The 60,104-nt window shown below is 29.1% G+C and overlaps 5 protein-coding genes across 8 annotated transcripts in view; 3 read left to right on the top strand and 2 right to left on the bottom strand.

The window, feature by feature from the left end:
• Positions 1-392, bottom strand: part of LOC123305211 — a 2,430-nt gene extending 2,038 nt beyond the window's left edge. The window contains exon 1 of the mRNA XM_044886865.1: positions 199-392. Within this exon, the coding sequence (XP_044742800.1) occupies positions 199-373 (175 nt within the window). The 5' untranslated portion in view covers positions 374-392. The remainder of the gene's footprint in view (positions 1-198) is intronic.
• Positions 393-1,025: 633 nt separating this feature from the next.
• Positions 1,026-5,389, top strand: LOC123305006 (tRNA-dihydrouridine(20) synthase [NAD(P)+]-like). The gene is made up of 6 exons (XM_044886595.1): positions 1,026-1,330; positions 1,762-1,900; positions 1,957-2,289; positions 2,357-2,644; positions 4,380-4,712; positions 5,253-5,389. Exons 1-6 carry the CDS (start codon positions 1,126-1,128, stop codon positions 5,359-5,361), a joined length of 1,407 nt encoding a protein of 468 aa, XP_044742530.1. The 5' UTR covers positions 1,026-1,125; the 3' UTR covers positions 5,362-5,389.
• Positions 5,390-7,549: 2,160 nt separating this feature from the next.
• Positions 7,550-14,851, top strand: LOC123296785 (run domain Beclin-1-interacting and cysteine-rich domain-containing protein). 2 transcript variants are annotated; one of them, XM_044878441.1, is made up of 8 exons: positions 7,550-7,930; positions 9,719-11,084; positions 11,583-11,847; positions 11,911-12,102; positions 12,164-12,346; positions 13,057-13,239; positions 13,298-13,451; positions 14,221-14,851. In XM_044878441.1, the coding sequence occupies exons 1-8, from the start codon at positions 7,745-7,747 to the stop codon at positions 14,434-14,436; spliced, it is 2,745 nt and encodes a 914-aa protein (XP_044734376.1). In that variant the 5' UTR covers positions 7,550-7,744; the 3' UTR covers positions 14,437-14,851. The 2 variants fall into 2 exon arrangements, with proteins under 2 accessions (XP_044734376.1, XP_044734383.1); XM_044878448.1 differs by lacking the exon at positions 7,550-7,930 and adding an exon at positions 8,068-8,105 and having other exon boundaries at positions 14,221-14,850.
• Positions 14,852-22,157: 7,306 nt separating this feature from the next.
• On the top strand, positions 22,158-40,110 carry LOC123304907 (acyl-CoA Delta-9 desaturase). Its single transcript, XM_044886454.1, has 6 exons — positions 22,158-22,333; positions 24,209-24,437; positions 25,556-25,686; positions 37,803-38,008; positions 38,073-38,258; positions 39,791-40,110. Exons 2-6 carry the CDS (start codon positions 24,209-24,211, stop codon positions 40,098-40,100), a joined length of 1,062 nt encoding a protein of 353 aa, XP_044742389.1. The 5' UTR covers positions 22,158-22,333; the 3' UTR covers positions 40,101-40,110.
• A 4,684-nt stretch (positions 40,111-44,794) lies between these two features.
• On the bottom strand, positions 44,795-56,478 carry LOC123305824 (acyl-CoA Delta-9 desaturase-like). Of its 3 annotated transcripts, none has more exons than XM_044887658.1 (5): positions 56,465-56,478; positions 49,007-49,251; positions 45,950-46,286; positions 45,629-45,814; positions 44,795-45,287 (listed from the first exon to the last, which is right to left on the bottom strand). In XM_044887658.1, exons 2-5 carry the CDS (start codon positions 49,233-49,235, stop codon positions 44,966-44,968), a joined length of 1,074 nt encoding a protein of 357 aa, XP_044743593.1. In that variant the 5' UTR covers positions 49,236-49,251; positions 56,465-56,478; the 3' UTR covers positions 44,795-44,965. The 3 variants fall into 3 exon arrangements, with proteins under 3 accessions (XP_044743593.1, XP_044743591.1, XP_044743592.1); XM_044887656.1 differs by lacking the exon at positions 56,465-56,478 and adding an exon at positions 55,109-55,247; XM_044887657.1 differs by lacking the exon at positions 56,465-56,478 and adding an exon at positions 49,352-49,411.
• Positions 56,479-60,104: the final 3,626 nt, after the last annotated feature.

Below are 60,104 nucleotides of genomic sequence, written 5' to 3'. Positions count from 1 at the left end.
AGAATCATTGTTATATATTGTATCTTTCTATATCGTTTTGATGGCAACGCCTAGATCAAGATTATCGCTCCAAAAAGGAAGGAATATTTGTATGTTTTTATTAGGAGTAGAATAGGGTCTCATTTAAGTCCTTAATTAATGAGGCGTGCGTTATTCAACTTATGATGAATAAGAATTAAAAACTGGAATTATACTAACCATATCTCAATATTCCTATAATAGATTGGAAAAAACTGATAGTTAATAATAAAAATATTCCATTAAATTGTAAGCTCTTTTGAATTAATGGCAACACATAGTAGCCAGATGCAATAGCCAAAATGAAAAACGAAGCTACAGTTGATGTTCTTTGGACATTATTTTGTTTTGACATTATGAAAAAATTATCACTCCAATACCATATTATAAAAAATATTTAGGCTTTTAGCACATTTTACAAGTTTTTGTATTCCATAACATTTGTATACAAACTTATTTGATTTGAGTATTTTGTTTGACAAATCACAAAAAATTGTTGTCCAATTATTTTTGTAAACAACATAATATTCCACATTCCCAACCGTTTTATTATTTTATTAAAAAAAAAAGACATTAAAAAATTATGTTTTTCATTATTTTTCACTAATATTCTTAATTTCTTTGTATAAAATATAGAACAGTTTAAAAATTAACTCTACATGATTGTCTATTTTCATGTACTGCACCTACCTCCCTTCAAATACAGTGAAGTCATTACATAAAAATTTGAACATAAAATGATTAAAAAGAAGTTATTTATTTAATTTTTAAAATTTTATTTATTCAAATTTAATGATAACTAAACAAAGCTTATAATAAAAAAAATCAGAAAAATTAAAAAATAAAGATAACCTAAAAATACTTTTTAACACTTACATATTTTTACATTTTACTCAAGTTAAAAAAGTGTAAATAAACTGAAATGAATGTTTACTAATTTTAATTTCGAACATGTAAATTAAGAAAAATAGCAATCAACTTAAATAAATAAACAACGATATATAAGTTATAAGAAAGAAAATAATACAAATATAATCTTAATAAAAATTTAGGATTTGGATGAAATGACGTACTCTACCTCCACGTGCTGAGTGTATTTGATTTTAAATGCTTAAAAAGTTAAAAGTAATAAATTTCATCATGTCCGAAAGTAAGCAAAGATTAGATTATAAAAATAAAACCGTATTAGCTCCAATGGTTCGAGTTGGTACGTTACCAATGAGGTTATTAGCACTGGATTATGGAGCTGATATTGTGTACTCCGAAGAGTTAATTGATTGGAAATTTTTAAGGTCAATTAGACGTGTAAATGGTTTGTCAATACTATATTAAAAACAGTCGAAAAACTTTGAAGATTCATTCTTATTATAGAACTCGACGAAATGCAGCGAGAAGAAAGTATTTGTATATGAAACTTTTCATTTAATTTGATTTGGGTTTCGTAATAAGAGCCAGTTTTCATTCCTTAAAAATTACCCAATCCTTCGATAAAGGTTTTTTTTCAAAATTTACAAAAAATTCGAGGTTTATGGGCTTATCGCACTTCGACTAGTATTTCTTAAGTGCACTCAGGTTAATAATTATTGGTTTTAATTTCCAGGAATTTGATGTCTCGATAAATAAGCCAGACATCGAAAAATTTAACACTAATTTCGTCCAGTTCTAAAAGAATTAATCATCAAAATTTTTTTCTAAAATTCATAATCATTCCAAACAATCGGTCTAAGTTACAATCGTTTTTAGATGTTTTAGGAACAGTGGACTTTGTAGATCCTGCAGACGGGACTGTTGTTTTTCGTACATGTCCTAGAGAAAAAGATCGAGTCGTTGTACAACTAGGAACATGTGATCCACAAAGAGCTTTAAAAGTGGCTAAAATGGTGTAAGTGTATTCAGACTATGATGAGAGAACTCCTTGTAAAACGTAATATTTTACAGTGAAAATGATGTAGCGGCTATTGATATAAATATGGGTTGTCCGAAAGAGTTTTCTTTAAAAGGTGGCATGGGTGCAGCTCTTTTAAAAGATTCTGATAAAGCATGTGAAATTCTTACAACTTTAATTAAAAATATCAAAATACCAGTAACTTGTAAAATACGAATATTTCCTGATTTAGATGAAACAATTGCTTTAGTTAAAAAATTTGCCAATACAGGAATATCTGCAATTGGTGTACATGGACGTACTATTCAAGAACGACCTCAGCATCCCAATCGCGTCGAAATGATTAAAGAAATCGCAAAGAGTTTAGATATACCTGTCATTGCTAAGTATATAATTTATTTTATAATTGAATTTGCCTTTAAGATGATTCTAAATTGTATTTGTACTTTTTAGTGGTGGTTCAAGAGAAATTGAAAAGTTTAAAGATATTGGCAAATTCCGTGAGGCCACCGGATGTAATAGTGTGATGATAGCAAGAGCCGCTCAATGGAATTGTTCAATTTTTCGAAAAGAAGGCCTTTTACCAATTGATGATGTTATTAAAGCTTATTTGAAATATTCTGTAGATTATGATAACTCGCCAAGCAATGCAAAATATTGTGTGCAAAATATTTTACGAGAATTACAAGAAACACCACGAGGAAAAAAGTTTTTAGAATGCCAAACTTTAGAACAAATATGGTAAACATACAAATTTTATTACCTCATAAACTTACTTAATTGAAAATATGTTAGCGCTAACTTTCAAGTAGTTGACTCATTGTGAACTGTCGTTTAGCACGATCACTGACTTTGAGAGATCATTACATTCACAAAAATTCGTTTCATCAAAACGTAGCCGTTTGGTTAGTAAACCGTACTTGTGATTAGTTTGATTTCAAATACCAAAAGTCTTTTGATTTGATTTACGAAAATAATACGGATTAATGAGTAATGGACAACGTATTTCCTAACCGGATAAAAATTTTAATATATTATGTTAATAAATAATAAAAAGAGTAATGTACTGTCAAAGAATACAGATACATAAGTAATGTTAAAGACATATTTTAATAAAAGCAAGTGAAAACAAACAATTGACTGAGTTAATTGTTGAAATACCATGTAAAGACAGTGTTGATGACGCAATCGTTTGTTTTTTGACGTCACGTAAATAAAGAAAGATTTCCACTCTTAAATAGCTACACACATAACTGATATTCCCTTATTAATATATACCACAAAATTTTTGGCGCCCTCGTGGGTAAACAGTGATGTTTACAAAAAAATGTTTCAAACAAAAGTTGTTTATTTTTTCATAAAGAACATTTTTTACATTTAAACATTTGTTCTATCTCTAACGGTTTACAAGATGAGTCCTACGGACCCAAGAACCAATTGACCTATATTGCTCATATACGAACTCGACCTCACTTTTTACGTCTTAAGCACACCATAAAATTCCATTCAGCTTGATATCTCTTTTCGTTTTTGAGTAATCGTGATGACAGATGGACAGACGACAGACAGGCAGACATACGGAAATGGACTAATTAGGTGATTCTATGCACACTTAAACCAACATTTTTTTCGTAGCATCAATATTTTTAAGCGTTACAAACTTGGGACTAAACTTAATAAATTATGTATATTTCATGTACATGGTATAAAAAAAAATTACATAAGACATTTACTAAAGGTAAAAAAATAGTTATAAATTATCGAATTCTTAAAGTAAAATTTGTAATAAAGTAAGTTGTTCTTCGTTAGGAAAAACTAAAATTAACTGACCAATGCTTTAAGGTAGTTTGTTCCCTAAACCACTTATAAAAATCAGCAATTATTTTTGAATGAATGATTTTTACAAGTACAAAAATTTTTATAAAACATTAAAATAACACAATAATTAAAAATCAGAAAAACATTTTTTAAAATTGAGTTGACTAAAATTAACTATTAAATTCAATGATAAGCTGTTGCTTAAATTCATAAACATTCAAATTTGCGCGCACAATGCGTTTTAATGTTTCCGATAAACAACAGAGATAGAAGCCAGATGATAATCTTTAAAAAATCAATTAAACAGAAAGTATACGATAAATCGTTTTGAATTTTTTCGAATATATGCTTGAGACTTCGTTCTATCTGTTAAAGAAATTATTTTTTGAAGCTCAAGTTTGCTACTTTTTTATAAACCCTCGATTTCGGGGACCATGCGGTAAACAAATCTGTTTTTTTCTTTCTATGGATCATTTAAATATAATTTTTCGAATAAAAAAAAATGTGAGGTGAAGTTTAAGTGATTTGGGTAACAGACCATGTTTGACAGACTAATAACATGATGTATTAACTGTTATCGCAAACTACGACATGTCTATATAAAACAATAAGTTTTGTTTATTTTTGTTTCTGAGTAATTTTTACAATTATATTTTAGTGAAATTTGGGATTTAGGAGATTATTGTCATAAAAAACAAATTGAATATCAGAAGAATGGTTTACAAGGACGTAGAGAAGTAAATCCATTGTCTCAAGCGCCTGAATCAAAACGCCGAAAAATTGAAATAGTATTACCGCCTGATGTTACAGAATTGCAATGCGCATTTATAAGGCGTAATTTTATTGAAGATACTGATTTACCAAAATCTAAACTCCTTGTATATACAACTAAAAATGGCTTACCAAAACCAAAATATGAAACAATTCAAGAAGATAAGTTATTTCGTTCCATTGTTACTGTGAATGGGAAAAAATACTCTTCTTCATTTTGGTGGGTAATACTAAGGTAGCTGTGTGATTATGAAAGAATTTTAATTGATAATCTACATTTTTATCAATTTCCTTTGATGACAGTATTTTCTAAATTATTAATTCGGAATAGATACTTCATTATTAGGTATATATGTTGTAGCCATAAACATTTTTAATCACATTGTAACTTTCCATGAGCTGACGACCTCTCCCAACCTACCAACTGTTCGCGGGGTAGATTGCCAAAGGTATTAAATCAATTCAACTCATTGAGCTGGATTTAGTTACCATGGGGTAGATTGCCATGGGTTTTCGGCATTTTTTGAAAGAGAAATTAAAATCTGTTTAGCCGTATTATAATTTTACTGAAATTTCTGGCCACAAAGCTCAAAAATTTTTAGTTTTGAGATATTTTCCTAGAAGTTGAGAAATGCTAATGAATTTGTGCATATTTTATGAATATATAAGTAGTACAAGCAGACACGTAATCAGCACAGCTACCTTCAAAAAACTTAATTAATGTCAACACATTTAATAATGGAAATCATTTTCTGTGCAGGGAAAAAAATAAGAAATTTGCGGAACAAGGAGCGGCGTTAGTATGTGCGTGTTTCTTAGGCTTAATTGATCAAAATGTTTTAGTAGCCAATGGTAGTATCTTAAGATAATAAAAAATTAATAAAATTATATTTTAAATACGTTTTTTATCTTTATCCCTTATTTTTTGTAATTTATGCTTTATATCACATTCCTGTAACCGTAGACATCTAAGGTAGACATTAATTATAATTATTGGTTAGTGCTATATGTATTCTTGCAGCATAATGGCATCAGACATCAAAAGTACAAAAGAGAAAGAACTTGTGACAATCAAGCTTTATAGCCTTTGTAAATTGTAACAGTACATAGAATTTGACTGTCATTACGCTGAAACTCATTGTTGGCGAATCATAGTCAAGCAATTAATGTCTATGACTTTTAGATTTTTTAAATACATTAAAAAAAGTGAAAGCAAACAGCTGACTGAGTTAATTTGTTAAAATATCTTGTATAGACAGGGTTCAATGGTTTGTAAGTAAAGAAAGATAGCCACTCTTACACACAAAGTTAGGAGTATCTTTTCTTTCACTTCCTCAGTGGATATACATACATACTATATGTAACGTATAATTTTAAAATATGTACCTTGATATTGATAAATGGTAAGTAATCAGGTGGTCTAAATAGTCTAAGATCCCAATTAGGATCGACCTTCACCCATCTGTTTACCGAATGAAAGTTATTTTTTATGAAATATAAAATGTTAACAAATATCCCTGCAATGGGTTGCCTAAAAAAATGTGGTCCAGACTACTTTTAGTGAAAATATCAAGAGTAAAATTTTTAGAAATTTTTCACTGACTTGCATATCTTACGAATTTTGATCTACTCGAAAGTAAAAGCCATAAAGAATATGTAGCAGCTATGTTGTCTGCCTTTTTTCGTTCACTATTATCTCATTTATACAAGTTGAAAATAGTAATTACGTGCATCTGTTAATTCATTGACTCGCATATCTAAATAAAGATAATTTTGTTACAATTACGGTGGCATATGATTGGCCACAAAATATTGGTCAAAAATAATGTTTACAAGCTTTCCAAGTTTTGATATTTATATTAAAAATGGTCTGGACCATATTTTTTAAGGCAACCCGTTACAGGAATATTTGTTAATATTTTACATTTCATAAAAAATAACTTTCATTCGGTAAATAGATGGGTGAAGGTCGACCCTAATTCGGATCTTGTACTAAAATTGGATCTACTGAAAAAGTAGTCCACTTCCTCTTTAATAGTACAAATTTTTATCGCCAGTTGGTGGGATTTATCTAATTTGAATTTGAATATTTTTATTGGCCTTAAACAATGGTAAGTACAAGTATTTCCATCTGGTAGTCGAAATTGTAACTACTGAATTCGGGTCTCCTTCTGATTTAAATTAGTACGAATTATTATCTCCAGTTGGCGAGTTGCAACTCCCAATTATCAATACAGTATAACTTGATATATTTCATACATACTTGGTATAACAATGGTTTTTGGTTTCGTTTCAAAAAAAAAAATTTAGAGGTATATTTTCTACATAATTCAAGTTATTAGTTATATTTTTATGTCAAGGACAGAGCTCATCCAGGCTGATAATTTGTCAAAGGCTTTTAAATTTGCTAATTGTTCACTAAGTGTCAATGAAATGAAACTTATTCAGGTATTATCGATTGATTCATGTTTTTGTAAAATCCAAACCGTTTGCTGGTTCGTAGGTTCCTCTGCTTTTGAACATAAAAATCGGACACTCTTAATGGAAAACCCATTATAAAATGAATTGGTTGCATTCATGAAACGTTGAAATCATTTTTTAATGAAAGAACTGATTACATTGGTCAATAATAATCATGCAATCAACTACGATGTCATATTGTTATATTTATGATTGGCCCATGTGATCAACTTCAAAGCGTAGTGCATGGAATAATGTTTGTGAACGCAGCTATTGAATTTTTATGAGCTGCATTTTATTATGTATTTTTATTCAAATGATTGATTATAAAAACTAAATATTTAATCAAAATAGCCGCCGCAATTGTTAAAAAAGTTAAAATTAAATTTTAATTTAATAATAAAAATTTAAGTCTACAAAAATAAACAAAATTTTCAATATACTAGGTTAAAGCAACTAAAAACTAATGCACTCATTTACTATATTATTTAACTTATCCGAGTAATTATTTAATAATTGTAACTTATTTTTATTTGATTCTGTATACACATAAACATTTGGGAGCAAAGTGTTACCAAACAAAGATAAATATACCGATAAAAAATATTAAGTTCATAAATAATCAAGTGGAGGAATGCATAGTGTTGAGGAATTGATAGATAGTTGAGATAAAAATAATAAAAATGCTTGTCTAAAATGACACATAAACAATTATGATATCATTGCCACATTTTAAGTTTTATTTTTTAAGACAGTTTTAAATAAAATAAAATATAAATGTGACATTTCAAAATGAACAATTCAAATAGTTTAGAAATTGAACGGCAATCTTTATTAAAAGATCTAAAAAATACCGTCGAAGGGTTATTAATCAGTCAAGTGACAAATGTATGGAATGTTTACGGAGGTTTAAATCGTTTACATCAGGCCATGGAAAAAATATTTCGTCATCATTGTAAAATTTTTCGAATAGAAGATGTGAGTATAATCGTTAGTAATATTAGTTTTAGTGACACTTGAATATCTTGTCGTACAGAAGCATTTTCCGGGATTATTTTGGAAACAACTTACAACTACCAGTGTTTACTTTTAATTCAGTGACAATTAGCAGACAATAATGTTCGAACACAATCGTGCATCCAGTGTGTCTCAGGTTTGTGTCTGTTAAGGAAGAATTAATGTGGGTTTGCGCTTTTAAATGTAAATATGACTCACGCTAGAGATCCGCTTGTCGCTGACTAAACTGCCAAAACCACGCAACCGAAACAAAAAATTTTACAGGAAATAGAAAAATTATCTCTTTTTCATCTTTTAACCAAAATCCATGCTATATATTATTACCTACATTACTCAAAAACGATTCCAAATTAAACAAAATAATACGTTTAATTTTAATATTTTATTTTTGTGGAGTTGCAAGTTTTGAATTTTAAAAAGTTGCATTCACTAGGTTTCTGGTCGGGAGTTATCTACGAGTTTTGGATTTTAAAAGGTGTGAATTACGAGGCTTGATTAAAATGAAATTAAATTTTGAAAATATACGAGAATTGGTTCGTTATAGATAGATATTTACGATACCTCTTTTTCCAAAAATTAGTGTTACGTGTTTTGACAGCATAACCAGCGTTGTTGTGAATGCTAGGGCTACGCTGGACACACGACTGTGTATGAATATCCTTGTTTAATAATATGTACAAATATATGGTACTGGTAGTTTGTGATTTCACTTCGTCTAATTCTATACCAGTCAAATACAAATGTTTTTGAGTATTTTGATTCGAAATCAAGTCAAATATGAAGTTTTAAAAACGTATAAGAGACTTGGAAGAAGTTACTTTTATCTCAGGAGTTTGGCGGATAAAAAACATATTCGCCTAGTTCTCTTATACAGAGTTAAAAATATTTAATAAGGAAGAGGATTACGTATTCGAAAAAAATGCTCGCAGAAGCTTGCATAGCAGTTTTTCCTGCAGTGGTGGATAATAATGACGCAATTGCTATGATTGAAAACTTAATGTCGTTTGTGCAAGCAAGACGTTTGCATAAAATCCTTATAGAGACTCCCTGACTTACTGTAAAAAATGCAAAATGCATGGACGTGTGTGCCCGAGTTTAAATTACAAAATAGCAAAATGAATTAATTAAATAAAAATTTTTGTTAGACTCTTACAATTCGTGTTAGGCTTTAATTTGAATAAAAGACCTTCAAAATCTTAGTTAATAAATAGTTTCTGACCTCTGGCCAAAGTGCTTTTTAGCATTTTCAAATTTTTGGCGTCAATTGCAGAGAAATTATGATAAAATAATACATCAATTCTTTGTTAAGTATTGATTCTTTGATTTTCAATCTCTTATGAATTGAGAGTTTGCTAAATATGTAGAAAATTTTTCTATTGTATCCCTATTCCATGAATTTTTAATTTTGACTCCAGATTCGTATTAATCAAGGACTTCAAAAGCATATTAACGAATTTCTTTAATAACTAACACTCAAGTATTATTCAAGTCGTTATAAAACTTATATTATAAATTAAGAGTAAAAGCAATCCTATTTCTTTTTATTATAATAATATTTGAAGTTGATACCCAAAAAAATCCGAAAAATATTTTATTTCGGCCCTTTAGAACTTAGCTCGAATTTTATTTTTTAACACTTAGTGACAGTATTATTTATTTTGAACTTTTAATTTCATGTAGCTTATTTCAGTATATTATTGTTGTCTGGTTTTCAATTTAAATATTAATAATATCGTCATTTTTTTGTAGGGTGAACCTGATTGTATGGCATTTATACAGGGTTTAGACTGGTTACAACCAAATTCATCATCGGTGAATGTTGAATCAGTTTACCAACCACATATTCCGGTACATTTAAAATCTGATAAAGCTTCTATTTGGCTCTATCGAAGTTTAGAAAACCATTCTTTATCACAAAAATTATCATGGTTAATATCAGATCGAGAACATTTGTTAACATGTTATGAACCAACGGCGTTCTTATGTCAAGAAAATTACTGTGAAGCTACAATTATTTGTTTAAGAGCATTAGAACAATATCAACCTGGCTTATTATCTGAAATAAACCCAACATTGTTATTAACAAATTTTGAAATAAAAGATCGATCACATCGCCGAAGTTCTTCATTTCCAAGTGTTGGATCTAATCATGAGTGGGTAAAAAAATCAAATGATAGTTCCGAAGAAAACATGGTAGAAAAGGAGGCGAAAAAAATAAAAGAAAATATTTCTTTTTTGCTTAGAGATTTGAACATAAAAGATAATGTTGATGGTAAAGATCATGCATATGAAGAAAAACCAAAATTAAAAAACGTTGGAAAATTAAAACCTTGGAGTAGTTTAAATGATTTAAAATATGACGTAAACCAAAAAAATATTCGATTTAGAAAACGAAGTGCTACAATTTCATTGAAGTTTTCCCAAACAATGCCAAATACTCCAATGCACAAAAACGTTTCCTTCATGTCATCACGCGAGCAAAAATTATCCCCTAGTGTATTAAGCGTTGATTATACTAAAATTGCATTAGATAATTCGAAAATTATGACACCGAAAAAAATTATTTACGATAATGATTCCATTTACGTTGAAAACGAATCAATTATTACCACATCTTCCCCACAAAAGGGTACCGATTTAAAATCAAGCGATTCAATAACACCGATAAAAAAACTGACAAAAGCAGGTCAAATAATTTTAGGTTCCGGTTCCGATTATTCATTTATGCCATTAACAGTTCAAGCTGGTAAAAAGGATATAAATAGATGCCCGAAAAAGAGTTTTATCGAAGATGGTGGATCGAGCATTACACCCATGGCAACTGGATATTTCCCAAGACCTGTACAAGGACAAAGTCTGACTAGTTTTTTATCATCAGGTCAGTTTTCGCATACTAGTGCAGAATTGGATAGAGAAAATGCACATTTTAGTATATCAGAAGCTATGATAGCAGCAATTGAACAAGTTAAATTTAATAATCGAATGCGAATTGAAGTTGAACAAACCGAAGAAAGTGAAGACGAAATGCATCATTTACAACAGCGTATACGATTTCGGAGAAAACATAAATTAAAAAAGAAAGTCCATCGAGTTATAAGCGACGACGATGATGAATGTATGTATTATACTGAATTACATAAATTTCAATACAAAAATTCTGAATTTTGTGAAAGAGTTAGATTTTAATCAAACTATTAAACGTCCATTGATTGAGAAAAAGGGTTTTACTTGAATATTTTTTTAACCTGGCACTATTTCGGAATATTCGAAATTACATCTTTATTTCCATACATAAGAAGGAGGTACTCTATACAAGGGGAGAAATCCCAGAAATGTAATTTTTCAAAAGCAAACCTCCTTCACTCTCGAAAATGAATGTAGTCTCTTTTTCTTCAAACGTATTATTCTACATGCTAGAAAAAAAGCGAAAAAATGTTAAAATTTCCAAAGCAATTTGTTGTTTTTAATTTCCATTTCATTTAAGAATTCGAAGAAAAATAGAATAACATCAGGGAGAATTCCCTGGAATATAATTTTTTAGAATATAGTGTGAATTATGTATACATAAACTATCATGTGATTGCAATGTTTATCGAAATTTTAAATTTTACAGCAACAATCACTCCTAGATCAACCCCACCAGATTCACAGGATGATACTCTAAGTACAGATGGGGGTATCGACGATTTTGAAATAGATTCTGCATCAAATTTAGCACATTCTCATAGTGTTTCTGTGTCACTAGCATCACTTTATTCTGGATCAGATGTATTAAAACGACCTCGAGAAGCCCCTGATGGACAATCAGATTGTGTTTTATCAGCGGAAGGTGTTGCTTTATCATTAATCAGTAAATTTAAACCAAAACAATTACCAAAGTAAATATAAACAATCTTTTTAAAATTAATTTTTACATAATAATGGTTTATTTTCTATTGAAGGGCATCAGAGCTACAATGGTTAGTTTCAGAATTGGAAGTTCCTCAGCAGTTATTACCCTTGCCAACAAGTTGGCCTATAAGCCCAGATGCATCGGTTTCATCTTCACCTGATCATATAACACCTTTACGAGGAACTGTAGATTGGGCTCCGCCTAGACCGCAAATTATATTTACTCTGCATCCTGTTCCAATGTAAGTTTTTATTTATTTATTTGTTCATAGTTGTTATTAATTTGGATTTTTTCTACACAAGACGTCGAGAGTTAATGGATAAACAGAATTATCGATGTGCTGGATGTGGAATGCGAGTGGCAGTACAATATGCATCACGATTTAGATATTGCGATTATTTGGGTAGATATTTTTGTACTGGATGTCACAGCAATCAATTAGCTTTAATTCCGGGACGTATTTTGCATAAATGGGATTTTAATAGGTAAAACAAGTTATATTACAAAATTTAAATAATTACGGACACAAACACACTTTTATTTTGAAACATATTGTACTTTAGAGAATAAAGTGATGTAATGTAACAAAAGTTATTAAAAACATCATCTGTATGCTTGACTTTTACAAAGAACATAAAAACAATACATGGTTTATATTAATCAGGGAAAATTTGTTAATTTAATGGGTTTATCGAACACACAGAGGCTTTAAATATCGTTCATTTTTTGGTATAAAAGTTTTCGACCCTGCTTTTCTATGAGTACGTGGTAAACAAAGTCAATTAGACGTATTAGTCCATATCTTAAAAGCTAATGACAGGTTTTGATGAAACAATTATGAGACTACCTGGAGAGTATACCCTTTCAAACTAAATCGGTTCACAATTGGCGGGAAAATCGATGAACATGTATAAGAATCCATTCACAGATGAAAATTCAGTGGGTAAACATTCCTCTATATCCATTCCCTATCCCTATCCTTAGGGGAAATATTTTTTTTCAAATTTTTACGGTACCAATTTTAAAGTATACTCTATCCAATAAAAATAGAATAATCAAAATCGGACTGTTCTCTAAAAAGTTATGCATGATCAGAAATTTAAAAAAAATGGCTTGACTTGACAATCTCCTTTTTCGTTGGTAAAAACATTTTTCACGTATAAACATTTGTTATTATTTATTGTATGATTTTTAGGTATCCTGTTTCAAATTTTTCATATCGTTTGTTAGATCAAATGAGTGTTGATCCATTATTTAACATTGGTGACATTAATCCTGGTTTATATCGAAAAAATCGACAACTTGAAAAATGTCGTGATTTACGATTACAGTTATATTTTCTTAAAAGTTTTGTTTTAACGTGTAGATTTGCAGTAACGTAAGTTGAATTTAAAATTTGAATATAAGATGTATGCTGATAAATTGATTTATTTTAGGATTCAAAATATATTAAAGACAGAAAATTCATATATTTATGCAGAACCAGAATTATATTCAATTAATGATTTATGTTCGATAAAGAAAGGAGATATGGTAATGAGACTGAAAGAAAGAGTGGAAACTGCACTCCTTCATGTAAATACCTGTGATGTAAGTATTTTCTGAATCATCGAGAATATTTAAGATATGATTCAAGCATTTTATAGAACAGATGTATCCGTTTTTAATGACAAATTTGTTACTCTATTGTGACATAGCTATTAGCAATCGAAGTCTTAAGTACAATTTTATTATCAATTGCTTATAACTTTTGAACAAATCACGAGTTATAAAATAATTTTGTTTACGTATATAAAATCATAAAGTCACAGAAGAGCATCCTGTCACCTGGAGGCAGAGATGTTTCCTGATTAAAGGTGTTGTTTTAAGCAAATGCAGCTACAAGACAAGAAAACTTCTAGTCATAAAGACGGTAGTTAACTGACAGTGTCTTGTTAAAAGATCCACTCTAATTCTCAATAGAAATTCTGGACCAATTTCAGATGAGCAGAGAAAAATAATCTGGTTTCGATTATGCATAACTATTCTGGTATGTCCTTCGTGAAATTCCAACTGCCAAGGTTGGCTTCCCATGCCTTGATTCCGCATCTCCTGATTCCCGTTAGCAAGATCAGTTTAATTATGCTTTATCTAATAATCCTTGATTAAAATGTTGAACCCTGAAGGGTCCAGACTCCTTCGTATATATATATGTTCATTATTCACTCCTAGAAAAAATTCTAAATTAAACACATTTAATTTTTTTTTTAATTTTACAATGCTTTTAATGAGTTCCGACTTCAATAACTTTTGGTAACCATTGTTGTTAATTTTAGTGATTTTTCATTGTGTAAACAATTAATAATTTATTTTTTTACAGCTTTGTAAAGCCCGTGGCTTTGTTTGTGAAGTTTGTTTATCGGGTGATATTATATTTCCATGGCAACTGCAAAAAGTTTCGCAATGTCCAACTTGTGGGGCTTGTTACCATAAAAAAAAGTGTTGGACATACGATCCTTGTGGAGTACCATGCAAGCGATGTGTGCGTTTGAAACAGCGGCGTGAGAGTCGACAAGAGGCTACAATTGTCAACTAATTTCTATTTAATTGATAGAAATCATTGTAATTCATAGTAAAGTGTGTAATTTGCACAAAAATACGGAGTTGAAGTATGTGAAACATTAAAAATATTATTAATATGATTGTATACTCGAATTTTCTTAGTATTAGGTAACATTCGTTTACACCGTCCATTTAAAATAGTTCAATCTAAAAGGCATAGATAAAGAGTAATCAAGTTTTATAATTGAAAAGAAAGTACAAGTGTAATTGTTTCGATAAATCACATTTGTATATTGTAGGTGCCTTTTATTATAGAATCCAAAATTGTAGCACAAAAATGAGTGTTAATTTTTTTACCGTTTCTTTATAATAAAGCCAAATTACACAATAATAAATAGAATCCGCCTATAATCTTTAGAGAAAAACGCTTTTCCTGACCAAAGTGACCTGTATGTCTCTTAAATATTTTAACAAAGCACTAGTTTAATTAATATGTTGTTTAATATTATTGTTATATATTTTATTTTTTAAAGAAATGTATATTCCTACACTAATAGTTGAACGAAAAAAATAGAAATTAATTTATTAATAAAATTATTTTATTTAACTTGATGTACTTTTTCTTCCGTGATTTCTTAAGGAAAAAATTTCCAATAATGAAAAGGAGGAGGTTAAAGAATTAACTTTCTGAACACACTGAGAAATATCTAACTGGATCGAATAATAACACTGAAATGCAATAATTCCATCGTCGTGAAAAAACAAATAATACAAATGGAAGTAACAGAATTAATTTTCATTGTTCCTATAAATAGAAAATATAATTATGAGTTATTATGAAAAATATGATGCCCGAATTTGATGACTTAAATGAATACATGGATGTCGAAAAAATATGAATAAATGATATATGTTAAACGAACTGTTCTTACGTTAAAAATTAAAGTATTTAAAACATGGATAGAAGCAAATACACATGATATAATTATTTTATGAATATACATTATACACATTCAATTTTCTATCAAAAAGAGTGAGAGTTGTATTTGTTTTATTCATTAGCAATTGGATCTTTTACAACATTTTAAGTGTAGAAGAAGTTAAAAATGAAACATTACTTCATGATCAAAGTATTTTAATTAGTGACTATAGCGGAAACTTCTTTGAATTCCCATCGCGTCTAGCATTTTGTAAAAAAATATTTTTCTGCGTCCAAGTTCTAGGGAGACTAAGGACTTCTATATCGTCCATCAAATCGTGTGACGGGTTTTTTTTATGACGAATTTGAATTTTTTTTATTTTGGTTAATATTTTTTATTTGCGAGATTCCCTATTTTCTGCGAAGAGATATATTTTAATAACATCTCTTCGCACTGATATTCGTGTCAATCGAACTCCACATTGAACTTTTTATATCAACTGCCCATATTTTTTTTTAAATTTGTACAGCTATATAGATTAGATGCCAGTCTTGATTTCATTGTTTTCTAGAAACGTCCGTTCCGCAGCTGTCCTCGACACCAGACTCATTTTAGTATCATTCACGTTCACGATAAGTCAATGGTTATTATACCATGTATATATGAAATATACATAGTATATTAAGTTTAGTCCCAAGTTTGTAACGTTTAAAAATAATGATGCTAGGAAAAAAATTTTGTCATAGGTGTTCACTAAATCATCTAATTAGTCCATTTCCGGTTGTCCGTCTGTGGACACGATAACTCAAAAACGAAAAAGATATCGAGCTGAAATTTTTACAGCGTACTCAGGACGTAAAAAGTGAGGTCAAGTTCGTAAATGAGCATCATAGGTCAATTGGGTCTTGGGTCCGTAGGACCCATCTTGTAAACCGTTAGAGTTAGAACAAAACTTTAAATGTAAAAAATGTTCCTTATCAAAAATTAAACAACTTTTGTTTGAAACATTTTTTCCTAAAAATCACTGTTTACCCGTGAGGGCGCCAATCAGGCGGAAATTTTATAATATGTACTATACTTGATTATCAGTTATGTATGTGTCACAGGTTTGTATGTGTAATGTGATAAAGAAATCAACACTGAATATGCATGGTATTTCAACAATTAACTCAGTCAATTGTTTGTTTTCACTTGTTTTTAATTTATTATGGTATCCCAATCATTTAAAATTGACGTTACTCTGTATTCTTACTCTCTTTTTATCTTGAAGCATAAAGTGCTCTTTTAAAGGTACATCCTTTCTATAATTTATTATGTACGATGGGAATCAACTTCCATTCTTTATACATTGCATATTCAAGCAGTTCCAGCCACTTCATTTCCTTAAGACCAAGATATGAAGTTGGATTATAATGACAAGAAAACCTATCAGACAATCATTAAAATAAATATGCGAGGAAAAATAAACGAGGAGTACCAAATAAATTTTCTATTTACAACTCCCAGAACATATAAGTAGCATTGTCTTGGCGATTGAAAAATTGATTAAAATATAGTAGTGGGAAGACTGGGAACTTCAAGGTATAAACAAACAAACAAGTCTTGAACATATAACGTATTTTGTACCATTCAAATGCAAAAAACTTAAGTTCATAAGTCAAGTAGTACAAATTCAATTTATTTATTTTGTTCTAAGATCATGTTTACATCCTAGTCGCGGATTTATAATAAAATAAATAGAAGTCAGGTTAATATTTTTGAGTCGAAAATATGAGCAAAAGCAGAATATGCATTTAAGAAATGTCATTGATTTTTCCGATAACCATCTTTCGCTATTGATACCTTGTCAACTCTGTTTCTGAGAGTATACCTGTCAAATGTATATAAAGAGTTTGGTCGAAATGTTTAATATACCCTCACACAAAAATGCAATCGCATTTCCAAAGCCACCATTGCAAATAAGTGGGGTTCAGCCTTTCTCGATTATCTTTAGACAGATCTAAATAACTAGCTAATCAATCTCTAACAACCTTGATAATTCTTTGATCTCTTTAGTACCAAGAAGTGATAATGCTCAATTAGTTACTATTTTGCATTTTCATCACTTTCGAAACAGTTGCCAATCCTATCTGACGTGACGGACGTCGGGACACCACTTCTTAAATGTTACTATACCTATAGGTATGTATTATGAATCGTGCATAGTGTCATTTTAGTTGGAAAAAGTGCAATGTTAGGGGGAAATTTCGGTGTTGCCTACCGTGGTATTACACTCATCGAATTTCTCAGCATACCTTACTTCTGCACCTAAATTAGAGTTCTAACCGTTGTCAAATGCTTGTTTTAAAAATATAATTTACTTTTTTAGCTGGTAAATATTACCGTGCAAACTGCGTTTAAATTTTACTTTACGACGAGAACATTTCAAGCCCTGTCAGGATATGTCCTTCTCTTCACCGTTCAACATCCTTCTTATTAGTTTGTTTTAAGCTTTTAATCAATAATAATAGAACGAGCTTTCTTTTTTTGTAAAGGTTTTTGAACCGCTAGCTGTATGTCGCCCAATATGTGTTTACTTTCGTGTATATCTGGTATGATAAGTACTAAATTGAATTTAGTAATTAAAGTACTTTTGCAGGCTAAAATAATCCTCTTTAGTAATCATTTGCAATAATTTGTTTTCTGAAATTGTTAAACAATAGCGCCTTCAAGTAGCCTTTTGACGCTAGCAGAAGCGGAGTAAGAATTTTTGCGTCCTTAGGCAGTTTCAAAAGTTTTTATACCTGTTTATATGTAATATATGTCTAGTATACTATGTTTAGCCCCAAGTTTGTACCGTTTATTGATGCTACGAACAAAATTTTAGTATAGATGTTCATAAAATCACCTATTTAGTCCATTTCCGGTTGCCTGTCCGTCTGTCTATCTGTGGACACGTTAACTCAAAAACGAAAAGAGATAAAAGCTGATATTTTTATAGCGTGTTCAGGACGTAAAAAGTGAGGCTAAGTTCGTAAATCAGCAACACAGGCCAATTAGATCTATCTTTTAAACCGTTAGAGATAGAACAAAAGTTCAAATGTAAAAAATATTTCTTATTAAAAAATACTTTGACAAAACTTTGGTGGTGCCCTTTTTCTATAAAACTATAAAAGATAGAGAGAAATTTTCGAAAACCAAATGAATGGCGATAATTGAGGAGGTTTTTTAAACTCGACTAAATTATAAAAAAATAATGCAAGCACTGATATTCAACACTTTCGTTTTCACTTGTTTTGTTTCAAGTTCTTTGTTTCTTAGAATCTGTAAAGAACGTAGATTGATACATTCTTCAAGAACTTTTCTAAATCATCAGAAGACATCTTTACTAACATACTTGCTCTATTGTGAATTTCTTGAATATCCATATTGATCTTAAAAACAAAAATTTATTGAAAAAATTGCTGTACAACTTTCGCCTTTTTTGAAGTTCAACTAAGTCTGTCTATAATAACTAGATACTGTTACTTGGAATGTTTCTCTGAAGTAATATCTTCGGAAGATTCATCTTTTTCTTCTCTATCTTCTTTATGCCCTTTTCATATTCTTTCACTATTGAGAGTTCTAGGGCTTGTTTTTTATGTTTATTAAAATTTTCCCTTTCTGCTGAAATTAAAAGAATCAGACTGAATAACAGTACAAATGTCAATATCATCTGTAATTTTTTGCATACTTACACAATTAATTTTTATTTTTGTTTTAAAAAAAAAACTCGCGTGCGTGCGTAACCTCCCGCGTGACGGAACGTACTTACTTTGCCTTATGGATAATCCACCTCTGGATGCCAAAAAACATGTTACATATTCTCTTAAACTCCAAAAGACGAGGTGAATACTGCCCGCGCTGGGCACCAGGTACCTCGGGGCCCATTTTCGTTGTGATTTTCGAGTTCAGCGGCCCCAAAACCCCCGAGTAACAAAATTAGACTCTTTTCCATGGATATTTAGTTTTCAGTTTTTCCTGTTTTATTTTTTTTATTTTTTTTATTTTTTTTTTTTATTACATCAATTTACAAAGTTTGTTGACGCCCTTAACGAATCCATTCCAAAAAAAAAAAATGTATTTCGATTCGTCTTACTGCTCGACGAACAGTTGACCCGACCCAATTTCATCAATTTTTCTACATTTTTATGGTTTTGAACTTCAGTAAAGTTTCCCAAAATGGAGTTCTTATTAACCATGGTTAACCATTCAACTTTTTTATCAGGGCAAGAACAAACCTATTAACTAAGTTACCCAATTTCAGTGGCTAGAATTTCTATCACGTCAGATGGTTTGTGCAAAACTCATTTGAAAATTCGATAAATTCAGGAGGATGATAAGGGGAAGGGGGTTACTCACTTAAGAAGGGACCTCAAACTTGGGAAATTATCAGTTGATTGAAAAAAAATTATATATTTTTATTATATAATTAATTTCCCAACAAATTAATTATACCTGATTAGTTTGTGATAGCCCATGCAGGAAACAGAATATGAATAGCGAAAAAATCCTCAGAGGAGCATTAAGAAGCAAAAAAACAGGTAAACTAGCAAGTCAAGGACTCTAGTGCCATACTTAGTATCGCATTCAATTCAATTTCCCGTAGACTAATATCATACATAAAAAATATTTATATTATAAACTCGAATTTTCGATTTTTGACATCGTAGAAGGAAATAGATTTTATATTTGGATTCCGTATCCTAATTATTGTATAAGTAACCAAACATATTCCATGCAGCTGAAAAAAATTTTTTTTGCAGATCTATATTATTTTATGGTAAGCTGTTTTATAATTTATTTTGTTGACTATGTAACAAATACCTAGTTTCAAATTACGGTTTTTAAATTATATTTTAGACTAGATGATATGAGCGCTCTATCTCTATCATTTTAAAATGAATACGAATATAATTTTTTTGCAGGAATCAGTTCAGAATTAATAAGAAATATAAAATCCTGTATTTAAAGGTTAGAGTTTTTAACGTCTTTTATATACATATAGAGATCTGCAGGTGTTTTCATCATAATTTTAAATTTTCGTTTCTTTTCACAGCATTAGGGTCGGTATGGGCTAGTTTAGTCTCTTGAACGATTGCCCTCAAGTAATTCAATACTTTTCTTACACCTAATTCCATCACTCAGCATTTGCTATGGTTTACCTTGCATTTGTATCCTCTATTTTAGCTCGGTAGATTGATTTTTGAGCTTGTTGTTCCGCCATTCGTTCGATATCTCCAACAAAATTTTTGTGATTTGCTTACCTGAGCAGTTACAATTAACATACGCTCGCTTTCATATTCTTCTTTAATTTTCACATAATTTGATTTTTTTCAATATTCCCTAGAGCTTGAATCAATTCAACCGGATGTATATAATAAATTGCTGCTATTCTTCTGAAAATCTTAATGGCTTTTATTGTATGAAAAATTATTATACAAAATTATTTTAAAATGATTTTATAATCAGAAATTTTTGCATCTTTTTTCGGGTATGCGCTAACGCTTTGCATCTAGTAAACGCAGCCAACGCACCCGCTCAATTAGAAAGGAAAGACAAAAAAAAGGCAGCCGCCTTGAATTCAATTTTTCGTGAAGTTGCTGATCCATCTATATGAACCATTACCATAAAATGTCAAAATATCAACAAAGTTGATCTATAGAGTTGAGATTTTCTGAAGCTTTCTTTTCTAGATTATTATTAGTAACTAACTCTTGATGAAATGAATGCCATTTGTTGTCTCGTAAAATGAGAGAGATATAGTAACATTTTATTTTTAATTTTCGTCTAATTTCACCAATCATCGCCGGGCATCGAAGTAGCAGATGTTCAATCGTTTCTTTTTCCTCATCGGATTTTTCACAGTAGTTGCCATTGTGTCATTGATTATGCAGATTAGATTCTTCTTGTTCAATAGAATTGTTCTAATACTATCGATTAGCGACAGTAAAAAGTCAGAAGCATAAAGAGACCACTGAATCTAAGCATTAAAATATTTTTAAACGCTTTGGATATAATAAATTTATACACTGTTTGTAAACCATATCGTTATTCATTTATATTATCTATTTATATGAAGTAAAAAGAATTCGAACGGACGTTCTCATGTATAAAACAAAGAGAAACCCATCACTTGAAGTTGTATACATACAATACCAATCACAAACAGTAATACATAACCATAACGCATAGTACACATTCCCTCTTTGTTTTATATATAAGAAGGTCCATAGAAACTCTTCATGTATTTTATATGGCTAACGAGATAGCTTATAATCGGTATTTTCACTATTTTAGTGTTTCCTGTGATTTGCAAGTATTTTTTATTGTCAATTAAATTTAAATTTTCCTGTTATCTAATATTGGATCGCGACCCACAGTTTGGACACCGCTTATCTATTTCATTAGAAATAATAAATTGTATCGTCGGTTTGGATGGGGTTGTGTGGATAAAACACCCTATAGTTAACTAATGCTTAGCGCATAGTTTAATATTATTAAAAACCCCACTCAAACATAAATAATATAATATCTAATATATTAATACATAGGTAGGTACTATTAACTTAAATATATATTCACTTATATTTACTGAAAATAATATATTTAAGTTATAAAATAGTTATTTAGTGTAAATTTAACAACTATTGTGTTTAATTTAAATTTTGAATAAATAATACGATGTGTGACATTGCACGATTATTTAAATACAATTAAATTAACTAAAATCAATTTACTTATAAATATTCATAAAAAATTTTTTTTGAAATATAACGCGTCATATTACAAGTTGAAAAATTATGTTTATTCATTTTCGACTTTCTTCAATATTCGATATTTAAACAGTTTAGTTAATTAAGATCGTACGGTGTGCCTTTAAACAACTTTGCCTTCGACAATTAAATTCGAATTTTATAGTGTAGACACTTTAATATATTGTCCCGCTTCAGGGATTATTTAACTACTTAAATTCTTTTTAAAATAGTTAAGGTAAGTTTTAATTTTTTATAGTACAAATTTTTTTTAATTAATTAGCAAATTTCTTCTATATTATACTCAAAATTTGATTCTAAATTAAATCTTTTAATAATAAAATAATACTTTAATTTGAATTAAATCATTTCCATATTGTTATCATTTTTAAATATTTTTCAAAACGTGGGTTTTTTTATAATGACCATAAGTTTTAAAATGACTAATGATTTATGTTGAAATTGATTGAATCGATTAATGTTTATTGATATTTAATTGAAATAAATAATATTAATTATTTAAAATATCTTTAAGTGAAAGTTTAAAATTATATGACAACAAAAATAAAAAATTAGCAAATTTTGATTTTCAGTTATTCAAATTCTTTTGTCATAAATACCTATTATTATCAATCCTTCTTATAGCATTACATAAATGAAGAATAATAATTTTTATCTAAAATGTTTTTAACAGAAGAAATATTACTTCCCGTTCATAATTAGTAATTTTTTTATTATGTATGTGATTAAAGAGTTTATTTAAATTTTAATTATTTTATTATAAAAAGCAAAGGGTTCGCCCAAGTGGCACGACGCACTCTTGGCTAATGTTATAGCATGACGGTGACAAAAGGCATTCCGCCGAATTACGAAATTCGTTTTTTCGGACTGGAATTATAAATATCACAATAAATACCTGTTTATTGGACTAAGTTTTTCGAGTTTTAGGGGGGAAATTTAGACCTAACCCCCTCCGTCTAGGTGACGCCGAAGGCTTTTTGATGGGCATTGAACCGACATTTGGTTGTAGTACGTAAAAGCAACTGGCAATTATAATTAATCGATACAGTTAGTCCGTCGAAACAACGAATATTTTCATCAATTATGCGCTCTTTAATCTGGAGTCACTGGGGCGCAATAAGGTTATACACGCCGTAGAGGTTGCCAGTTACTAAATTCTTGAAATTATATTATCATAAATAATTATAATGCTACGTCATGGTGGCCGTTTTTATATCACCCTGTATGTTTAAAATTTAAATCTTGGAGATATTTGCCGCCTATAATCAAAAGTTTCAGTAACTGCAGCTTATGCTCATGCCTTCCCGTACAACTTTTATCTTCATTTTCCCGTTATTACTTGTCGCTCCATGTCGGAGGAATGAGGTCACCGGAAAATTGAAGGAGGTGCCGGACTAGGTAATTCTGAGTTGCGTCTACTGAGGCAGACGGGTGTGCCTCAAGACATATTTTAAATTTAAAACTTGTGGGTATACATATAATATTTTACATGAATGATACCTGACTAATAACAACCAGTCACTACCAGCCTGTTTCAAACAGGCTAACATTTTAGATAACATGAGTTTATTCATGTTTTAATGCTTTACTGCAGCTTTCAACTCTTCTTATTTTAAATATAATAATACATTAAAAGGTTCTGTCCAAAATAATAAACAAAACTCGTACTCAGCACTTGAACCCAAGGGATTTCTATAATGTTACTTTTTCAAATTAATATCAATAATCAAGTCGAAGAACTTGAGTAATTTTTTTTCTCATTGGCAGAAATCCTTGTCTTGTGGAAACCGTATGGCCTAGTCATGCTAGATGCGTCATAAATTCGGCCATGGAGCCTGGTCAAGATAGCTGCGTCATAAATTCGTCCCTGCTTTTAGCCTTATATAATAATTAATAAACTTTCTTGCAGACAAATATTCGTATTTAAATTACGGGTTATTGATATATTATACAACCTCTTTTAATACTAATTATAGTAAATTAAAAACTGTCCTTGTAACTTAAGTGATTAAATAGAAAATTTTCTAAAACCACAAAAATATAATTGAAAATAAATGTTTAAAGGTTAGATATTTTATATAATATTTTTCAGATGACGTCCGATAGTACAACAACAATTAATTCCTCGTCGAAAAAAGTTGGTTTAAATGGAACACCCGTTCAAACTTCACCACTTACATCAAAAAAGCCTGCAGTCGATCCTGTCATTAAACGCGAATATGATTGGGTTTTAGTATTACTAGTTATTCATTTGAATTTATTGTCAATATATGCTATTTATTTAGTATTTACAAAAGCAATGTATACGACAATATTCTTTAGTAAGTTAAATTGTTTTTATTTTTCACTTTCATTGCTTCTGTGAACAAGAATTTGTTATTATGTTCAGATCAAGAAATACGAATTTAAAAAAATGCAATGCACGAATTATTTTGCAACAAGCACATTCATAAATTTATGATATCGACTTATTATATATTTATAAAATTGACTGATACAGGTGTATTCTAGGCTTTCAATAAGGAAGATTCCCTGGTTCTAATAAGGAAAACACGCAATGAAACATTTTAGTACAGTAAAAGATGTTACAAATAAAGGAAAATGAAAGAAACCGCTCGAATTTTGCTAAAACCTCATGGAATGCTTTTCTTAGGTGTCAAATATCATTAGTTAGGCATGAGTTAGTGGTGCAAATGTTTTAATTTGTTAATAAACAATAAATTGTTAATTTAATGAAATGGTTAGTGTTAAAGTTGACTTACTAAGTTAATAAATACGCAACTTGAATTACGTATAAGTTACACATGTATAATAGTTTTCGATTATTTGACAAACACTTAATATTTAAGTCACACAAGTTGCCTATTTACTAATTTTTTAAGTGAACTTTAACATTTATCGTTTCATTGACTTAAAAATTTATTGTTTATTAACAAATAGAAACATTTGCACCATGGATATTTGAATCTAAGAAACACATTGCATGAGGTTTTAGCAAGGTGCGAGCGGTTTTTTTCATTTTCCTTTATTAGTCGATTTTTGTATAACATCTGTTACTGTACTATTTATAGTTCAGAGTCATTTAATGAGAATTACCGTTGCACATCTTGATTGTGGTGATCTCAATTAATAACTGTTTATTAAAAATCATTATTTATTGCAAACATTTCGCATCCGACAATATGGGATGAATTTCCTTTTGGTAATTACTATTGAAATGATTTGTTATATTAGCTTTTCATCGAAAGTAAAGTTATATTATGAAAGTATTATGTACGAAAAAAAAAAATTCGTTTCGTTTCATCGAAGCATTAATTATTTCATCATTTTATGATTCCATCTTAAAATTAAAGTTCTTGTCGGGATTAATTATACATAAGTATATATCCATTGCCTAGTATTGTTTAAGTATATTCTAAAATTAACACATTTCTTCTAGCATTGTTGCTTGTATTGGTATCAACATTAGGAGTAACGGCTGGTGCACATCGATTATGGGCACATAGATCATACAAAGCAAATAAACGACTTCGAATACTTTTAATGATTGCGTATACATTAGTTGGACAGGTAAGTCATTCAAAATTTTTCATGTATTTGTTGCGAAATTTCAAAACAGATTATCAGTATTATTTACAAAATATTGAGAAACATGGGCTTACTATGAGAAGTACAGGTCGGGGTAGCTATCTTTCCCCCGCAGACCTGTATTTACCATTAATTTGTGTTAGTACTGATTTATTCCAAAATAATGTTTAATTTATTAAATTTTTTGAACAAAATTTATAATTTGACCCCCTTTAGATCAAATATTCCTGCTTTGCTTACCCCTCCCCCTGTCAGAACACATAAGCTGGTTACGCTCGTGTCCAGAAATATACTAATATTACAAAAATTCCATAGAATAAAGTGAGTAGATTTTTTTTTATTGTAATATAAAAGTAAATAGGTTTTTTGTCGTTTTGAAATAAATGTTATAGCTTATAGTTCACAACGTAATTAATTTATACAATTAATTTGACGAGTTTTCTTTTTTTACTCGAGGTTTGACCGCTTTGAACTTATATTGTATGTATATAATACAATGTGTTTTGCATTATCATTATTGGTAAAAAGACGGCATAATATGCATATATTAAATTTACTTTTTTTAATAATATCTGAATTTTTACTATGGAAGGTAATAAGTTTACATTTCAATTACTTTTTATTACTATCCCATATTTTTTCATTTCTTCCCAAAAATGGATTCAATAATATCAGTGGATTAATTTCTAAATACTTACAAAACTTTTGTGGTATTTTTACCCTTCCTGCCAATTGTATTATTGTGACGTATGCAATTCATTGTGGATTTTATTTTTGTTGGTCTATTTTTTAATGTAATAATAATTTTTAATTCGAAATTAAACACAAAAATAATATCAAACGCCATGATATTGGGTTAATTCAAAAGCAAATGTTATCCCACTAGTGAAAATTTTAAGGAAAATATGACTTTGGGTTTGAGGACACCCCCCGTAACTAGCTCGAATTAAGCGTAAAGTGAGCATGATACCAATACCACACGTGCCACACATTGTTTTTTGGGATTTAATTTTACAGCTGGTAGATGATTTGTGCTCAATATATTGTGATATGTAAAGTCGCGATTGCACCGAGAAACCACACAAAAAGGATTAATTAGTCATGACATTACCGGTATACACACCCCAAATATTCGATAAAAAGGTCTAAAATACGTCTTAAAAATTACGCCTTACTGAAGGCAGCCACGCTGCTCTTAGGAATTTAAACAATAATGGCATAAAATTAGCTTTCCAGAGAACCTAATAAACACTCGTTACTTAAAATCTCTCAAGCTTCGGACTTATTTTTAATATCTTATGGAGAGCACATAAATGCAGAGAAAATTATTACTGTTTAAATGTTAGTCAGTTAGTTATTAAATTCGAAATGATTTCTTTCCATGAATTTGCTTCAACGTCCAGAATTTCTTCCTAGAAAAGATTCGCTAATAAACCACAACATTAGCAAGGTAGCTTCGGGCGAATTAAAATTATTTCCTTGAGTGTATTTTCTCCGCTTATTGCATCTTCTTACTGTCCATATGCACATTTTTTGTCTTCTAATAATTGAAAACGTATCTTTATGTCTGAGTTATATTTGTGTACCAGGCACGGCTCCCTACATATTTTTATTCTTGAATTTAACATTACTTATAACTTCTTAACTTTGGGAAAAAAGTGTAAAGTGTAGAGGGAGATTAACAAATTTTGGCCCGTAGGCAGTTTAATAAATTAGCGCCCTTGTTATAAAAATCTATAAAAATCATTTTTAGTTCTTTTAAGTTATTTATTTTTTAGAATCTGTAAAATCGCGTTGGTTGTTTTGGGTAGTTCTGCGACTCGAAACTCGAGCTAACGTTGTTAAATAGGAACGTAGATGGATACATTTTGAACTTCTTTACTGTTTAAATTGATCAAATAAAAATTGCTCTATAATTCTCGCCTCTTTTGAAGTTAAACCGCAAGTCTGTCTATACTTACCAGAATATATGTTACTCTGAAGATTTCCCGAGCCGATAATAAAGAAGTAATCACTTCGACAGATTAATCTGCCTCCACTTTGCGTTCTTTTCCGCTTTCCATTCTTTTCATATTTTTCTAACATTGAGGATTCCAAGACTTGCTGTTCATATTATTAAAATTTTCCCTTACCGCAGAAATTATATGAATGAGACTGTCATAAATTTGAATAAATGTATACAAATGTCAATATCAGCACACTGTAATTTTTGCATACTTTAATTTTATGTTTGTTTCAAAACTTTCACCCGTGCCCCTATGTAACCTCTTTAAAATTGTTCAAGGAATACGCTTTTATAGTATAGGAGCTGAATCATTTTTATGTAAATGTATATGTAAAAGTCTCAATCGTCTGCTAGTTGATAAGTGTACAGTTGATGATATGATAACACTCTCATTTCCTTTACACTTGGCTAAAGTACACTGAGCTACTGGCAGGGGTTAAAATGGAAATTTTTTTGCTAGCCGTATTGGCTGTTATTCATTAGTCAATGAACCCGTTAGCAGGCTAGCCGAAAAAAATTATAATTTAATTATTTAAATTTATGTAAATAAATGAGTTAATCAATAACATTTGTAGACATGCGTCCATAATTGACATTGAACCTTCTTGAATTAATGAAAATGATTCCTACTTCTACAAAAGTTTTTGATAATTTATAAAATTATTTTCTGTTTTCATAGTTTTTGTATTAATTTGTGTTCCATTACAGCTTGTTGAGTAATGGGCACTACGGGTACCTAATGTTTACACTCTATTTACCTTTTAGTTTCTACTATATAGTTTAAATCTACAAAAATAGATTTTTTTAAACAGATTATAATTTTATTTCCTCCTTACTCAACAAAAAAATATGTTTATATTTCAAAAATGCATTCATACCTACTTCCCAATAAAACAAATATCTAAGACCAGTGGCATAAATAAATAATCAAAGTGAAATTTATTAACTAAAATACTAAAATTTAATTGGATAGCAATAAAATGATTGTATATAATTCATTATTCAATCATCTGTCACAAATTGCATTCTGTAACTGCACTTATTGTGTTAAAATATTACACAATACGAATGCACTAACATAAAAAAGAAAAAATATACTTATTTAATAGGGGTGTAAATATTAGTTAAAATTAAATAGATTAAAATTTTAACAAGGCTTTTTTGTTAGTTCACATTCGAACAATGTCATATATATTCGAGCTACGCCACTGGAGGAGCCCCGTATCAAAATTATTTGGGGGGCCCAAATGAAGGGTGAAGATTTCTCACAAAAGAAAAAAAATTGCTTGCATTAAATTAAAATAAATATTTATTGATTATAAGTTATCACTTCCTCTTAGAAATTGAGCTAGGCAAATTGATTTATTAAATCATGTATAGCTGAAGACGATTTCAGTTTTTCTAAAATGCTTACGTCATTAATGAATGACCCCTTAAGTGACATTGCGGATAACATTTTACTAATTTTTGCTTGCATACGTAAGGGGCCTCTGTAGCTCGGGGGCTCCGTATCATTGAAGGGCTTATATACGGCGGCAACTACGCCCTCGATTCCCTCTTAATTCATACTGATATATAACTATTCCTAGAAATGCTTGTAATGCCAAAAATATATAAGGCTTTATTTCTGAGAACTAGTACCTATTGTGTAATAGGATCTTAAATTTTCCCCTGTGGAAGTACTTAGTTTATTCAAGTTAAGTTTTGTTTATAATGTTTAATTTTAAGGGTCTGCACAGACTTTTGATTGGATGATGAACTTTTGATTGGAAATTAATTTGCGGCAATTAGGTTTTCTTGATTAATTACGATTTCCGTAAATATTATCTGCGTGGAATAAATAGCCTTAAAGACAAATACCTGACAGGCAGACACGAGGCAATTATATTCGCTGTGTTAGGTGTTTTTTTATCTATGCGCAAATAAAAAGTTGTATTACCGGGATTTCAAATTTTGAATGTAGGTACTAGTTAGCGATAAATCTAAGTCTGATGCTTTTCTCGAAAATGACAATTTTTTAAACTATTTAATTTTGTTTTCTACTTTCCAATATTTGCCATCCCTGTTTACTTAACTGCATGCATAAAACTGTATAATTTTTCCTAGCTATTATTTGCAACACAATAATTTTTTTATTTTTTTTCTGTTTAACCACACAAGTAATTTTGTCAGTGTATTTGGATACCCATATGAAACAAAACATTAGTTGGTAACATAAATCTTGTATTATTAAGGTATCATATTCACCATAAATGTTAATTAACACACTTTAATTAGCCTGGGATGTATCGATGTAATCGGAATCTTTGAACGTGATTTTACTCATTTAAAAACGTCGGATTGAATTGAAACTACACGCACACTTATCATAATTTAATAAGTTTGTTCGATTATCTTGATCAGAATCTTCAGGATTAACAATTTTATAATATAAATAATTCATATCATTCTGGTGGAAGCGCAGATAACATTCCATAATTTTAATAAATAATAGTTTAAAAAACTAAAAAACACGCTTTTGTAGGTAGCTGAACTAAAAAGTAGAAAATAATTAATAGTTTAAAAAACACGCTTATGTAATTAGCTGGACTAAAAAGAAGAAAATAAGTTTAAAAAAATGGAGGGATTAAGAAAAAAATCATTTTATTGTAAAAATACGTATACTGACTTTACTTTTACCAATATCTGGCAATAAAATATTTACAATAATAATATACTTCGGTTGAAGAATTCTCACTGTACGGGCAGAAAAGTGAAGTTGGTTTTTGAAAACCTTTAGAAGTACGCAAAATATGAACTTTAAAATTCCTAATTAAGATAGGAATAGGATTCTGATATTAGCATAGAGATATATATAAAACTTTCTTTTGCTAAAAGGATGAGCAACAATCGTTGAATGCTTATAACTTCTTCGTTTTTTAATCAATTTTCACTTTCAAATTTTGTCATGGTATCAAGGGTCCAGGCTTACATTTTTATGCGTAATATAACAAATTCGACATAAGGCAACTACCTCTCTTTCATAAAAGATTTTTTGTTTACCTAGGTGTTCGTCATGCTCTTTAGGAATAAATAATTTTCATATAAAAATAAATATGATTTGTAATTCTTACAAAGTAATAATTGACATTTGACAATAATTATTTTCTCTATTACTTAATAACAATTAAACAAAAGAATAACATCTTTATTTTATATGGATAATGAAGATAAAAAAAAGTTATTATAAATCAATATATAATATGTTTAAATTTAAATATCATGTCAAATGTTGGGAAATTTATTTGTGAAAATAAGGTCGACGTAATCAGGCTTATAAATCTATCTTACAATCAATGTTCAAAAAGCTGCAGACTATTGACATGAAATTTTACCTAGTTAAGCATTTTTTTTGAAATTTTACCTTTTTCCTACCAACTGTTCCGCAGTTGGTATAACAGATTCAAAATAGAATGAAATATACACTCTCTCAACAATATGCCTACTCACATGCATCAAGTGCTTTGCACAGTGGGTATAAAATAAATTTCGATTTTTGCCTCAATTTCCTAGATCAATTTTTTATATTATATTATATAAAAGTATTTCGGCTAGACTGATGATGACTACTTGGTAGTCAAAATACGTATTTTGATTATTTATAATAGTAGTAGTAAAACCCTTTCATAAAGCGAGATATTTCGTTTTCATTGTCCTATGAAATCGTGTACTATATGTTTCTTGGCATATTTTTCGATATTATGATTGTTTTTGAGTATTTTTTTAATCACTTTATTGACAATAATAAGTTTATATTATTTTAATTATGTAGGTATTTATTATGATAAAAATGATACCAACCAATCTAATTTAAGTACGTACATATGTACCTACTGAAAAATTTCTTATTAAATTCCTGTTGTTTTTTTCAAAAATTTTGCAGTCTAGATCTAACCAATTTTTCAAAACTTAAGGTGTATGTATGAGCATGACAACAATGTTTGATTTAAAGGCCCAAAATTTTTGTATAGGCAGACTTTTACTCACAGAATATGTGGTTAAAATTTCAGCATAGGAATCCGTGCAAATTTTTAAGAAAAAAGTCATTGAAAATCGATATAAAATACATTATTGGCTCTTATGAAGGAATCTTAAAAATCGATATACAGTAGAACCTCGATAACTTAAACCTCGGTAACATAAAAACCTCTGTTACTTCAAAAAATACTATGTTCCCTTCCCATCAGAGCCCAAAACCTCTATAACTTAAAATACGCAACCTCTATAACTTAAATAAATAATCTCTGTATAGGCCCTCAGTAACTACATAGAAACATGTACATACCTCTATAATAACTAGGGTACATAGAAACATGTACATACCTCTATATTAACCTTTACCTAACATAGACCCTTGATAACTTAAAACCTCTATAACTTAAAATATTTTGTGTTTCCCTTGGACTTTAACTTATCGAGGTTCTACTGTATTTGAAAGTTTTGCATAGTTTAATCATATAAGCAATGGCATTGAAAAGAAAAAAAACCAAGTATTTGGTCTCCGTCCATATAAGGGATGTAAGAGCAGAGTAGATTTAGGGTTGAAATTATATTATTTTCAACTTTGATGATAAATTTTGTTATAACTTCATAAATGTAGACGAAAAATAATAATACAATTCTCGATATGTGCCTTGGTTTTCGAAATATCGAAAGCTGAATAATTAAACAAAATTTTCAATTTTCGATATTTTGATATCGAAAAATTTTATTCTTACTTTTCGTCTTATATCGTCAAGTTATAATATAATTTATCATCAAAATTGAAAAAATATATTTTTTAAATTTGTGCCTCCACTACCGTGCTCATACATTCTTAATTAGTACAAATTTGAATTTAATACTACCAAAGCATACTTATTATGCCTATTTAATAAAAAAAAATTTTTCCTGGTTGCCAACAACTTTGCAACTTCATGTTTTACATGAATTTTATTATTGTATAAAAGTTAAACATAATTGTCTGGATTATTAAGGATTGTATGGCTTTTAACTGAAACATCTAGTTTTAACCTTGTCTTTGTAAAGCTATGTAAAAATGTTTCGGTGATATCAAAACACGAGATCGCATTCGACTACAAAATGCACGGATATCCTTTAAGTTTACGAGCTGTCACAATTTGGTAAATCAACCGGATCGTGGTTCAATTAAAACCAAGACTAACGAGACGACGTTCTCGGTCTCGTAATAGTCTTTTGCGGCAGGGCGAGATTAGTTGTTTATTAGGCGCTCTGATCGGATTACATTTTGGAGTGGGTCTAAATTTGGTACACCATCGAATTTTGGACAAATTTTGTTGTTTTGAAAATATTTACGCACATCAAATCCAAAATCACGTTGTGCTCCGCGGAATAAATTTATCCTCTAGCGTTTAGTATCCTTCACACTCTAATTTCCATGTCGACGTATTGGACATTTCAAACTTAAAGAGACTGTAACGACATTATGATTGGGCCTCTGTCGAATGCATACTCATTCGACATTTTTAGGTTTTCTAACATCAAATTATATACAATTGATCTAAACTGTATTACTCGGTTTATTTTTTTACCTTTCGAATTTAATCACCAGCTTAGTGGATATTAATTCATATATTCCCAAAGATACAAATCTACCTCAAAAAATTAATTATTTGCATTATTTTGATTATTTTAGATCTGTAAAGAGAAATATTACCTAATATTTACAAAAAAAAAGGGATTGAATTGATTGTGGGAATATATGATTGAAAATTAATTGGATCAAAAAATAGAAATATTAAAAATTTTTTGAAAAGCAAAATCCAGATTCATTTTTTAAATTTAACCGGAAGAAGTTATTATCTGTGTAAAATGTAATTTTAGTTTTTAATTAACATTTAATTTATCTTTCAAATTGTCAACTATTATTAACCACAATACAATTAATAAAATTTATGAAGAAATTGGTTAAAAATACATAAATATTAACATTCATTAATGTATTTTTTAATAATTAAAACATTTTTAGATTTTATACACATAATTGTAATTTTCATTTCACATCGTAGTGAAAATTATTTTCATTAAGTAAAATAAATTTTGTTTAACAAAATTATTAATAATAATTAAAATTTATATGCAATTAATTTTTTTATACTATATTAATTTGTGAATGAATTTCTATTTACAAATATTTTGCAACATTTATTAGAACATATAGCGCTATAAAAACGTGTTGCATTTTTATTTTTGTGAAAAAATGAAAAATAAAAGTGCATACACACACATAATTACTATGAATTTACAAATGGATAAATATATAATTATTTATGTGTCTAATTTTGTATATCTGTAGGTATATCTATCTATTATTATTAAATATTATTATGAAGTAATCATATTTATTGTACACTCGACTAAAACAAGATTGAATCAGATGAGCTACTTTTTTTTAATCTGTTTAATAATAATTAATAAGGTTATTGAACCAATTATTTTCTATATAGGTATATAAAAATGTTATGTTCGTTTGTGTATTGCTTATGGACTTATAAAGTTCTGCATCGATTGAGCTCAAATTTTTACGCGATATACAACCTGCTTCGAGGATGGTTTTTTTTTTAACCTATATGTGGAACTAATACAGATTAATGTTTGCCTAAATGTCGTGTTACTAGATATTTATTAATGTGATTTATAATATTTACAGAAGATAATTCTAATTATTATTCTCATAAGCAGTATGTGTAAGCATTGCCTCTTTATTCATCGAAAATCTGAAATTATATTTTATCGTTGTACGAAAAATTCGAAACAATGGTTAAAGTTATATATGTAAAGTTCGAACCGGCAGAATTGAATTTTTTAACAGATTTTTAAGGAAATACATTATAAAAGATTTTCTTACAAAATCAAGTATCATGGAATGAATATTTGGTACAGAACTACTAATAGTTACGCTTCTATAAAATATCTACTAAATTTTTTCTTTTCCCTCATGGACACGTGTGTTTTTCCTATTCATGAAAAATCGAATATCAATACATAGTATAAAACAAAGTCGCTTTCTCTGTCCCTATGTCCCTTTGTATGCTTAAATCTTTGAAACTACGCAACGGATTTTGATGCGGTTTTAATAGATAGAGTGATTCAAGAGGAAGGTTTTTATGTATAATACATCCATATTATAGTAGAGTAAGGGGTTGAAATAGGGGTTGAGAGAAATATGCTTCAAAAACTAAAAAAGTTGTGCATCGATTAAGCTCAAATATTGACACGATATACAACCAGCTTCAAAGATCTATTGTTTTTATCTACTTTTAACCTTCGGAGGGTAGAAAGGTGTAGCGAGAAAGTGGGAAGGAATTATCGAATATTTACAAATATACCTAAGTGGGGTATCAAATAAAAGAGCATGACGTGTACATTACAAAACTGTTATCCCACGCAAGGAAATGTGGAGGGAGGGGTGCAAGTGGGGATGTTGCCCAGCAAAGCGGGTAGTTCACAACTAGTTATCAAATACATCCAAGTTGTGGGGTATCAAATAAAAGAGTATGATGTGCACATTCTAAAACTGTTGCCCGACGCAAGGATATGGGGTTAAGAGTGGAAGTGGATATGAATGATCGAATATTTTACAATATATACCCAAGTCCGGTACAATAAAATGATAGGTATTCAAGCTATCTATTTGCTTATGAGTAACTTAACTATACATTTTATTCTTTACTTGCTGCAATGGTCGGGGGTTTCCAGGCAAGAGTATATCACACACGTCATGGAATCAAGAATTACTGCATTATGTTCTAAATTCTTCTCGAAAAATTTGGAACATTCTAAATTATTCTCGAATATTCCAAATCATTCTCAAAAAATTGGGCTGATCATGGTACTGCCTCTGCCTGGTTAGATGTTCTATGTAGATGCCACTCGACCACCGCATCGTGTTCGACACTATCAATCGAGCCAAGGTCTGCGTATACTTGGCTGCTATTCCCAAACCCTTCGCTACCCCATAGTTCTGAGATAGCCAGAATCCAAGCGAACCAACGACGAATGCATCCAATGAGACTCTGTAGCCTTTCGTGATTAACTCAGCAGCAAGTTGGTTATATTTTTCGACATTCTTTTTTTTTACATTCTGTAATATTTTATAATTCTAGATCATTCTCGAGTATTTCAAGTCATTCTTGCAAAATTTCGTTAATTCTTAAACATTCGAGATAATTTTTAACAGTTTAAGCAATATCATCGCAAAAGGCATTCGTGAATGTATAGTGATGCTTGCAGTGTGTTGAGTCCTAACAGATTATCATTCTAATTTGTCGACAACTCATTTAGAAAAGCTACCTTTGAAGACATAGATATTCCATAGATGAGATCGATCTTAAAAATTTATCATATTGAATGAGCAAGAAATAATAATTCCTTCATTGTTTATTCATATATGTTCGGTTTTATTGAGCACGACTGTTTCCTTCTATTATATTCATTATATTATGATATATAATTTTCCATTATTTAATATGTACATGCGTTACAATAACTACACATATAGGTGTAATAAAAACATATTTCTTTATATCATAATATAGAATTTAAATAAATGCAACATAATTAAATATTCATAAAAATATGACTTACAATGCAAGGCATTCATTGGTTTTGTATACTATGTCGTCGGTTTATGCAATCATCTATACAGTATTGTGCAAATTTGTATGTGTTTAGGCAATAGGTCAAGTAATAAAACGATGGTGTATAAATAAATAGTTTTGGGCGCTTAGGGTAATAGACCCAGAGCTACAAACAGAAATTTTGTGTCGATCGAACAACCAATGACCCCTGCAAGATATTTATTGATGTACTATATAAAAGAAGTGATTAATAATTGGGGTATACGAAATTCAGTGGTGAATTTAGGTTTTATGCTTTAGGTTTTGCTTAAAAAGATTTCGGCTTTTTGAATATTACCTATAGAAAAACGACCATTTTTCAAGTTATCCTTGAAAAAAAAATCTTTTTCTACTGTTTCTTTGGCGTTTTGTATCCAGCATCGCATGTTTTTCTACTGTTACTTAAAATCTTAAAAAGAACTTATAAAATGTCACCTATTTTTTTTAATTTTTCAACAAGCCCATATCTTTATCAAAATTATTATACAATTTTTATTAGCCAACAATGGTATTGATGAAATTTGAATCTACAGACTACAGGAGCCGTTGGCTTAGACAAGCAAAAAATCAATAGAGGCTTGAATTGTAATAATTAAATTTTTAAATTATGTAAAATTTTTATGAATTGATTTATTTTTAATGTTTTAATTTTGCCGCTCTAGGATAAATATTAGCCAGCCTATACCTAAATCCACCAATGATTAAATTGCAACATTGCAGTATGAAACGTATATACAATAAATAATATTAATTTCGTTTTCGACTATTTTTGTTGTTTGCTATATATATTTAAACAAAGTCATAGATAAAATACTTTAAATACATAGTAGGAAGTTGTAATTCTAAAAAGGACTAATAAATCGTTATGCTTTTTCTTAAAATGATTTACAACACTTGAGTCAATCAATCCTCTACATTAACTTGTTCATGGTTTCTCGAGTTTCTTACCCGCCCCACTTCCGGTTTCGATAAAACTGCTTCTGTGCCGATTATACTACCGCGGAAAACTTAAGCTTTAACTTTATATTTTCTCAAATTTTGCTTGTCTTTTTCTGAACAGAAAAATGAATGAGAGCTTCTTTTCAACCTTGCGTCGTCTCAAAACATACCTTAGATCATTTTAGCCGTCACTCAATATATATCGCGGTGTAGAGGTCGATGCACATGTTTTTTTCTGTAGATCGTAGACTTAACTTATTGAAAAATAGAGACTGAATATCTGATCACATTTAGACCTAATTAAATGTTTTCTTTCTCGAAAAAAGGATTTCTTGTTTTTATTGACTTTGACGCCTCCCTTGGATAATTCCTGCACACGGGCCTGTATTAGGCCACTCTACATTTAAGTTACTGAAATAGGTTGCAACAAATTGCTAGTTCTTCATATTAATAAATTTCAAATCCTTTTGTTTCAGGGTACAATTTACAACTGGGTTTTAAAGCATCGAATTCATCATAAATATTTAGGAACAAACAAAGATCCGTACAACATAAGTAAAGGATTATTATATTCACATTTTTTGAGTAATGTAGAAAAAGCATCACCTCAAGATGAAGAAATTGCCAAAGAAATCGATATGTCTGATATTGAACAAGATGGTGTTGTAATGTTCCAAAAAAAGTAAAAAGATATTTTATAAAAACATTTCGTACGTCTGTTTTTACCTATTTTAATTTGTTTCTAGATATTTCTGGGTTTTATTTGTATTTGTCGCATGTATATTACCAGTAAATGCACCAATGGAATATTGGGGTGATTCAACAATAAATAGTGTTTTCATAGCTGGAATTTTATTCCATTGTATTGCATATCATATGGCATGGTTAGTGAATAGTGCAATTTTAGTTTGGGGACTTCAACCAAATGACAAGTGAGTAACATTTTTTATACCTTAAGAAAGCTAATTTTTTGTCACACGCAAATAGCAAGAAAAGAACCACCATCACTCCAAAAATCATGGAGAATGGCTTTCGGTCAAACTTTCTGAAGAGAAATACTAGTAGTTCTTGATGACTGAGTCAAAAGTCTTCAAAGGCAAGAATTAAGAATTTTATTTTACCAGTTAAGATATAATACAATGGGCAATATACATTCCAAATCTGCTGTTATGAGAAAAGGAAAGCCATTGGAACCTTTATTTTTAAAAACTTGTTTGGGTATATACACTGGAATAAACAATTTAAATAGTCTTTTTTCGGATATAACCTTTTCGCGAGTAAAACTGAGAGGTGAAAACTTTTTCAATCATCGCATGGTCTGGGCTTTTAAGATAGATCCTTAAATTAGAATATAAGACTGTCTGTAATTTATTTTTTCGTGCGAATATTACTGCAAATATACGTCCTCGAAAACCATTATTTTTCCCCATGTTGGAACTTTAATCTATATACATATAAAAGTGTCAGAAAGACATTAGTTGTCTCTGTTTCCAAAAATTATACGCAATGAGAGAATTTATTCAACAGCAACTCGTCCATCATGGGCGTCGCCAAGGGAAGCTAGGAAAAGGCAGATGAAAATGATTCAAAATCCAGTCATTTGCTTAAAATAGCAAAATTATACTAAATTTAAAATTTCATTGCACTTTGAAAGTTTCATTTTCATTGATCAAACTGCATTTCAGATAAATTAATAATAAAATAGGTCTAAAGCACTACTATTTTCGCGTTTTCTCTCTCTATATATTGTATATTTTGACTTGAATGATTTGTCAAAATATTAATTAATGATGTGCTAAGCTGTATGGTAAACGTTGCCCAGCTATTTTTAAGGACTGATTATATAAAGAAAACGCTTCACTCCTCGTATAAACGCAAATGCAAATAAAAAAAAACTTCGCGGCCTAAAAGGTAGTGTGAAAGTATTAATAGATGTAATGATGATGTAATTGAAGTTTTAGAGTGTTTTTCAGTATAAAAACGGTCGGTTCGCCCGTCCCGTAATCGGAGTACACGGCTATTGAAGGGCGTCTTGCAAAAGATACTGAAGAAATATTTGCAAATAAATATCAGGATTGCTTTATCCAAATTCTAAAGAATCGTCAATAAACAATTAATCAAAATCATTTCTAAATCTGCCAAGTGAAGTGACATGCGCCAGCAAAGTGCTAAAATTCGTTTTTTAGGAATCGGGACCCTTTAAATTTTTTTCTTTATAATTCATATTTTGTATCTTCCAGGTATTCTCTATTTGGCTCATTGACTGACGACACCCATATCCCGTCCTAATATAAAGCACTTGATACAAAAAGACCGCCTATGCTTTTATAAAATACTTCTCAGGGAACTCCAATGCAGAAGTGGGAAAATGGGCCAACCTTTTTCTGTCACCATCCTACACTCTAATCATCTAATGCATAAACGTATTATTCGATTTTTTACCTGAACAACATTTTTTTTCCAGATATCCTTCAGACACAAACCTAGTATTTTTAATAACGAAAAGTTACTGGCCACAATATCATCATTTAACGCCATGGGATTATCAATGCGATGAGTTTGGTTGTTATGGATCAAGTTGTACAACAACATTTATACGTATATGGGCTGCAATGGGTTGGGCCACTGGATTACGTACAATTGATAGTGCTGCTGTAAAAGAGGCCGTTGCAAATTCATTAGATACGGGATTACCAATTGAAGTTTGTTTAGAAAATGCTGCAACTGGTGCAGCTGATAAGTTAGAAAATCATTATTTGTACTCAAATAAATAATAGTTTTTGATGTTTTTTTAATTATTATATTATTAGATATTTTAAAATAATTATGTTTTGTACATAAATTAATATAATTAAATATGATAAATGTCTAAGAATTTATTGATTCCTGTGTTAAAAATTCATTTTCTGCCCTATCATAGCAAAACTTTATATCACTATCTTTAAAATAATTGATTTTAATAAAGATTAGTTCGATATGTCCCGCACGTTTAGGACATGTCGGTTTGAAATTTTTATAAAATTTTATTTTTGTAAGAATTTCTGACGCTGTGCGGGCTCAATTCACTTAACTTTTGCATTCATCGAGCACAAATCTTTTACTTTTTTTCGAATATCCTTAAAAAGGATGCAATTCTAAATTTTATTTTGGTAAGGTTTTTTACTATCCCTTTGAATAAAATAACCCATAAAAAAATCGAACGTGAAAATTTAACTTAAGTTTACAATAATTTAACAATTTAAAATAAATACAACTAGATAGTTAGCTTCAAAAATGGATTCCAATTGAAAAATAATTTTAAGTTCCGAACATAGATAATTGTCGCTCTACATCGAATTTTATAGACATTAGAGTTGCTGTTTGTGGGAATTTCAATAATCTGTGTTTATTAAACCTTATCTCACTAATATCCCAACAAAATAAACTGACCGATACTCCGGTTCTATTTCTGAAGTCTGCATTACATGATACTTTCTACTTGATAGATAAGCTTTCAAAAGTGTGTTTCAACTTACCAAACATACTAAGTGACAAAATCAAGGAAAATATAATTGAAACAAAATAAGCCCAAAAAAAAAATTAATTATTTGATATATGAAAATTAATTTATTTTAATTTGATAAAAAATTTGACCTAGAGACAAAATAATCGATTATAAAAGTAAATTTTAAACAAAGAGCCTTAATTAATATTGTTCTTTTGACATTATATACCAGGGATGGTGAACCTTTATTTATCAACGTGTCATTTTTTGTAAAAAAATGTTTAAGGAGACCATAGACGTACCGTCAAAAATTTTGACTTCGCGATTATTGGGAAAATAATTAATAAAATATTAAGTGCGTATATAGAAATGCTAAAAGAACTCTGCTATATGTTAATGTGACTCGCTCGAGTTACCCCTCAAATTCCCTCTTGATCTCTCCTACTATAGAATGGATCATCAGTTCTTAAACCAACGAAACAGCGATGGAAAAATATAGTGTTTCAAGTCGCATTCTTAAAAAAAACGATGAGTATAAACAATTGTTCACAAAAACATTTAATGATGGAAGACGTGTTTCGTATTTTATCGTAGAAAGTTATGTATGTTTTGTAGAAAGTTATGTATGTTTTGTAGAAAGTTATTTTGGGGGTGATTTGCATCGAAGTTGATATTCGTCATTTTTGAATTAAATCTTAATATATATATTTCTTGTGTGCGTGTGTATGTGACTGAACTCCTCCTAGACGGCTGGACCGATTTCGATGAAATTTTTTGTGTGAGTTCAAGGGGATTGGAGAATGGTTTAGATTTACCATTCGGTCCACTACAACTGTTTTTGAGGGCTCCGTACCAAAAAAATGAAATTTCATTAAATGGTGGGAGCGCATATAAATCATATCACATTATGTATACTATGTGTACTATGTATTTTTAATAGTATTCAGGTATTGTCAATAGGCATTTATTAGAGCCATATGCGAGCGCAGCGAGCTCTACTATCAAAGGTCAGGCCAAAGGTCGAAGGTCAGGCCACTCCAATAAATAGGAGTTAAATTGGGGTTTAGCGGGATGGGTTTAGCGGACAGGCTAAACGTAGTATAGGTATTCATGAATTGGAGTTACGTTTTTACGGGACAACGTCCGTCGGGGCCGCTAGTACTTAACTAAATTTAAAAATTGTTTTCAAAAAAGAAAGTTACATAATCAGCGAATATCATGGGCTACATTTTATTTAAAACAAAATTAAGGTTCCGCACCAAAAAATTAATATCCATGAAATTGTGAACAAAAGGGAGGGCTATAAGTGAGGGCTATAACACGGTAGTCTTTGTTTTTAAAGTTGAAATTTTCCAGCAAAGCGGGTGGGTATCTAGAAGTCTTTAATATAAATCTGAAGACACAGGCCATTCTGTATTTGATGTGGAAATTGCGCATCATCTAGTTTTTGCAAATTGCGCATCATTGTCAGTAGCGTAGCTAGCTTAACTCGCGCCCGGGACACAATACCTTTTTAGCGCCCTCCTCCCATTCGAAAACCATATAATATTATATGTAAAATATACTCGCAAATTAATAAATAAATAAAGTCATAGGTTCAAGCTAGGCTTTAAATTTGAGACAAAAAATGTAGTTGAGAAAACAAGACTGGATTTTGAAATGTATACGATCATCTCGAATTAGTTCAAAAGATACCTATTATTTATCTCTAGCCAATTCTCCAGGTATTTTCATCAATATCCCATTTTTTACAAAAAGATTTCACTCCTAAAACTACTTTTTTCACTTCTATTTATATTAGAAAGTTCGAGTTTTATCATTCGACGTGAAACCACTTTTTATCATTTGTAATTTTGTCTAGAGCTCGATCAAAATTTGGCAAGTATAAACAGCTTTAGGATGTGTTTTCGCTGTTTCTTGGTTCAAAACGGTATGAAATCGATAATGTTCATACATTTTTGAAAGTATTAAGAGTTGAAGAAGATTTTTCTGGAATAGGCACACCAAGTGTAAAATATTTTTATAGATGTAATGTCCTTCGAAAAAAATAGTATGCAAACTATTTTTGTAAGTTGTGTAATTTAAAATTTTCATCGCGAAATAACTTATTGTACGCAATAAATTGCATTTATTGATAACAGCGTATGTAATTAAAATAATCAAATTTTAATGATTTTATATCAAGTGACATTGAAAGAACATATTTAACATTTTTATCATTGTCATTCAAAAATGTAATTTGCATTGGTATGACAATATCTATCCCAAGTAATAATACCGCAAGAGATAGTAAAAATGAACCGAGAAAGGGTGAAATCAACAGCAACGATGCTCTTCTTTAGCAGACAGGCGAAATAGTACGATATTTCAGTTTCTATAGATTTTTAATTTGTAAAATTGTGCCAATCATAAAACAGTAAATTGGATTGTCAAGAACTTCACAATAATAGTCAAATGAATCCTTAGAAATCAGCTGATTTTTTTTTTTTGACAAATAATCACCATGGCGAAAATTCTTATGTAAGTTGGAGAAATTTAAGATACATTCCCATAAACACGATTTCGACTGTTTTTACTTCGAGTTCTCTCAATATCGTCACGGTTGTTCTTAAGTTCGATACAAGTTTCCTCAATTCCTTAGAAATATTTTTCCTTTAAACTTTGGGAGAATGACCATCGGGTTGTTAAGTTTTTTGATAAAATATGCATACAAATGTTTGAAAGTCGTTTGGGTGCCTTTTTTAAGTTAATATGCTTGAAACTCGATAAATAAATTTAATCGAGTATCAATCATGTACCACTAGTGGCACACATCTTACACCAGCATCGAACTCGATTTAAGTTTTCAGGTTCTTAAAAGCTCACTCTGATTCGAAACTGACAAATATTAGATGAACGCTTTAAATTAGAAAATTTTTTTTAAAAATACGCAAACCTTTTTTGTTTGAAATATTTTTTTGTAAAGCGAATAGTTTAGACAGTAATTGATAGCAAAAATCTAGGTTTGTATGTATCCAATTTGAACAAAACTGCTCTTTATAGAAAAAGTAACCACTTTTATAGGATTTTTTGGGAATTCGATATATAATGCACACATTCTATTGTCGTCCCGCATCACTACTGTCGAGAAACAAATTTTATCCTGCCAGGGCACAGATTTATAGTGAAACTCTCTAATCTAAAGAATAACAAATTAAAAAATCAGTCAGTAATCTTTAAATATTTCCTATAGCCAACCACCTTAATGAATGATAAAAAAATGATTATAAAAATTTAAAAACAAAAATAAATATTATTTACAATTTTTTATTTTGATGTTATTTCATTTACAAAAATTAATTTCACACTAATGAAGAAAATGGAAAAGAAAATACAAGAGCAAAAATAATGATAATTATCTTTGCAAAAATAAAGAGTAAAGTATAAGCAATCAATGTTTAATATACTTTATAAATCATAAATTATAAATTAAACTAAAAATTATATAAATTATATCAGCAATACATTATAACTTAATTATATTATCCTAGACATATTACAAATATCACTCAATGTATTTTGTTGTTTTCAACATTCTTAATAAAAAATAAAAATTTTATTAAATTGTTTGTGCTTTATAAAAGAGAAGATCAAGATTTTGAGAAATGCAAAAACAACAAAAATTAACTTAAAAATAATTCAAGACAAAACGTCTATCGACATGAAATTATTTATAATGAAAATATATTAGATTAAACCATCCATCATACATAAGTGCCTTTTTGGAATGCCTAATAATGAATTTACAACAAAAATGAAAATTCTGAAAGTTTTACAGAGATCCCTAATACCAATAAATGAATTAGTTATGAAAAATTAAAATTTTTTTTCTTTTTTTTTTTTTTTTGTTAGATTAAGTAAACAGTTTTTATTTATTTATTAATAAAATAGAGATTTTATACTTCTGATCAAAATTATAATAATTATAATGCTTCCCCAAAATATGTAATATTATATAATATTGGAGGGTTTGTTTAATTTGTTGTTTCCAATTTATAATTCTAATATTATAATATAATACCCTGGGTGGAAGCAAAAACAGTCTAATATTCAAAATTAAAAACAAGACAAATATTTAGTTATTTATCTAATTTTTTCTTTTGTGTTTTAATTTATCTAACTAGATTTGGCACGCCTTAATATCGTTGCTTCATTTCGCTCTTGTTCTGATTGATCTTTATCACCCCAACCCCATAATTCATGGGTACCATCACCAGTACGTTCCACACGCTTTTGAATCATTTCATGTGATACAGTTTTTAGTTCATATGCCCATCCAATTTTTGACATGAAATCAATGAATGCTGTTGTGAAATTTGCTCTGTAGTTACCTAATTCAGCTGTTTTGTAATCCCATGGGAATGTGTGATGATAATTATGCCATCCTTCACCCATTGCAGCAATAGCAACTCCTAAGTTTTCAGCTGGGTTAATAAATCTGTAACAAGTCAAAAAAATTAAAATATTTATAAAATGGCTATTAAAAATAAGTTCTGGTAATCGAACTATAGATCTCTTACTTTCGCGGAGAGTGGTTAAATCATTAAATTACGGTTAGCAGTGGTGTTTATTTTGGAATTTAATCAGTTAATTTTATCAAGAAAGTAATTTCCGAGAAAATTGCTGTGATCAAAGAGTGGCATCAAGTGGCGATGTTATATATTTCCGGGGTTGTTTAAAAGTCATCTTATATTCGTAGAAGAATACTTCAAATTAGGTAAACGAAACCTTCAATTTGTGGAGTTTTTTTTTGTATTGAATAGTAAAATGATAATTTACCTGTCGTATGGTTTATTTCCCCATAAATGAGCTGCACTGTTGACTAACCATGTTGCATTTAATGTGAAAGCATAACGGAATAATGCACATACAAACCATGCATTACCCCAGGATTCTCCCCAACAGTATACGGGAATTGTAGTGGGAAGTAAGAAGCAGAAGATTGGCATCAAAATTAAATAGTATCTGTAAATAAAAATTGGTTACTTACTAAAAATAATCCTTGAAATTGATTGAAAAATAAAAATAAATTTGCTGGGTATGTAGTTTTTTCCCCAGACTAATAAAGTTTCCCATTTGGGATGATATATTTTTACTTACTTTCTTTGGAATCTCAAAATTGGATCTGCTTCTAGATCAGAAACATCAATTCCTTTTCCCTTGTTTTTAACTTCTGGATGTTTACGGCATAATAACCATCCAACATGTGCAAAGAAGAAACCACGAGTTGCATTATGTGGATCAGCGTCAGTTTCACTGTATTTATGATGTACACGATGATCTCTTGCCCATTCAATAACATGATTCTGGAAAGCTATTGTGTTAAAAATAGTTAGCAGAACACGTAGAGCCCAGTTTGCTTTATATGCACGATGTGCCCATAATCTGTGTGCGCCGGCAGTTATACCTAATCCTCCCATTTGATATAAGATGATGGCTAAAAATAATAAAAATAAAAACCATTAATATTAAACTAAGATTTATCTTTAAAAGTTTGAAAATTCTAGGTATAGACTTATAAGGTTTCTCATTGGGGATTATGTTTTTATAACGCCAAATTTTAAACAACAGAAATGAATACACGCTTCAACAACTCTTGGAAGTATGCAAAACTAAGGTTAATGTGTGAGACAAAGTTGTAAAGGTTTTAAGGCTAAATCGAACCAAGATATAGTCTTTGATCCTGATCTTGGTGCGGCTATTGCTTATTATGAATGTTCGATTTTGTGGGATTATCTGAAAGCATTCTTATACGCTTTATCATCGAATTTGTCCGTGTAAAAAGAAAATTGGCAAACCCTATAAAAGTAAAATAAAGTGATTCCCATGTTATTTCCGCATTTGAACGTGATTTCCAAACATATATAAATTGGTGTTGATATAAATTAGAAAATAGGATATTCTTTTTGATTGGTCTAACCATCTTTCAGAAATTAGGAGCCAATTAAAAGGAAACTTCAATTTCAAAAGCAACCCTGCAATGTTGTTACAAAACAATTGGAGTTAAATTTAAAAAAAAATTCTTTCGAAAAAAGAAAACTTAGTAGAAAACTAGTTTTGGCTAAAACAATACAGAATGGAACTGCATTCCATAGAAGAGGAAGAGACATAGGTAAATTCTTAATTAAGCTTTAAAAGTTTAGTTTAAAAGTACCTTTAGTATTTAAAGCAAGCGTATTATCTATTGTGAGTGGTGGAAAATGTGTTAGTCACTTAGCGAAACAAAACACAAAAATAAAAAAATTGTTTACAAAACTATTCAAATGTTTAAAATCATGAACATTGAATCAGGACAAAATCCAACTTTTCCTCTTCAAATAATTCAATTAGTCATTAATTTAGCCTCTAAAGAGTATATCAATAATGATCATTAAAATTTCCATTTAAATACAAGTAATTTAATTATTTTCAATGACAAGTGTAAGTCATTACATCAGAAAAAAAATTACATCAATTAAAACGTGAATATAAATACTTGATTGATAAAAGACATTTGAATATTTTTTATAAACAAAATAGTGATAAATCGATTGGTATATGTTTTTTATTAATTATTTTTCCTAATTTGTTAATCAATCTTTTTTCTTATCTCAATCATACATAAGTCACGCACGTCATCCTGTGTGCGAATGTCATTTTGCGTGCAAATTATGTATAAAAACAACACAGGAAATTTTATAGATTTTTATTTTTGAATAAGAATATTTCAAGGAATACAGATTTTTATTTTCGAATAAGAATATTTACGTTCAATCAGTAAAAGAATTACCGATTATATTGTAAACCTTAGTAGCACAGTTGGTTAAAGGATAACCAATTCCGTACGCGATATGCCTTTGGTAGCGGGTTCGATTCCCGCCGTCACAACAAATATTAATTTAAATAATGGTTGTGATGAGCTGGTGTAGTGCATGGTATATACATGAAGGAGGTGCATTCAGCCTCTCAAAATAATCAGCGGAAAAGGTGGTAAAACACATATATGGTCACAATGAGCTCTATGGCCTAAGTATGTCCTTTATACTGGTAATTGTTTAGGAATTGGCCGAGGAAAGTAAATAAATAAATTATATTCCGGATATAATAATTTTAGAACTTGGTGACTGTTCGGATATTAGGATAGAGTAATATTCAAAGTATTGACCAAGCTGCGAAAATGCATTTGCAATACTAAGGTTTTATTTTTGTTCATAAGTTAAGGACAATTTAGATTATTGATCGAGATCCAATTTTCATAAGACAAATTCTTTTAAAAATAAATTAATTAAAAATTAGGAGAATTTTCATAAAACTTCACTGAAACCTAATGAGTTTTTTAATCAGAAATTTCTGAATAAAAAAAAAGTTTAAATTGAATTTTAACAAGTAGTAATTTTCAATGATGAGATATAAACCCGTTAAAAATACAGTTTCTAAAAGTCTACAATAAAGTTGTTACAGAGTTCTTTTACTTTTATAGCCAGTCTTTATGTCTTATGTCTTTCGGTCAAAATTTTTATTTACTTTCCGACAAAATAGAGAGCTGAAAATTTTGTAGGATATGTATAAATCAAATGACAATACCATATTATGATTGAAAAAAAAGAAATATGGTAAATGTGTTAAGGAAAAATTAATTATGCAATTTACTCCGAGGCAAAATCAATTTTTTACTTTTTAGTGCAATAAAAGCTTTTCAAACTATTATTGGAAATATGACAATTTTACTGAATGTGATATGAGTTTTAAATGAAAATTCTCGTAAACAACCATTCTTCATTATTTTCAAGAATTTATTAAAGCAACACTTGAAGGTAATAAAAAATCAAGACTAGTTATCGTTAACGTTAAGTAGGCTCTACTGTCGATGGGATAGTTATTTTTTCGACAGTAAGGAAACGTAGAGTAAAACTTCTAATTTTACAAAAATGTTTCTTCAAAAGATTTATTAAAAAATTGAATGGGCTCGGTAGGAATTAAATTTTGCAATATAAGAAATTGATTTTAGTGTTAATTGATCAAAATTTAGCAAAATTCTTAATTAAGTTTGCTTTTAAGAATAGTTGCGTCGGAAACTGAGTACAAAGTGAAGGACAAGACATTGATTTGTTTATGTAAAAATAACAAAAATTTTTTGAAAAAATTGATGTAAAATTTAAATAAAAATTAAATGCTTACCAAATGCGACTGTTGCCAATTTTGCTGATGTGAGCATTAAGTACATTCCCCACACGGCCGCAGCATGTAAATATACAAATAAAAGTATATTTCGCCATACTAATTTCAATTCCCGTTTCTCTGGTACTTGTGATGATAATTTTTTGGAATCATTTCCAATGGTATCAATGATTTCTTCATCTTCTTCATGAAGAACGCCTGTGGGTGCGCTGGTAATATTTGGAGCCATTTTTGATAATGGATATCTACCAAAGAATACAGAAAAACGAAAAATTAAAAATCACCAAAATTTTTTTAAGATATATAAGAAATTCACTAAAATTAAAACACTAAATATTCACTTACAATTTAAATATTAAATTTTAATTGTTAATTTCTTTGTATAATAAATAGTATTTATTATTGATGTTTCAAAGTAAACTAATTGAAAATTTATTTAAAATTTTATTTATATACCCAAAAAAATATATCTAACTGATCAAATATATCATCAATGAACAATGCAATTCAAAAAAAATGAACCAAACAAAATGATTTGTGAGTTGTGACCAACGATCATGTACGATGATATAGTGTGTGTATGAATTTATTAATCGTTGTAAGACATTGATATACGTTGGTTATAGAGGGTTTTCTATCAAGATTGATACAACTTTAAACTTAAACAACTTGTTTGTGTATTAAATATCATAATTTTTTTTTAAATTAATGGAAAACCTTTTTTATTGCCTTGATAATAATAGTCAACAAGGCATTTATTTTAAGTATAGTATACTTATAAATTATAAATCTTATATAATCAGACAATGAAAAATTTAATTTTTATAATATAGTAAAATATTTAAAAAATTTGCTTTGCAACAAAGTGTATAGCCTTATCGCATTTTTAATGAAGTAAAAGCGGCTTTAATTTTACTAAATCCTATCGCCAGACTTAAATTAGTTAGGATATAAATTTTCTGTAAACTTAAAATAAAAATCTAATAAATCATTGGATAAAAGAAATATTTAGGTTTTATTGTAGAAAAATTCAAAATTTCATATTTTAAAACATTGCACGCAAATATCTCTCTCCGGAAAACCGTAAATATTAATATTACCTAAAAAAGCCAAAGAGGATAAATTATATATAAATTTTATTTTTACTTTGATCACTACTAGATTCCAATTTTGTTAATATTAATCGAGAAATTTCCAAAATTATTAACGATAATTAAACGAAGCCAAAACTCATTTATGGTATATCGAATTCAAAACCTACACAGGAATTTTAATCTGTAAGCGTTTGAATATAAAAATTTGATTTTGTACGATCTTAAAAAATCAGCACTAATCTATTTTAGTCCCGATATATTTTGATACACAACAAAACTGTGTGTCTGTATTCCGACATTTACAAAATTTCAAATTTTAAAGTGTTACCCTACGCGTTGGTTCGTTTAGTGAAGGTCAAAAGTTTAGTGACAGAGAGTCGATAATTTTTAAATTAAACTAAGAAAAGAAGCAAATATGTATTAATGAATTTTAAGCAGGCGGGGCAATTAAAAATTTGCAGTGCCCAAAACATGCCGATATTCCGTGTTGGATGAATTTAGTCTATTATGGATTATCCATTATATGGAAATAAAGGTTAGCACAATAAACTTTAGTCATGGTAACACAGGTGAAACATTATTAGTTAAAACAAGCCTGCAAAAAAAAAGATTTATTTTATGTTTGAACGGTAATTTAATAGATAGTGTTCTTAGCTATGTTTCCAGAAAATTGGTTCAGTTTGGAGAGAGCTACAATGAAAAAATCTCATTTGTCGGGAGTTTTATAAATTTAGTAAATTTTTGTTGTATGCAAATGGCTCAATTTTATTGATTACGAATGTACATTGTGCATACGATTAATGAATGTATACACATTAATAATTTATGTATTAATAATATCATATATGTGTTATTAATCTAAGTGCAGATTAATTGGCTAATTGTTTTAAAGAATTTATAATTTTTCATATCTATCCTGCCTGGTATTCTGTATCGTATGTGTACAAATGTGTGATCAGCAGATATTAACAAAGTTCAATCACAAATTCAATCTTTTTTTTTTGTACTTACAAAAATTTGTTTTCAAACAAAAAATATGTATTCTCCGTAATTGACCTTTGTACATATCACGTAAAAATTTGTGTTTATTGTGTTAATATTTATCTAGGTAGTACTACTATTAATAAGTTAAATATATTGGGATATGAGCACAAATTTTATTAATATTCAATCAATAACGTCATAATTTCCTATGTTTGGGGTTAACGTTTTGAAATGAAATTTGAATGATTCCAAAGTAGAAAAATTCGATTAATGTATAATGAACATAACTCCATTCTGTCAAATAACTGGTTTAGATGTCTTAATTTAATGTTTCAGGTGGCAGGAATTTTTATTATGCATAAATTACAGTTTAAAACTAAAAAACTCGCGGTATTTCACTAAAAAGTAAATAATTGTAATTGTACTGTAAAATTAAAAGCGTAGGGTGGTTTCTAGATTCGACATTCTTTAAAAATTACCTGATTTGGCAGATATCGTCCACCCCATCAGTGGCGGATTTACCAGCAGGCTGAGTAGGCTGGAGCCTAGGGCGGCAAATTTTAAGAGGCGGCAAATTTAGTTCATAAATTTTTTATTTCGATTGACAAAATTTAGAAAAAATTATAATACACACACAAAATACGAATTTAAAAAATTATAGAGGAATTAAAATATTCAACAAAAACCGAAATATAGTCCTATATACAGTGCTAAATAATAAATATCTCAAAATCTCTGCATAAACAATTGCTAAACGCTTTTGATTATAATGTAATGATCATGAATTTTTAGAATATCGCAATAGCGATTCCATATTATAGTCGAAATTTAGTTATTTTTACATATTTTCTTCACTGATAATTACTATAATTTTTTCTCCGTGTACTTAATAATTATGAGATCTCCTTACACAATTCAATCTTGATACAATATCGATGGTCTAATCATGATTGCTGCAGCAAGTTTGCAAATTGTCAAATTCTATTCCAGAAAGTTATTTCTTTATGCGTAAAAAATACTGACTACCTCCGATCGACTTTAAGTCAAGAAAAGCTAAACGCTTTAGCTCTCTTGTGCATAGAGTCAGAGCTAATAAACAAGATTTCGTACGACGATATAATAAATGATTTTGCGAATTCAAAGTGTCGCAAAATAGTATTGTAATGCTTTTATAATTTGACTTGAATTATAATACTAACAAATAATTAAGAAAGGATATATTTATTGTGTTGTTTTGTAACTGTAAGTGTAATAATAAATATTTATCAACGTTCGCCAAATCTAGATTTTTTGTGTAAGCTTTATTCCTATTACATAAGTATTGTATAGTTTTAACACATACCTTAACTTACTTTAAAATTGGTACATGTTTGAGATATTTTTTGCATAAAATATTGTTTTTTGATAATTCTTTGCTGTAAAAATAATCAAGGATCTAACACGGTACCATAGTTCTCGATGATACTAACCATACGGGAAAAGTTGATGTAATGAGGATAATGGAGCACAAATCATAAAGTTGCAATTTTATTGATAGATAATTGATATGATTGTGAACTAAGATATCAAAATTTAGAGGCGGCAAAAATTGAATAGCCTACGGGCGGCAAATCTCTAAATCCGCCACTGCACCCCATGCTTTGAATATTACATTAAAATTAAAATTATTATCTATTTTTTTATTTTTTCAAGGTACATGAGTGACCTATGACTGATGACTGAACAGGTGAATTAAATTGACATTGCAGTTGGAGGATCTCTTAGATAAATTACAATGACATTTTAATTTATCTGTTCAATCATTAAACGAGTGACCTTTCGCTTTGTATGGTGAAAGCAATGAAAACAAAGAAGCAATTCAGTTTTTTAGAGCTTTCACCATAATTCTATTATGTATTGTCAGCGTATTACTTTACAAATTACTGTGATTTTTTACATTCTATTTTATATATTTAAAACCTTCTAAATAAAGAAAAAATTGAGAAAGAAGAAAAATTGAATTGGGTTGTCTTGCGGACTCGAGCTCCTTACGAAAGCTAATGGCGTTGTATCCTTTAACGTGGTTATCTTATGTTAAAAAAAAATGAAAGGAATCTTGTGATTTCCAAAAATTGATCTGGCCGTTGGATTATATTTACTCATTTATGAGAAAAATATCTACATCAATCAATCTTATATTCCAGGCGATTTGATAATACCATTTATGATCATGCTGTATTTGAAATTTCCGCCATAATATACACATAATTAATCGAGTTAATCTGAGTTGTTAAGCCTTAAGCTTACTATTGTAGAATTGGACACATTTTGAATATTGTATGTTTACAATTCTGTACATTTCAATATGTTGAGGTGAAAAATTGCAGTAAAATTTGTTATTTTTTTAAAAATATGTGTGGAAAACGGAGCTAAATCCTCATCATTATTATTTTATTGTTTGAAATTAAAGGCAAATTTTTGGCTTTTCAACAGTCGTTCGTCGAATTTGTACGTTTTAAAGAATTTCTATAAAATTTTGAAACAATGTATATAAAAATTTGATAAAATTATTTTATAAAAACAAGATATTGATTTTTAATTTTACTTAAAATTTTTTTTAAACACGTTTTTAAAGACCAGCCTTTTTTTAATGATGGTGATCACTAGAAAAATTGGGAGAGTCTATATCATATTGAATTTAGAAGAAAATTAGTTATGTAATATAACTTTATCGTCAAAAATTCGTCATCATGTACCTCGAATAGTCGAAATGGTTGCAAAATTTATCCTAAACAAAAGCTTATTTTGTGTTATTCATCTCGACTTTTCTTATGAAAATAGTTAATCCACATTTTTTGAAAGCATCTATAAGAATAAATAACTACTAACTAAATACATTTAAAAAATAGCTTCTTTTTTTGCTCTCTCTAGGTTCTAGGTGGTAAAAGCATAAAAAAGCTTTACGCTATATTTTGGTTAATAAATATTGATACATCACCATAATTATAAGGGCTGTTAAAGAGAGTATACTTTAAATCGAAATTAAAACATATAAAAACAATATCCATCGTCACCATATTGGTTTCATTGGAAAGCTAATTTAACGCCATTTTTGTTAAAATTTGGCTTTTGGCTAAAGAGCAACGTGCCTGGGATCGAAGGAAGCGTAAAGCATGATGTGAAAACCACACATTGCACACATTCTTTCTATTGAGAGTCAATTTGATAGTCGACAGATGATTTACTACGCATTAATAATACTTCAAAAACATGAACCGTTGCATCATTTTTGTGATCTAACACCTATGATTTTTCATAAAAATTGTAAGTATAGAAGTCCTTGGAAGTGTTAAGACCCCATTTACAAGTGAATACAAAGGGTTCGTTAAATTATCCTTTTTTATTTTGAAACTTTCTTGATTAATATTCGGAAAATTCAAATTTTGATAATAAGTGAAGTTGTAGAAAATCAAAATTTACCAAAATTTATTATTTTTACTCTAAGCCATTTTCTAATGTTCTAAAAGAATTTTGAATTTTTTTGTTAGAAAAATATCTTTTTTTTTTAAGAATTTCTGATTTAAATTTTAATATTTAATTTATTATCTAAAAAAGGTGATAATTTCAGATGAATAAGTTCTCTGCAATTTTGTTTATTAGAAACCGCGAAATTTTCCAAATTAAAAACGTAAAGTAATGAAGCCTTTTTTGACGGTAGTACGGTACACCGGATCGAAAAACCTCTACGATTTTTAATTAGAACTTTATGCTTTTTATTATTATCACTTTATTGTTCGCATGTGACTTTTTCGAGACATCTTTTATACTTTTTTGGCGAACATTCTGATTCTATAGTTAACAAACATATTTATAAATTATTATAATTAAGTTCAGCGTTTCTGATGATGAACCATTATAATTATTTGAGCTTTCAAGGTGATCTTTTAACGATGGAAAACTTTAGTTAATGATACATAAAACAATTAATTACTAAACATCAAGACACAACATTTAATACAACAATATTATAAAAATTTGCGTTTACCTCCCCCAACGTGTGATTAATTTGATTTTATAATCACCGAAAACGCTGGTTATTTCCATAACATTGGGTTAAAAAAATGATTAAATAAATTATTACTTAATAATCAAAAAAATAATTCACACAATCATTTTATTAACAAATATTAACCAGGACCACAAAATTTAGCCATTATTATTCAAATATGCATTCAAAGACTGAATATAATACGTAATAAATTCGAATGACGTCAATCACAAGAATATAACGCACAATATATTTTTATATGTGGAATATAAAATCGAATTTATTATAGTTCAATATTATATAAGCAGCATGTAAAGAAGTGTCTTCGATACCAGTGAAAATGAAACTAATATAGATGGTACTTGCTAGATTTTAATAAAGTCCTGCGTGCGTTTATTCAACAGTTCTCTCTTCTCTTCACAGTGTATCTATCTGGCGCAGTCATTTTATATAATTCGCTCCTTTATAAAAATCCTAGTCTTTTTATAATAATATAATAACAATATAGTTAATAATGGGGTTTAGCCTCCGTTTTTTAGACATACACGTCTATAACAGAGCCCAACCACATTATTATTTTTAATCTTTATAAATTGATCATATAGGTGGAGTTTGTTTACTTCGTTCTTATTCAAGCCACGGCAGTGTCATCAATTTATCGCTCCATCAATTATAGTTGATCACTTCCGCAGCCTGGATTCGAACCCACAACCTCCTTGTCTAAGCAACCCGCTCGGCCACTGAGCCGGTTTAGTTTTTTTTATGTCAAACGGCGCTTTAAAGGAATGCCTTCGAGTCTCACATTGACTCCGCTATTTCATTTATTACTATTCGTAAAATGAGGTTGTATTGAGAGTATTCTTATTAATTAATCAAAAAATGGAAAATGTTTCAAACATCAAAATCATTGATTAGAAAAATAATGTGTATGTCAAATTATATGCACAACCTTCAGAACTTATGAAAAACGGGCTCTTCAAAAACGATGAATTAATAAAACTCCGATTAAATGGCAGCATTAATGATATAATTAAAACATGATCATTTTTGATTGAAACGATGCAACACGTATATTATTCCATTAAAACATTTCAAAAAAATACTAGGATTTTAATGAAAACGCGAATTATATGAAATGACTGCAAAATATCTATCTCAGATATGATTTTCAAGCAGCTGCTTTGTTGGGTGAATGATGACGTTCTTCTCAAGGTATATAAAATGTATATTGTGTATATATGTAACTTTAATCCATTGCGCAAACTCTTTTAACCATTTATATCATAGTTTTAATTCATTATTTTCCATTAGAGTTTCCATATGGACAAGGATTATTAACAATTCATATTCGACATTCAAAAAAATTTTGATTTACGGACAAGTCATTAGTACTAACGTTAATAATATATAATTCGATAATGAGTTTTCAATAGATCTTTAAGGATGTACGAGCGCCAGGACAATTTTGGATAAAGGGTTTGATTTTTTTTATATGAAGTTGGACTAAGTCTAAATCAATTCTAACAATTATAGGGGAGGTTGCCCGATTATTTAAATAAATAAATGACTTCAAAAGTAGGCATGTTTAACATTGTTCTTAGGAGAAAACGATATAGATGGATGATATGTTTTCATAGATTTCTCCAAACTAGTCGGTGGAAATTAAAAAAAAAAAAATCCTTTTAATTTAAGTTAAAACCTTAATAAATTATTGAAAACAAAAAAAAAACCCTGTTTTGCCCGACTAATTAAGGATTTATGAGCTCGGTAGTGGGGACACAAATTAAAAAAAATATATTTTTTCAATTTCGATTGTGAATTATGTTATAACTAACTATACAATATAAGTCGAAAAGTAAGAATAAAATATTTCAATATCTGGAGTAATTTTCAAAATATTGAAAATTTTCTTTAATTATTTAGCTTTCGATATATGGAAAACCAAAGCTGATATCGAAAAATTTTATTCTTGACGATAGTAAAATTGACGGAATTGACAATTGATAGATTTTAACACAAATACGATCGACTGTCAATCAGAAAGGCAAGAGGAATTTTAGCAGGATACGTGAAAAAAATATTCTTTTTCAAATACTTCACAACTTTTCGTGGGTAAAAATAACTTACCATTGAACACAATCATCTTATATCGTATCGTAATAACGTTTCGTAATTAATCGTAATCGTAATGACGTATAAAGTAATTAGGATACTAATTAATCAATCGTCTGCTGAAAAATTGGAAAATTTGCACAACTTCAATAAGTGACAGTCAATTAAGCAATAATTTTGTTTAAAGTATAAAAAAATAATCTGACGTTTTCGATTATTATTAAAAAAAAGACTTTGTCCATAAACGTATGTTTAAAATACAATAAATAATAATATGGGATGTTCATTTAGATAATATTAAAAACACTGATAAAAAAAATACTTAGTATTTATTACCTACTTACACAAAAAATTAATTGTTAATTCCTGTATACTTTGAGTGAGATTACTACCGGCGGCATAAATTTGTTTTGAGAAAAATAGAATCGAATTCAAAAGATACTAAAAAAAGTAAAAAATAATTTTAAAGTAAATAATCCTAAAAATTAAAGTAAAAATTCTTTGTGGGAAATCTACACTTCAAAATTTAGTTGCTTCTATTAATGTGGTTCTATTTTGGGCTAAAAATATTTTATATTGTACTATTGTTCTATTTTTAGCCACCTAAACCCTAAAACTGAAATTTTTTCAAAAATATATACTGAAAATTAGTAATTAAAATCAAAGCATTACTTAATTTTTAGACTCCCCGTCCTTCTTAGGGGTAATAATTTTCAAAATCGGCCCATAATTAGTGGAGATAACTTATTTTTCGATTGTTAATTAAAAATAAGAGTTTATTTGAAAATTTGTATTACATGAAATTCGTTGAAAAATTGGAGGTGCTATTATCATCCCTTTGAGTATAAAAGAGCGGAATCAATTATGATAGATTTATATTATATTTTGTTTATAGACCGTGGGACAGAAAGACTTTGTTTTACTTGAAACTTCGTGACTGCTTTACTTTTGATGAGTCTACCAAACTTTCTCCATACGACTTTTTTCGAAAGCATTTCAAATGGGCATAATAACGGCATATTTAAAAAATTTATCTCAATAAACGCGACAGGGAATTTGTGGGACACCCTTTTAACAAAGCACCCTTTAATGCACAAATTTTATCCGTGTTTAATTAAAATCAATGCTGTCTGTGTATAGGTGTACGTACTTGTAAATTATCTTTATATCTTAATATTGTCATTTATTCTTCTATTTTAATTATAATTTTGAAGTGATTTTCAGCGATGTGACTATTTGCCCGCCTTCCAAAATATTCATATCAACATAATTGGCATGTCTCTTCTCTACATTCTATACCATAAATATTATAACAAAAGGAAGTGTCATTAGTTTCTCATGTTAAAAATGAATATAAGGAGAATTTGTCTCCAGACCTTTACCCTGTAATTTCATTTTATCTACTCAAAATTCGAGTTTTTGTGTCTTTTAATTTAGATCAGACAAAAGACATCGCATAATAAAAATTTATAAAAATTATTCTACAACAAGTGAAACAAACAATTGACTGAGTTAACTGTTGAAATGTCATGTATAGACACTGTCGATTATCCAATCTTTTGTTTTTATACATCATTTAAGTAAAAAAAAGATAGCTACACATGTCACACATACATAACTGATATTCATGTTTCAAACAAAATTTGTTTATTTTTTTAAAAGAAACATTTTTTAAATTTAAACTTATGCTGTATCTCTGACGGTTTACAAGATGGGTCCTACGGACCCAAGATTCAATTGCCCTATTTAAGTGATTTTATGAACAGCTATTCTGTACAGGTACATGGTATAAAAATAAAATTGAAACATTTTCTGACGTGTTATATGTTAAGAACGTTTAACATTAATTTGACTTTGTCCCTTTATTGTCTGACCTTACACAATGTTTATATTTATGTACACAAAGTATTATTAAAAATTATAAAAAAAGGGAATTATAGATAATCAAGTAATTTTTATAATCCATGTAAACAATAATTAAAATGGTATTTATTTTACGAAGAATTTAATAAAAAATTATATTTTTTACACGGTGAATATTCTAGTCGGACAGTTCCTAACAGAATCAATTGAATCGCGTATAACCTTTAGGATTTTTTAATTTAGAAAGATATTTATTAACGATTGGAGTATATTAATTAAATTACAACCTTGGAGCCAAAGTGTATTTTTTAATTTTCGTGTTTCGATTTCGTATTCCAACGTTTTTTTTTGCCTGTTGTATATGTTACACGCAATTCACGGGCAAAATTTCTGGTAGTAGCTGTTGGTAAGTTTAAAAAAGAGGGTCAGTAGGTACATGTGTATACTTATGAAGGCGGATAAATAGTTACAGCTGCAGCGGTGATAGTAAGTATTCAAAAAATATTCGTTCAATTAAAAGATAAGAAGATAATTCACAAATCCAGGTACCAATTTAAAATTACATGTTCTATTTTTAAACTTTAAATATTGATATTAAACATTTCTTTGAATTTATAAATATTTATATTGAGCACTTTTATTATAATTATTTCATTTTAATTTATAACTTTTTCAAAATAAGTTGTAAAGTTGACCAAATATAATACAATAATAAATTATTCAAGATTATGTAATTTTGTGTGAAAAAGTCCAGCATTTTCAAATATTCGACATTTCTATCTAATTAGTATAATAATTAATGGTTAAATCATAAAAGAAAATAGAATATGTCAGTGATAAGGGGTAATTGTTTTATTTTTTGCTTTATTTTCGGTTAGACTGCAGTGTTAATTATGAATTTTCAAATGAAATTTTAAACGCCAAGCGTTAATGATAGCGTATCTACCAACATATGGATATCCAGAGTTTTATCGCATGGAACAGACATTTTTTGATCAAAGAAAAGTAAATTTAGTTG

This window comes from Chrysoperla carnea, chromosome 1 (assembly GCF_905475395.1).
Source record: "Chrysoperla carnea chromosome 1, inChrCarn1.1, whole genome shotgun sequence".
Lineage (NCBI taxonomy): Eukaryota > Metazoa > Arthropoda > Insecta > Neuroptera > Chrysopidae > Chrysoperla > Chrysoperla carnea.
This window is presented reverse-complemented; position numbering and strand designations above follow the sequence as displayed.

What these genes read in the sequence shown, in the direction of transcription:
- LOC123305006 (XM_044886595.1), top strand. Translation starts at nt 1,126, where the DNA reads ATGCTTAAAAAGTTAAAAGTAATAAATTTCATCATGTCCGAAAGTAAG. An exon ending in TTAAAAGTGGCTAAAATGGT is followed by an intron (nt 1,901 to 1,956) that starts GTAAGTGTATTC and finishes AATATTTTACAG; the next exon opens with TGAAAATGATGTAGCGGCTA. An exon ending in AAATACTCTTCTTCATTTTG is followed by an intron (nt 4,713 to 5,252) that starts GTGGGTAATACT and finishes TTTTCTGTGCAG; the next exon opens with GGAAAAAAATAAGAAATTTG.
- LOC123304907 (XM_044886454.1), top strand. Translation starts at nt 24,209, where the DNA reads ATGACGTCCGATAGTACAACAACAATTAATTCCTCGTCGAAAAAAGTT. An exon ending in GTATACGACAATATTCTTTA is followed by an intron (nt 24,438 to 25,555) that starts GTAAGTTAAATT and finishes CATTTCTTCTAG; the next exon opens with CATTGTTGCTTGTATTGGTA. An exon ending in GGACTTCAACCAAATGACAA is followed by an intron (nt 38,259 to 39,790) that starts GTGAGTAACATT and finishes TTTTTTTTCCAG; the next exon opens with ATATCCTTCAGACACAAACC.
- LOC123305824 (XM_044887656.1), bottom strand. Translation starts at nt 55,167, where the DNA reads ATGGAAATAACCAGCGTTTTCGGTGATTATAAAATCAAATTAATCACA. An exon ending in ATTGGCAACAGTCGCATTTG is followed by an intron (nt 46,287 to 49,006) that starts GTAAGCATTTAA and finishes TATTATTTTTAG; the next exon opens with CCATCATCTTATATCAAATG. An exon ending in ATTTTGAGATTCCAAAGAAA is followed by an intron (nt 45,815 to 45,949) that starts GTAAGTAAAAAT and finishes TTTTATTTACAG; the next exon opens with ATACTATTTAATTTTGATGC.
- LOC123296785 (XM_044878441.1), top strand. Translation starts at nt 7,745, where the DNA reads ATGAACAATTCAAATAGTTTAGAAATTGAACGGCAATCTTTATTAAAA. An exon ending in AAATTTTTCGAATAGAAGAT is followed by an intron (nt 7,931 to 9,718) that starts GTGAGTATAATC and finishes ATTTTTTTGTAG; the next exon opens with GGTGAACCTGATTGTATGGC. An exon ending in ACGTGTAGATTTGCAGTAAC is followed by an intron (nt 13,240 to 13,297) that starts GTAAGTTGAATT and finishes GATTTATTTTAG; the next exon opens with GATTCAAAATATATTAAAGA.